This window comes from Rhinopithecus roxellana, chromosome 5 (assembly GCF_007565055.1).
Source record: "Rhinopithecus roxellana isolate Shanxi Qingling chromosome 5, ASM756505v1, whole genome shotgun sequence".
NCBI classification, from domain to species: Eukaryota; Metazoa; Chordata; class Mammalia; order Primates; family Cercopithecidae; genus Rhinopithecus; species Rhinopithecus roxellana.
Genome location: NC_044553.1, coordinates 162,217,084 through 162,285,344, shown reverse-complemented (window position 1 = coordinate 162,285,344; position 68,261 = coordinate 162,217,084). Strand labels below are relative to the sequence as shown.

At 50.7% G+C, this 68,261-nt stretch overlaps 2 protein-coding genes and 2 non-coding genes across 7 annotated transcripts; 1 reads left to right on the top strand and 3 right to left on the bottom strand.

The window, feature by feature from the left end:
- Positions 1-20,031: 20,031 nt before the first annotated feature.
- On the bottom strand, positions 20,032-50,519 carry LOC104654420 (apoptogenic protein 1, mitochondrial). Of its 2 annotated transcripts, XM_010353595.2 has the most exons (5): positions 50,324-50,500; positions 40,615-40,812; positions 38,269-38,332; positions 22,730-22,820; positions 20,032-20,385 (listed from the first exon to the last, which is right to left on the bottom strand). In XM_010353595.2, exons 1-5 carry the CDS (start codon positions 50,483-50,485, stop codon positions 20,280-20,282), a joined length of 621 nt encoding a protein of 206 aa, XP_010351897.1. In that variant the 5' UTR covers positions 50,486-50,500; the 3' UTR covers positions 20,032-20,279. The 2 variants fall into 2 exon arrangements, with proteins under 2 accessions (XP_010351897.1, XP_010351898.1); XM_010353596.2 differs by lacking the exon at positions 22,730-22,820 and having other exon boundaries at positions 50,324-50,519.
- On the bottom strand, positions 45,337-45,477 carry LOC115897751. Its single transcript, XR_004057548.1, has one exon. It is a non-coding gene; the product is annotated as a U4 spliceosomal RNA (small nuclear RNA).
- Positions 50,520-50,610: 91 nt separating the features above from the next.
- Positions 50,611-56,862, top strand: BAG5 (BCL2 associated athanogene 5). 3 transcript variants are annotated; one of them, XM_010353598.2, is made up of 2 exons: positions 50,611-50,832; positions 52,249-56,862. In XM_010353598.2, exon 2 carries the CDS (start codon positions 52,277-52,279, stop codon positions 53,618-53,620), a length of 1,344 nt encoding a protein of 447 aa, XP_010351900.1. In that variant the 5' UTR covers positions 50,611-50,832; positions 52,249-52,276; the 3' UTR covers positions 53,621-56,862. The 3 variants fall into 3 exon arrangements, with proteins under 3 accessions (XP_010351900.1, XP_010351901.1, XP_030785723.1); XM_010353599.2 differs by having other exon boundaries at positions 50,656-51,338; XM_030929863.1 differs by lacking the exon at positions 50,611-50,832 and adding an exon at positions 51,369-51,525.
- A 6,131-nt stretch (positions 56,863-62,993) lies between these two features.
- LOC115897843 lies at positions 62,994-63,055 on the bottom strand. Its single transcript, XR_004057623.1, has one exon. It is a non-coding gene; the product is annotated as a U7 small nuclear RNA (small nuclear RNA).
- Positions 63,056-68,261: the final 5,206 nt, after the last annotated feature.

The following is a 68,261-nucleotide window of genomic DNA, read 5'->3' as shown; positions in this document are numbered from 1 at the left end:
ACCTCCGCCTCCCGGGTTCAAGCAATTCTCCTGCCTCAGCCTCCCAAGTAGCTGCGATTAGAGGTACATGCCACCACGACTGGATTTTTTTTTTTTGAGGTGGAGTTTCTTTCTTGTCCCCCAGGCTGGAGTGCAATGGTACGATCTTGGCTCAGTGCAACCTCCGCCTCCCGGGTTCAAGCGATTCTCCTGCTTCAGTCTCCCGATCAGCTCTTTTGCTTTTATTTATTTTTTCTTTGAGATGGAATCTTGCTCTGTCACCCAGGCTGGAGTGCAGTGGCGAGATCTTGGCTCACTGTAACTTCCACCTCCCGGTTCAAGCGATTCTCCTGCCTCAGCCTCAGGGGCTGGAATTATAGACAACCGCCACCATGCCCGGCTAATTTTTTTTTTTTTTTTTGAGACGGAATCTCGCTCTGTCGCCCAGGCTGGAGTGCAGTGGCGCAATCTCAGCTCACTGCAAGTTCCGCCTCCCGGGTTCACGCCATTCTCCTGCCTCAGCCTCCTGAGTAGCTGGGACTACAGGCGCCCGCCACACCCAGCTAATTTTTTGTGTGTGTATTTTTAGTAGAGATGGGGTTTCGCCATGTTAGCCAGGATGGTCTCGATCTCCTGACCTCGTGATCCACCCGCCTTGGCCTCCCAAAGTGCTGAGATTACAGGTGTGAGCCACCACGCCCAGCCAATGTATTTTTTAAGTGGAGACGGGGCTTCGCCATGTTGGCCAGGCTAGTCTCGAACTCCTGACCTCAGGTGATCTCCCCGCCATGGCCTCCCAAAGTGCTGGGATTACAGGCTTGAGCCACTGAGCCCAGCCTGAAAGATCTGAGATTTAATCTTAGCTGCAAGCTAACAAGATGGCCTGCCACTGGTTCACGGATGCTGACAAAGGACACCAATGCCTGGATGTGAGACAAGACAGATTTTTATTCACAGGTCTACAGTAGCACTGTGGTGCTGGTCCCGGAGCTCAGTTCCCACAGTTCCCACAGGGCAATGTGAAGAGGGCTGGATGACACCTGCACACGCACTCGCTTGCATTCCAGGAGAGGATCCCTGTGCCCAGGAGCTGGCTGGAAACCCCGCCCATATTCTACTCAGGAGGGCTACACAATGTTTTGTTGAAGGTAATTTGCTACACGAACATGCTTGAGAGGATGGGCTGGAACAAAGGAGTCAGTGCCGCTGATCATACATGCACAGAAACGTAGGAGACTCCTGAAGAACAGCCCCAGGGTCCCTGCAGGGTGGGGGTCTAGCTTGGATTCAGTGGCTAGGGGTTTGGGTGATTAGAGAGGGCAGAGAGGCATCCAGGCTCCTGCAGGGAAGAAAGGCTGGCTGCTCAGCCACAGCCCCGCCCACAAGGTGCAGAGTCCCTTCAGAAGACACCCTGTAAACCAGTGATTCTGCCACCAAAAGAGAATATTGGAATATGTGCCCAAAATATGGGGGCACTGGAGATGGGGGTGGCAAGCAGGAAGGGTTCAGCAGGTGTCATGCAGCTGCCGTCTTGGGAGAAGATAATTAGCCCTCCTTCAGGCTGCCTCAACATCTCCCCTCACACAGTTCTTTTTTTTTTTTTTTTTTTTTGAGATGGAGTCTCACTCGTTGCCCAGGCTGGAGTGCAGTGGCAAGATCTTGGCTGACTGCAAGCTCCGCCTCCCGGGTTCACACCATTTTCCTGCCTCAGCCTCCTGAGTAGCTGGGATTACAGGCACCTGCCACCACGCCCGGCTAATTTTTTGTATCTTTATAAAGATAGGGTTTCATCGTGTTAGCCAGGATGGTCTCGATCTCCTGACCTTGTGATCCGCCCACCTTGGCCTCCCAAAGTGCTGGGATTACAGGCATGAGCCACTGCACCCGGCCACACAGTTCTTCTCACAGGGAGACTTTGACATTCTCCCATGTGAGGTGGAATCGATATGCCTTCCCCTGGAGTCTGGACAGGCCTGTGACTACAGTGGAACTGACACTCTAGGACTAAGCCAGGTTTATTTTATTTTATTTTATTTTATTTTATTTATTTATTTTATTTTATTTTATTTTTATTTTATTTTATTTTATTTTATTATTTTATTTTATTTTATTTTATTTTATTTTATTTTATTTTATTTTATTTTTGAGATGGAGTCTTGCACTGTTGTCTGGGCTGGAATGCAATGGTGCGATCTTGGCTCACTGCAACCTCTGCCTCCCAGGTTCAAGCCATTCTCCTGCCTCAGCCTCCCGAGTAGCTGGGATTACAGGCACCTGCCACCATGCCTGGCTAATTTTTTATATTCTTAGTAGAGACGGGGTTTCACCATGTTGACCAGGCTGGTCTCAAACTCCTGACCTTGTGATCTGCCCGCCTCAGCCTCCCAAAATGCTGGGATTACAGGCGTGAGCCACCGCACCAGGCCCAGATTTATTTGTTTGTTTGTTTGTTTATGATAGAGTCTAGCTCCGTCGCCCAGGCTGGAGTACAATGGCATGATCTCGGCTCATTGCAACCTCCACCTCCCGGGGTTCAAGCGATTCTCCTGTCTCAGTCTCCCAAGTAGCTGGGATTACAGGTGCCACCATGCTGGGCTAATTTTATTTATTTATTTATTTGTTTATTTATTTATTTATTTATTTATTTTAGACGGAACTCCTGACCTCAGGTGATCCACCCACCTTGGCCTCCCAAAGTGCTGGAATTACAGATGTGAGCCACCGCACCCGGCCCACATTTCCCCTTTTATAAGGACACCAGTCATGCTGGATTAGGGGCCTGCCCTCCTCTAGTATGACCCCGCTTTAATCACATCTGCAACGACCCTAGTTCCAAATAAGGTCCTAACTGGGGTTATTAGGACTTCAACATATGAATTTTGGGGGCACACAATTCAATCCCTAACAGGGAAGCCCAGGAGGAAGCCTGGGTGGGAGGAGAGAGCAGTCTGCGTATTCAGTCCCTTCCCGTCTCCTCATTTCCAGCCGAAGGGGCATCTGTCCTGACTGCTCTCCTGGCTGCTCCCACCAGGCAGCCCCTGCCAGGTGCCATCCCTGCCCCTTGTCCCTTTGGCTTCTCTGTTCCTAGTCTCTAGGTGCCCTAACATCCTTGGCTTGTTTCCAAATCCCTATTCACCCATCTTGCCCTTTCATTCAAGTCTCCTTCAGTCCCTCTGGGGGGTCCTATTTCTTTTTCTTTTCTTTTCTTTTCTTTCTTTTTTTTTTTGACACAAAGTTTCACTCTGTCACCCAGGCTGGAGTGTAGTGGTGGCGATCTCGGCTTACTGCAACCTCCGCTTCCCAGATTCAAGTGATTCTCCTGTTTCAGCCTCCTGAGTAGCTGGGATTACAGGCACCCATCATTACGCCTGGCTAATTTTTGTATTTTTAGTAGAGATGGGTTTCACCGTGTTGGCCAGGCTGGTCTCAAACTCCTGACCTCAGGTGATCCCACCTCCTCAGCCTCCCAAAGTGCTGGGATTATAGGTGTGAACCACCGCGCCCGGCCTGGGAAGCCTATTTCTTGCTGGAATCCTAGATGGTTCAACTGGTTAAACTACATAAGGGCTGTTGGCTCATGTAGGCACCCAGATGAGCAGGCTGTGGTTGCCCTTAAGCTTCCGGACCCTACACTGGGGTCTCCATGTCCCTGCAGGTTTCTTGGCTCTGCCTCCCAGTATCTGGATGGCTGTGTGGCTGGAGGTCAGTCTGGCTCCCTCTGTAGAAGCAGAAATGGCCAGAGCAGTTCCAGATGTTGTATCTGTGGTCCCCACTGTCTAGCAGGAGAAGCTTGTCCCCCCAGACATCAATAATGCCCCAGGCTTCACTTGGATTCCACCTCCCAAGGTTACCAGCCCACTTTGGACCCTTGTCTGTGGCCAGAAGAATGTCGGGCACCACTTGGCTTAGGCCCACAGCACCCCCCCAGGAACACGCTGCAGCAGGCTGGGGATGGGCATGCAGGCTGGGGCGCCCCAATCCTCTCTGGTGTTCTTTGAGTCCACAAGCCCTGCTCTTTGGGGTGGCACCTCTACCCCCAGAGGCAAGGGTGGTATATGGGAGATACCTCCATGCTCCCACCCTCCTCTCCTATTGTTGAACTTCTCCAGGATGAGTTCTCCTCCAAGGACCCCACTTTCCCCCACCCCCACCCCAGCCAGCTTCCTTTTTCCCTCCCCCAGCAGCCCTGCCACCTGTCTACTGAGGAAGCATAGCTGTGGGCACTGTTCCCACTGTTTTCTTTCTCTCTCAGCAGATTTCTCTGTCCCCCAGGATTTGCAATGATCTTTGGGAGGAGAGGGTCACTCGCATCCTCCCAACTCAGCTCCACGTTGGCCAACTGGGACCACACGCCTCGGGCAACGTCCAAGGGAAAGGTGATCTGGGGGCAAGAGGCATGGATTCGGGCACTTCCAGCAGAGGCTGACTCCCAGCCACGGCCCCGACCTGTGCAGAGGGAACGTTGAGACCCGTGGAAACAGGAGGAGGGCAGAGCTGGTGGTGGGAGGGTTGCATTCAATTGTCCCAACAGAAAGTCCTGATTGTGCTGTTCGCTCAGCTCTGCAGGGCAGACCCAGACCCTGAGTAAGGAAATGTGCAAATGGAGATATCACTGCAAAGGGCTTAGGTCATATTGAAAAGGAAAAGTGCAGCCTTCAGAGAGAAGATGGGGTGGGGAGGCGGGGGCGAGCTGAACCTGGTGGTCTGGGGGCGCCATCATTTTCAGCCCCTGTGGTTCCCAGCTTCACAGAACCTCAGCAGTCACGGCCATGCGGCACAGAGCACTGCTCACCATCTCTCGTGAGCAGCAGCCAGAGCAGGTGCAACCCATGTCACAGATGGGGAAACTGAGAGGGGACTTTCACGTGGGGCCTCGGCTCAGATCTCACACTGCCCCACCTCTGTTGCTGCTGCAGTACGTGAGGAGACTAAGGCTTCTATGGGGTTCCAGCTCTGGAGTCTGGCCTCAGGGAGAGGCTGTCAGAAACGTCTGCAGCAGCTTCCATCTATCGATTCCTTCCAGAAGCTGCTGAACACACAGGCTCCCGCCACCAGACATCAATCTCCGTCTCCTTTTCCGGGACTGCACATCAACCCTGTCTCACTTCCAAACGCTGATGAATCCCTGCTGTTCTTGCGGACACCAGCTGTCATTCTGGAAAGTACATGTTTCCTGTGGCTGCTGCACCACAGCACCACACATTGGGGGCTCAGGATGAAAGGGATTTATTCTCTCTCAGTTCTGCAATGAAGTCTGGAATCAAGGTGTTCGCAGGGCTGGCTCCCTCGCTCCGGTTTCTGTGGTTCCACGGGCCCTGGGTGCTCCTGGACTTGCAGCTACGTCCCTCCAGCCTCTGCCTCCACTTCGTCTGCTCTTCCCTGCTGTGCGTCTGTCTTTGAGGGCCCTACCCCAAATCCAGGAGGCTCTCATCCCGAGCCCAGCCTGGGCAATAGAGTGAGACTTTGACTCTAAAACAAAGGAAAATTTAAAAATTAGCAAGGTGTGGTGGTACACACCTGTAGTCCCAGCTACTTGGGGAACCTGAGGCTGTGGTGGTGAGCCAAGATAGTGCCTCTGCACTCCAGTTTGGGTGACGGAATGAGGCCCTATCTAAAAAAAAGAAAGAAAGAAAAAGAAAAGAAAGGAAAAGAAGGAAGGAAGGAAAGAAAGAGAAAGAGAAAGAAAGAGAAAGGAAGGACGGAAAGAAGGAAGGAAGGAAGGAAGAAAAGAAAAAAGAAGAAAGAGAAAGAAAGGGAGAGAGAGAGAGAAAGGAAGAAAGAAAGAAAGGTAAGTGAATAAGTGAATGGTGGGTGGGGGTGGGGAGAGCCTGCCTAATGAGTACAGGGCTTGTCTGGGGAGATGAGAAAGTTCTGGAGATGGACGGTGGTGAGGCTGCCATGAATGTAGTTGGTGCCACTGAACTGCACACTGTATTTATTTTTATTTATTTATTTTGAGACGGAGTTGCATTCTGTTGCCCAGGCTGGAGTGCAGTGGTGTGACTTTGGCTCACTGCAATCTCTGCCTCCTGTCACCCAGGTTGGAGCGCAGCGGTGCGATCAGGGTTCACTGCAGCCTCAACCCCTTAGGTTCAAGTGATCCTCCCACCTCAGCCTCCTGAGTAGCTGGGACCACAGGCACGAGCCACCCTGCCCAGCTAGTTTTTTTAATTTTTTGTAGAGATGGGGTCTCCCTGTGTTGCCCAGGCTGGTTTGTTTGTTGTTTTGAGACGGAGTCTTGCTCTGTTGCCCAGGCTGAAGTGCAGAGGCACGACCTCGGCTCACTGCAAGCTCCGCCTCCCAGGTTCATGCCATTCTCCTGCCTCAGCCTCCTGAGTAGCTGGGACTACAGGTGCCTGCCACCATGCCCAGCTAATTTTTTTGTATTTTTAGTAGAGATGGGGTTTCACTGTGTTATCCAGGATGGTCTCGATCTCCAGACCTTGTGATCCGCCCACCTCGGCCTCCCAAAGTGCTGGATTAGAGGCGTGAGCCACCGCACCCGGCCAATTTTCTAATTTTTTTTAGAGATGAGGTCTCCCTGTGTTGCACAGGCTGGGTTTTTGTTTTGTTTTTGCTTTTTTTTTTTTTTTTTGAGATGGAGTCTCGCTCTATCACCCAGGCGGGAGTGCAATGGCGCGATCTCGGCTCACTGCAACCTCTGCCTCCCGGGTTCAAGCGATGATCCTGTCTCAGCCTCCCAAGTAGCTAGGACTACAGGCATGTGCCACCCCGCCCTGATAGGCATCCTGCCGTGACCCTATCAGAGAGGTTGCCGGGCCAGACCAGGGCTGCACTGGATACCCAGACCGCCAGGGACAGGGGAGGAGGCAGTGAAGATACACTGAGACTCTTTGCAGCATCAGATCCTCTGCCCAGAACTGTGCTCCCAGCACACTGACCAGCCTGTCACATGCCAGTCCATGGCTGCTGGTGCTCCTCAACCCAGGTGTGGCTGGTGGGGAGGGGTCGGGGGAATAAAACAGACTGACAGACGGATCTTCTCTAGGCCTCTCTGCCTACCACTCCAGCTTCTTTCATGTTCATCTTTCCACTCCAAACCAAACCCTGGATTGGCTTTGCTGGCAAACTCAAGTCTTTGGGTCAAATGTGTGCTTGGCTGGAGGTGTGATGTTGTCAGCTGGGGTGGGCCCAGAGGAGCTCATAACTCCTAAATACCTGGACAGAAGGCCCCCTGGCCACCTCCTCCTACAGCCTTTCCTGCACTTCTCCACCAAAGGGCCGACTCAGGATAAAGTGAAGACAATTATTCTTCCCAATCAATAGCTGAGGAGCTCAAAATGCAACTTGAAGCACCCTGAACACCTCTGGGATATTGACCAACCCATTTTCAACAGCATAAAAGGAAAGAGATGACTTTCCTGGCAGACCAGTGAGGTGAGCAGAGTGTCTGAGCTGGGGAGCTGCTGGGTGGAAGGAAAGCAGGTGGAGAGGGAGGATGGCGGCCCTCCTCTTCGTGGCTCTATTCCCAGGGGTACAGCAGGGCCTGGCACACAGGAGGTACTTAGGACTAGCCACTGAATAAGTCACCAAGGACCCTGTTGTCCTCCCAGGAACCTAAGTGGACCCCTCTTGTATCTTTTGTGGTGAAGGGTCACTATTCCCAGTCTACAGCAGCGTCTGAGGCTCAGAGGGCTCAAGTGGCATAGCCAAGACTGGGACTTGGCTTACGTGCCTGCAACAGGTCTCCACCTGCTACACCACGGATGGACCTGGAGGACTTGTGCTGAAACCAGCCAGTCACAAAAAGACAAACACGAGGCTTGAGGTCCCCAGAGCCGGCAAATTCACAGACATAGGAAGTGGAATGGTGGCTGCCAGGGACTGGGAGTGGGAGATGGGGAGTTGTTTAATGGGGACAGAGTTTCGGTCTGGGAGGATGAAAAAGTTCTGGAGATGGACGGTGCTTGTACAACAGTGTGACTGTGCTCAATGACACTGGCCCGTGCACTTGAAAGTGGTTAGAATGGGCCGGGCACGGTGGCTCTTGCCTGTAATCCCAGCACTTTGGGAGGCCAAGGCGGGCAGATCATGAGGTCAGGAGATCAAGACCATCCTGGCTAGCACACTAAAACCCCGTCTTTACTAAGAATACAAAAAATTAGCCAGGCATGGTGGCGGGCGCCTGTAGTCCCAGCTACTCCAGAGGCTGAGGTAGGAGAATGGCGTGAACCCGGGAGGCGGAGCTTGCAGTGAGCTGAGATCGTGCCACTGCACTCCAGCCTGGGCGACAGAGCAAGGTTCTGCCTCAAAAAAAAAAGAAAAAATAAAGTGGGCCGGGTGCGGTGGCTCAAGCCTGTAATCCCAGCACTCTGGGAGGCCAAGACGGGCGGATCACGAGGTCAGGAGATCCAGACCATCCTGGCGAACACGGTGAAACCCCGTCTCTACTAAAAAATACAAAAAACTAGCCAGGCGAGGTGGCGGGCGTCTGTAGTCCCAGCCACTCGGGAGGCTGAGGCAGGAGAATGGCATGAACCCGGGAGGCGGAGCTTGCAGTGAGCTGAGATCCGGCCACTGCACTCCAGCCCGGGCGACGGAGCGAGACTCCCTCTCAAAAAAAAAAAAAAAAAAAAAAAAAAAAGAAAGAAAGAAAGTGGTTAGAATGGAAAACTATACACACGTACTGTCATCTTTATTTATTTATTTATTATTTTCTGAGACAAAGTCTCGCTCTGTCCCCCAGGCTGGATGCAGTGGCTTGATCTCGGCTCACTGCAACCTCCACCTCCTGGACCCAAGCAATTCTTCCACCTCAGCCTCCCAAGTAGCTGGGACGACAGGAGTGTGCCACCATGCCCGGCTAATTTTTCTATTTTTAGTAGAGATGGAGTTTTGTCATGCTGGTCAGGCTGGTCTCGAACTCCTGGCCTCAGGTGATCCACCCCCACAGCCTCCCAAAGTGCTGGGATTACAGGTGTGAGCCACCGAACCCAACCTATTTATTATTATATTAGTATTATTATTTTGAGGCGGAGTTTCACTCTTGTCACCCAGGCTGGAGTGCAGTGGGGTGATCTCGGCTCACTGCAACCTCCGCCTCCCGGGTTCAAGTGATTCTCTTACCTCAGCGTCCCAAGTAGCTGGCATTACAGGCATGTGCCACCACGCCCGGCTAATTCTGTATTTTTAGTAGAGACTCGGTTTCTCCATGTTGGTCAGGCTGTTGTTGAACACCCAACCTCAGGTGATCTGCCCGCCTCAGCCTCCCAAAGTGCTAGGATTACAGGCATAAGCCACTGTGCCCGGCCTTTTTTTTTTTTGAGAAGGAGTCTCACTCTGTCACCCAGGCTGGAGTGCAGTGGCCAGATCTCAGCTCACTGCAAACTCCGCCTCCCGGGTTTACGCCATTCTCCTGCCTCAGCCTCCCGAGTAGCTGGGACTACAGGCGCCCGCCACCTCGCCCGGCTAGTTTTTTGTATTTTTTTAGTAGAGACGGGGTTTCACCGTGTTAGCCAGGATGGTCTCGATCTCCTGACCTTGTGATCCGCCCGTCTCAGCCTCCCAAAGTGCTGGGATTACAGGCTTGAGCCACCGCGCCCGGCCAATATTTTTTGTTTTTTGTAACAGAGTTTCACTCTTGTCACCCAGGCTGGAGTGCAATGGTACGATCTCGGCTCACTGCAACCTCCACCTCCCAGGTTTAAGTGATTCTCCTGCCTTAGCCTCCCAAGTAACTGGGATTACAGGTGCCCGCCATCATGCCTGGCTAATTTTTTGTATTATTAGTAGAGACGGGGGTTTCACCATGTTGGCCAGGATGGTCTCGAACTCCTGACCTCAGGTGATTCATCTTCCTCGGCCTTCCAAAGTGCTGGGATTACAGGAGTGAGTCACCGCGCCCAGCCATTTTTGGGTCATTTTAGTAGAGATGGGGTTTCACCATGCTTGCCAGGATTGTCTGGAACTCCTGATCTCAAGTGATCCGCTTGCCTGGCCTCCCAAAATGCTGGGATTACAGGCATGAGCCACCGCCCCCCGCCTGAGTTCTTTACAATGGCACATTCATTGTCAAGTGACAAGGCTCATTCGCTAAGAATCCCGAGGGACAGGCCTCCTGCACAGTGCCCGCATCCCAAGCCCCCAGGCGCTTACCTGGGATGACCTTTCTTTCTCACTGTGTGATGATTATCTCATTACAGACTCCTGGCGCCCACACTCCCCTCCCAGAGGGTGTCTCAGGCTGTTTGAAATCAACTGGAGATGCCTCTGACGGTCAAGCCCAGAAATGGGCTCATGGCCTCTGCCAGCCTGGTTTGGTTTCAGGTGGACCCTGGGACTCAGAGCCTACTGGATGTTGATTGAAATGTACCCAGATCACACCACTCCCTTTACTACCCCTACCCCAAGAACTGAAGCCTCAGAGGCCGCTCTAGGCATGTGCTGTTTGAGGTAATATGGGTCAGTCAGGCTTCTGGGGTGCAGGTAAAGAAATGTGAATCATTTCAAGCAAATACCTCAAAGTTGGAGGGTGATCCGAGGCCCCAGGCATGGCTGGATCCAGGCACTCCAACCTTCCTATCTGGAATCTTCCTCTTTCCATGCCAGCTCTGCTTTGCAGAGTTGACTTCATCTTTGGGCAGGCTCACTACCAGACTTACACCCTTGACTTCAAAACCCCCTGAGAAGAAAGTGCTGGGTCTTTTTTCCTCATTGCTCTGGGAAAGCCGGGGCTAGCTTTGGCCAGCTATGCTGCTGGTGTGCCCAACTCTGTAGAGGAGGTGACTTCGGCCTTTCTGGAGCCATGTGGGCACAGAATGGGGAGGCCTGAGCCCCAGAAATGCCAGGCAGACAAAAGCCTATCCTCACTACACTTCTCTTCTCGTGAGCCTCTGCATTCATTCATTGAGCAATCTGGGTAAGAGATGAGTATGAGGCCGGGCGCGGTGGCTCAAGCCTGTAATCCCAGCACTTTGGGAGGCCGAGACGGGCGGATCACGAGGTCAGGAGATCAAGACCATCTTGGCTAACATGGTGAAACCCCGTCTCTACTAAAAATACAAAAAACTAGCCGGGCGACCTGGCGGGCGCCTGTAGTCCCAGCTACTCGGGAGGCTGAGGCAGGAGAATGGCGTGAACCCGGGAGGCGGAGCTTGCAGTGAGCTGAGATCCGGCCACTGCACTCCAGCCTGGGCGACAGAGCAAGACTCCGTCTCAAAACAGCCTGGGCGCCAGAGCAGACTCCGTCTCAAAAAAAAAAAAAAAAAAAAAAAAAAAAAAAAAAAAAAAAAAAAAAGAGATGAGTATGACTCACCCCCCACTAGGGAGATGCTGGTGTGTGTGGAGAGGCTGACACATCACCAATGACACGACGGCCCAGTGGGTTCTGTAAATCTAGAATTTTTCTTTTTTTTTTTTCTCTTGAGATGGAGTTTTGCTCTTGTTGCCCAGGCTAGAGTGCAGTGGCGCGATCTTGGCTCACTGCAACCTCTGCCTCCTAGGTTCAAACAATTCTCCTACCCCAGCCTCTCAGTAGCTGGGATTACAAGCATGCACCACCACGCCCGGCTAATTTTTTGTATTTTTAGTAGAGATGGGGTTTCTCTATGTTGGTCAGGCTAGTCTCGAACTCCTGACCTTAGGTGATCTGACCACCTTGGCCTCCCAAAGTGCTGGGATAACAGGCATCCGTGCCCAAAGTCCTTTTTTTTTTTTTTTGAGATGGAGTCTCACTCTGTTGCCAGGCTGAAGTGCAGTGGCTCAATCAATCAAGGCTCACTGCAACCTCCATCTCCTGGAGTCAAGCGATTCTTCTGCCTCAGCCTCCTGAGTAGCTGTAACTACAGGTGAGCGCCACCACACCCAGCTAATTTTTCTATTTTTAGTAGAGACAGGGTTTCACCATGTTGGCCAGGATGGTCTCAATCTCTTGACCTTGTGATCTGCCCACCTCGGCCTCCCAAAGTATTGGGATTACATGCATGAGCCACTACTCCAGGCTTTTTTTTTTTTTTTTTCTTTTTTGAGACAGTCTCTCTCTGTTGCTCAGGCTGGAGTGCAATGGCACAATCTTGGCTCACTACGACCTCCAGCTCCCAGGTTCAAGCGATTCTCCTGCCTCAGCCTCCCAAGTAGCTGGGATTACAGGTGCTCACCACCACACCTAGCTAATTTTTGTATTTTTAGTAGAGATGGGGTTTCTCTATGTTGGTCAGGCTTGTCTCGAACTCCCAACCTTAGGTGATCCGATCACCTCGGCCTCCCAAAGTGCTGGGATAACAGGCATGAGACACCGTGCCCAAACTCCTTTTCTTTTTTTTTTTTTTTTTTTGAGATGGAGTCTCACTCTGTTGCCAGGCTGGAGTGCAGTGGCTCAATCAAGGCTCACTGCAACCTCCGTCTCCTGGATTCAAGCGATTCTTCTGCCTCAGCTTCTTGAGTAGCTGTGACTACAGATGCGCGCCACCATACCCAGTTAATTTTTGTATTTTTAGTAGAGACAGGGGTTCACCATCTTGGCCAGGATGGTCTTGATCTCTTGACCTCATGATCTGCCCACCTCAGCCTCCCAAAGCATTGGGATTACATGCATGAGCCATTACGCCAGGCTTTTTTTTTTTTTTCTTTTTTGAAACAGAGTCTCTCTCTGTTGCCTAGGATGGAGTGCAGTGGCGCAATCTCAGCTCACTACCACCTTCAGTTCCCATGTTCAAGTGATTCTCCTGCCTCAGCCTCCCAAGTAGCTGGGATTACAGGTGCCCACCACCGCGCCTGGCTAATTTTTGTATTTTTAGTAGAGATGGGGTTTTGCCATGTTGGCCAGGCTGGTCTCGAACTCCTGACCTCAGGTGATCCACCCGCCTTGGTCTCCCAAAGTGCTGGGATGACAGGCATGAGCCACCTCGCCCGGCCAGAGTTCTATAGATCACTGAGGCTTGTCCAGAGCACTGAGGGGCACAGAGCAGGGGCACCTCTCCAGCCAGGGGAGACTCTGGTTTCACAGGGAAGCCATGTCTTTGTGGAGTGGGGAGTGGTTATGAGGGCATTCTGAGGGCTATACCTGAGGCTCCAGATAGATGAGGCCAGGTAGGGAGTATGACAGGTGCCTTGAAGGGCTCATTGAATTGTATGTACATCCCTACTTGAAATTTCATGTCTTGGCTGGGAGCGGTGGCTCATGCCTGCAATCCCAGCATTTTGAGAGGATGAGGCAGGAAGGTCGCTTAAGCCCAGGAATTCGAGACCAGCCTGGGCAACATAGTGAAACCCTGTCTCTACAAAAAGGATAAAAATCAGCTTGGTGTGGTAGCCAGTGCCTGTAGTCCCAGTTACTCAGGAGGCTGAGGCAGGAGTATTGAGACTGGGAGGCAGAGGTTGCAGTGAGCGGAGAGTGCTCCACTGTACTCCAGCTTGGGGGACAGAGTGAGACCTTGTCTCAAAAAAAAAGGAAATTTCATGTCTTAAAACTTGGTCATTAATTTCACAGTGCTTTCATTGTGACAAAGCAAGAAATCCTTTTATTAATGAGCACTCAGATATAATTGCTGTACATTGTGAGGAGAAAGACTTCTGCAATTGAAAGTTAAGAAAAGACCGGGCGCGGCGGCTCACACCTGTAATCCTAGCACTTTGGGAGGCCGAGGCAGGCGGGTCATGAGGTCAGGAGTTTGAGACCAGCCTGGCTCATATAGTGAAACAGTGTCTCTACAAAAAATACAAAAATTAGCTGGTGGTAGCTACACAGGAGGCTGAGGCAGAAGGATCACTTGAACCCGGTGGGTGGAGGTTGCAGTGAGCCAAGATTACATCACTGCACTCCAGCCTGGGCGACAGAGCGAGACTCCATCTCAAAAAAAAAAAAGAAAGAAAGAAAAAGAAAATTAAGAATATAATTAAAATCTGCTGGGTGTGGGCATGGTGGCTCACGCCTGTAATCTCGGCACTTTGGGAGGCCAAGGTGGGTGGATCACAAGGTCAAGAGATTGAGACCATCCTGGCCAACATGGTGAAACCCTGTTTCTACTAAAAAACACAAAAATCATCTGGGTGTGGTGGCAGGCGCCTGTACTCCCAGCTACTGGGGAGGCTGAGGCAGGAGAATCTCTTGAACCCCGGAGGCAGAGATCACGCCAATGCACTCCAGCCTGGTGACAGAGCAAGACTCCATCTCAAAAAAAAAATAATAATAATTAAAATCTATGATTAACAGGGAATGTAAACATGAGTCAGATCAGCTGATTCTGTAAAACATTCTGGTGGGGTCTACATTATGTGACTGGCTTTTTTCTCTTACTTTAAATCCTGCTGGTCTGCGCAGGGGGAGCAACAATGAACTGCCAACATCGGGGCCCTTGCCCCCAGCAGAGCAGGTGTTCAGTATTTCTTGGCTGAATAAACGTTGGCAGATTTTAACCATTCCCCACATCTCCTCCCTTCAAATGCTTGCAGCCTATCGAGGGAGCAGCCAGAACAGCTGGTCAGCAGGTGGGACCGGGTGGAAGGGCGCAGCCCACATCCACCAGGAGGCAGGGGTGGCTCAGCCTCGCCCTCAGCCATCCACAACAAAGGCTGAGCCACTGCAGAGCACGCACCGCAAGAGGAAAACACTCGAAAGGAATGAAGGCGCTGAAGCACACAGTTCAGAAGGGATCTATGTTAAAAGACAAAAAAATAATGCAAGCATGGGGGAGTCTGAGAGGGAATCTAGTAAGACTCTGGGAAGGCGAACCCAGTGGGCCACGAGGAGGACAATGCCAGCAGCACCCAGACCCCAAACTCTACCAGCCGCCTCCCAGTTAGGGGGCTTTTGGAGCAGGAACCTCCAGCCTCACCTTCAGGACAATTAATTATGGATTTAGAAAGGAAGCCTATTCCTTTGTCATTTACTCCTTCCTATGCTGCTCCGATTTCCTAACCAGACACACTGTTACAATTTTAACTGTAAAAATGTCAGCAGAATAGAGCTATTTTTGTTTCTGTTTTTGTTTGTTTGTGTTTTCAGATGGAGTCTTGCTCTGTTGCCCAGACTGGAGTGCAGTGGTGCGATCTCGGCTCACTGTAACCTCTGCCTCCTGGGGTCAAGCCGTTCTCCTACCTCAGTCTCCTTAGTAGATGGGGTTACAGGCACGCGCCACCATGGCCCAGCTAATTTTTGTATTTTTAGTAGAGACAGGGTTTCACCATGCTGGCCAGGCTGTTCTTGAACTCCTGACCTTGTGATCCACCCGCCTCAACCTCCCAAATTGCTGGGATTACAGGGGTGAGCCACTGCACCCAGCCTTGTTTCTGTTTTTTTTTTTTTAAAGAAAAAACAATGCCGGTAGCAAAAATACGAATAAAAATAAATCAGCAAACAGAAAACTGTCATACAATCTGCCAGGAGCTGCTTGGTTTCCCTGTTAATCAGAAGTGTAAAATACTCCTTGCAGATGTACAGAACAAAGGGCCTTCTGTGGCTCACTCCTCCGCTGGGGGTGGAAGCCTCAGTGTGCGCCTGAGGCACAAAGGCTTGGAAGCAGCCACTTCCTCCCGCTGGAAGCGGACTAAAGGGTTTGTCAGAAAACAGCTCTCAAGCTTTGTCCTCTTAGCAGCAAAAGATCGAAGCAGGGTAGCACTGCTGCCCCGAGGCAAGGCTTCTCTGCAGCCCTGATGTAATTCTGCCTCCTTTAAAGAGCAGCATGAGTGTGGGCAGGCCTGGGTCCTCCACCTGCAGTTCCCAAAGATGCTCCCCACATGGCGGCCTTCCCCTGGGGAGGTTTTTTCTGAAGATGTTCCTATTAATCATTATAAATCCAGCATTTGTGCAGAGCAAATGCTGTACCTGATGCCAATTGGAGCCCTGCTGGGGGCTCTGCCAGAGCTACAGGATGGCATCAAGGGAGCTGAAGCTTGCAGGCAGGTGCAGCTTCCTGTACATTATTAGGATTAAATAAAAACAAGGAAGGCCAGGAGCGGTGGCTCACGCCTGTAATCCCAGCACTTTGGGAGGCCGAGGTGAGCAGATCACCTGAGGTCAGGAGTTTGAGACCAGCCTGGCCAACATGGTGAAACCCCGTCTCTACTAAAAATACAAAAATTAGCCGAGCGTGGTGGTGCATGCCTGTAATCCCACTATTCTGGAGGTTGAGGCAGAAGAATCGCTTGAACCCAGGACGTGAAGGCTGCAGTGAGCAGAGATCATGCCACTGCACTCCAGCTTGGGCGACAGAGCTAGAGTCTGTGTCAAAACAAAACAAAAAGAAAAGGCATCAGATGTCCTGTTTTCACTGACCTGAGATGGCCCTTGTGAGTCCTGCTGAACTTCTGATAGCCACATCCGGTTCCTTTTTTTGGGTGAATATGAGCAGGTAAAAAATCAGTGCCTACTAAACACCATCCAACACACAAAGTGGGGGAAAGAGACTCAATTTTATTTTGCTTTTAAACTCCAAATTAACATATTTAAAATATTTGGATTTTTTTTTTTTTTTTTTGAGACGGAGTCTTGCTCTGCCGCCCAGGCTGGAGTGCAGTGGCCGGATCTCAGCTCACTGCAAGCTCCGCCTCCCGGGTTCACGCCATTCTCCTGCCTCAGCCTCCGAGTAGCTGGGACTACAGGCGCCCGCCACCTTGCCCGGCTAGTTTTTTGTATTTTTTAGTAGAGACGGGGTTTCACCGTTAGCCAGGATGGTCTCGATCTCCTGACCTCGTGATCCGCCCGCCTCGGCCTCCCAAAGTGCTGGGATTACAGGCTTGAGCCACCGCGCCCGGCCAAATATTTGGAATTTTAACAAACATGCATTTTGTGGGAAAAGTGGTATAAAACACATCACTGGGCCGGTCGCGCCTGTAATCACAACACTTTGGGAGGCCGAGGCAGGCAGATTGTGAGGTCAAGAGATCAAGACCATCCTGGTCAACATGGTGAAACTCTGTCACTACTAAAAATACAAAAATTAGCTGGGTGTGTTGGTGCGTGCCTGTAATCCCAGCCACTTGGGAGGCTGACACAGGAGAATCGCTTGCACCTGGGAGGCAGAAGTTGCAGTGAGCGGAGATAGTGCCACTGCACTCCAGCCTGGGCGAACGAGGAAGACACCGTCTTAAAAAACACAAACAAACAACCCACATCACTGAGATAAGCTTTATTTTGTAAATATTTAAAAGCCCACAGAAATACTATATTTGAATATGGCTGTTACAATTATATTAACCTAATTAAAAAAAAACTTGAACATACAAATTTTGGGGTTAATCTTTTTTTTTTTTTTTTGGAGAGTTTCGCTTGTCACCCAGGCTGGAGTGCAGTGGCACAATCTCAGCTCACTGCAAGCTCCGCCTCCCGGGTTCATGCCATTCTCCTGCCTCAGCCTCCTGAGTAGCAGGGATTACAGGCGCCCGCCACAACACCTGGCTAATTTTTGTATTTTTAGTAGAGATGGGGTTTCACCATGTTGGCCAGGCTGGTCTCGAACTCCTGACCTCAGGTGATCTGCCTGCCTTGGCCTCCCAAAGTGCTGTGATTACAGGCGTGAGCCACCACGCCTGGCTGGATAATCTTTTCATTTATTTATTTAGACGGAGTCTCGCTCTGTCACCCCGGATGGAGTGCAGTCGTGTGATCTCGGCTCACTGCAAGCTCTGCCTCCCAGGTTCACGCCATTCTCCTGCCTCAGCCTCCCAAGTAGCTGGGACTACAGGCACCCACCACCACGCCTCGCTAATTTTTTTGCATTTTTAGTAGAGATGGGGTTTCACCATGTTAGCCAGGATGGTCTTGATCTCCTGACCTCATGATCTGCCTTGGCCTCCCAAAGTGCTGGGATTGCAGGCGTGAGCCACTGCGCCCGGCCGGCTTTTTTTTTTTTTTTTTTTTTTTTTTTTTAAGATGGAGTCTTGCTGTGTCGCCAAGACTGGAGTGCAGTGGTGTGATCTCAGCTCACTGCAACCTCTGCCTTCCAGGTTCAAGCGATTCTCCTGGCTCAGCCTCCCGAGTAGCTGAGACTACAGGCGTACGCCAACATGCCCAGATAATTTTTGTATTTTTAGTAGAGATGGGGTTTCACTGTGTTGGCCAGGATGGTCTTAATCTCTCGACCTCGTGATCCACCAGCCAGTGCTGAGATTACAGGCACGAGCCACTGCGCCAGGCCAGTCTTTTTTTTTTTTGGGGGGGATGGAGACTTGCTCTGTCACTCAGGCTGGAGTATAATGGTGCTATCTCAGCTCACTGCAACCTCCACCTCCCAGGTTCAAGCAATTCTCCTGCCTCAGCCTCCCAAGTAGCTGGGACCTACACGCATGTGCCACGCCTGGCTAATTTTTACATTTTTAGTAGAGACGAAGTTTCACCATGTTGACCAGGCTGGTCTCGAACTCCTGACCTCAAGTGATCCACCCACTCGGCCTCCCAAAGTGCTAGGATTACAGGTGTGAGCCACCGTGCCAGGCCTAGAATAATCTTTTTCTTTTTCTTTTTCTTTTTTTTTTTGAGACGGAGTCTCGCTGTGTCGCCCAGGCTGGAGTGCAGTGGCACGATCTTGGCTCACTGCAAGCTCTGCCTCCCAGGTTCCCGCCATTCTCCCGCCTCAGCCTCCGAGTAGCTGGGACTACAGGCGCCCTGCACCGCGCCCGGCTAGTTTTTTTTTGTATTTTTAGTAGAGACGGGGTTTCACCGTGTTAGCCAGGAGGGTCTCGATCTCCTGACCTCGTGATCCGCCCGCCTCGGCCTCCCAAAGTGCTGGGATTACAGGCTTGAGCCACCGCGCCCGGCCAATCTTTTTCTTTTTTGAGACAGAGTCTCAAAAAAAAAAAAAAAAAAAAAAGACAGTGGCGCTATCTCGGCTCACTGCAACCTCTGCCTGCTGGGTTCAAGTGATTCTCATGCTTCAGCCTCCCGAGTAGCTGGGATCACAGGCATGTGCCACCACACCCAGCTAATTTTTGCATTTTTAGTAGAGGCGGGGTTTCACCATGTTGGGCAGGATGGTCTCATTCTCCCGACCTCGTGATCCACCCACCTCGGCCTCCCAAAGTGCTGAGATTACAGGTGTGAGCCAGCACACCCGGCCTTTTTTATTTTTTTTTAATTTTTATTTGCGATATGGTCTGGCTCTGTTGCCTAGTGGTGGGATTTTGGCTCACTGCAGCCTGGACCTCACTGGCTCAATCAGTCCTCGAAGCTCAGCCTCTAAAGTAGCTGGGACTACAGGCACGTGCTACCACACCCAGCTAATTTTTGCATTTTTTGTAGAGGCAGGGTTTCCCCATGTTGCCCAAACTGGTTTGAACTCCTGAGCTCAAGTGATTTGCTTGCTTTGGCCTCCCAAATTGTTGGGATTCTGGGTATGAGCCACCACGCTTGGCCATTTAACCTTCGTGTTTAAGAAAAGAGGAAAACAGTGCTGCTGTTTCTTGTTAGTTTGCTTACAGTATTGAAGAATCTACTAACATAGTTAACACCAACAATCAAGTTAAACGTTTAGGCGTACAATAAAATTGCATTTGCTTTCATGTCCTCACACCGCACCGCATCCAGGATGAGCCTGTGAGGACCCACCAGCTGCTGAATTTGCTTTCACGTCCTCACACCGCACGGCATCCAGGATGAGCCCGTGAGGACCCACCAGCCGATGACTCACAGCGAGGGTGGTGCCGACCCCACGGCTAGCACACCGACGGCTTGGCAGTCAGCTTCCACATCATTCCTGTCAGCAGACTTTTTTTTTCCAGTGAAACTTTATTAGTATTTTTATTTATTTATTTATTTATTTATTATTATTTTTGGATACAGTCTCCCTCGGTCTTCTAGGCTGGAGTGCAGTGGTGCGATCTTGGATCACTGCAACCTCCGCCTCCTGGGTTCAAGGCTCCCGTGCCTCAGCTTCCAGAGCAGCTGGGATTACAGGTGCGTGCCAGCATGCCCAGCTAATTTTTTGTATTTTTTGTATTTGCCATGTTGTCCAGGCTGATCTCCAACTCCTGACCTCAAGTGATCCGCCCGCCTTCGCCTCCCAAAGTGCTGGTATTACAGGTGTGAGCCACTGTGCCTGGCCAATATTTTTAAATAGTTCTGTTTTGAATTGGTATAATTTGAAACACAGAAAACGGGCACCCAGTGCTTGGGCTTTATTTGACACCATGTCCGTGACAACAAGCTGGCCTAGAGCCCACATCAGCAGGCAGGCAGCCCACAGTGCCCCAGGACCCACCCTGCCCCCAAACAGGCCATGGGGCCCCTTAGGGAGATGTGGGGCTTCCTGAGATCAGTTCCAGTTTTTCTCAGAGCTCCTGTAAAAGGAGCTCCTCTACCCATCTCCTTCCTGTGGAAACCTGGACTCTGGCTGGGTCAGAGTGGACTCCTAGCTGTTGCTCTTCTTTTGTTTCTGTTTAAGCTTGTTCCAAAGCCTTTCCAGGGCCACTTTTCCCATGAAGAAGGTGATGGCAAAATTGCGCTTGTACCAGTCTCTGCAGAGAAACAGAGGATGCACAGGTGACACGGTGGCAGGGACTGAGGCTTGGTGCCCTGGCCCAGAAGTGGCTCTTGGCTGAGGGTGAGTTCAACTGACCAGGCCTCAACTGCTTTGCCCTTTCCCCGCCCTTGTTAAAGCTAAACTAGCCACAAAGGCCTGCCTCTCCTCAGGCTGAGAGTGAGGCCCACTGGCAACCCCTGGAGCCCTCCCCAACCTTGTTTCTGGAGGCCGCCACCATCCTCCTTTGGTGTTTTTTTTTTTTTTTTTTTTTTGTTCTGTTTTTTTGTCTTGCTTAGTTGTCCACGCTGGGGTACAGTGGCACAATCTTGGCTCATTGCAAACTCTGCCTCCCAGGTTCAAGTAATTCTCCTGCCTCAGCCTCTTAAGTACTCCTTCGATTTTTGCTAAAAGATCCAAGAGAGCCCTTGGAAACCCCAGGCCTAGCGAGCTGGCAGCATTCTAGGGGCGTGATGGGCCACGACCACTCTGGAGGCTTTGCATGGCAGGACAGAAAGTTCCTCTCCCCCTGCAAACCACCTTTACATCTCTACCTACTTAAGCGATGCTGTCATGAGGAGCAGTGCCCAAAGTAAATAAGCACTTCCAGGAGAGGAAAACCGGTAGCCCATGGGGATTACAGTTCTTCAAGGAAAAGCCGTATTCCATTTCACTAATACAGACAACCTGATTCTATGACATGTAAAAGCAAGCTACGCTTCTGCTGTTGCCACAGGGAAGGCAGGGGCCGGAGGTGGTGGGGGGGGCCAGGCGCCTCTAAGGCCTCATCTTGGATAAGGCTGGTCCTCTTCACCCAAGTGCCACAGAGAAAACATGAAGCCTGTCAGAGATTGTGCCCAGTGCAAACAAGCTACAAGTCCAAAGACCAGGACAAGATTATACTTGCTTGTTTGAATGACTTAACTAATTCAGAGTAATGCATGGCAACCTTAGAAACGGAATCCAGGTATTTCAGGACTCATCTTTAGGTCAGTCTGTCCCGCACTGAGTCCATCCGGCCTTTGACTGTATCTACATTCTCTTTTATTTATTAGACAGGGTCTCACTCTGTAGCCCAGGCTGGAGTGCAGTAGCGGGATCTCAGCTCATTGCAACCTTCACCTCCTGGGCTCAAGGGATCCTCCTGCCTCAGCCTCCTGCAACTGGGATTACAGGCGCATACTACCATACCCAGCTAATTTTTTTTTGTAGAGACAGGGCTTTGTCATGTTGTCCAGGCTGGTCTCAAACTCCTCGGCTCAAGCAATCCTTGGCCTCCCAAAGTGCTGGGATTACAGGTGTGAGCTACTGTGCCTGGCCCATGTTGACATTCTTGAGGTCTGGCTTCACCTGCCCATCAGGCTTTGTAACTCTGAAACTGTTTATATATATATATATATATATATATATTATTTTTTATTTTTATTACTTATTTATTTATTGAGACAGGGTCTTACTCTGTCTGTCATCCAGGCTGGGATGCAGTGGCTGGATCTCGGCTCACTGTAGCCTTAACCTACTGGGTTCAAGTGGTCCTCCTAGTTCAGCCTTACAAGTAGCTCGGACTACAGGCACACGCTGCCATGCCTGGCTAATTTTGTAGAGATGGGGTTTCACTAAGTAGCCCAGGCTGGTCTTGAACTCCTGGACTCAAGTGATCTACCCACCTTGGCCTCCCAAAGTCATAGGATTATAGGTGTGAGGCACTGGATCCAACCTACAAATATTTTAAAGCAAATCTCAGATATCATGTCCTATTAATTTCACCTGCAAATACAGGTCATTATCTGTAACCAGCTAAAAAAACCCTTTTTTTTTTTTTGTGAGACGGAGTTTTGTTCTCATTGCCCAGGCTGGAGTGCAATGGCACGATCTCAGCTCACTGCAGCCTCCACTTTCCAGGTTCAAGCGATTCTCCTGCCTCAGCCTCCCGAGCAGCTGGGATTACAGGCATGTGCCACCACACCTGAGTAATTTTGTATTTTTAGTAGAGACGGGGTTTCACCCTGTTAGCCAGGATGGTCTCGATCTCCTGACCTCGTGATCCGCCCGTCTCGGCCTCCCAAAGTGCTGGGATTACAGGCTTGAGCCACCGCACCCGGCCCGTATTTTTTTTTTTTTAGTAGGGACGGGGTTTCACCGTGTTAGCCAGGGTGGTCTCGATCTCCTGACCTCGTGATCCGCCCGTCTCGTCCTCCCAAAGTGCTGGGATTACAGGCTTGAGCCACCGCACCCGGCCTACCTCTGATATTAACATGAATGTTGTTAAATTCAGGTAAGAAAACACTCCTACCTAATCTGGATGTGCTATTCAAATTTTCAGGAAAAGGGTAAACACCTACCTGTTATAATACATGTGCTTCTGAAAATTTTTGCTTAAAAATTCCTTGTAAAAGTCTGCCATTTCTTCTGCATTCAATGTTGCCTTCTGACCTGGAAGTTAATTTCAGCTTAAACATTAAGACTTAAGGAGAAAGGATAAACAAAAAAACCTATTAGAGCTAATAAGTGAGTTCAGCAAGCTTGCAGGATATATACAAGACCAATATACAAACATCAATTGTATTTCTATACACTAGCAATGAACAGTATGAAAATGAAATTAAGAAAACAATTTTACTTATGATAGCATCGAAAATAATAAAAGATTTAGGAGTAAATTTGAGAGGAGACATGTAAGATGTGTATAATGAAAAATACAAAATAGGCTAGGTGCAGTGGCTCATGCCTACAATCCTAGCACTTTGGGAGGCTGAGGTGGGTGGATCACCTGAGGTCAGGAGTTTGAGACCAGCCGGGGCAACATGGTGAAACCCTGTCTCTACTAAAAATATGGGGGTAGAGGGGGTTGGTGGCAGAGGTTGCAATGAGCCGAGATCATGCCACTTCACTCCAACCTGGGCAAAAGAGTAAAACTCCAGCTCAAAAAAAAAAAAAAAAAAAGAAAAGAAGAAAAAAAAAAAGTCCAGGTGCGGTAGTTCACGCCTGTAATCCCAGCACTTTAGGAGGCTGAGGCGGGCAGATCACGAGGTCAAGAGATGGAGACCATCCTGGCCAACATGGTAAAACCTCGTCTCTACTACAAATACAAAAATTAGCTGGGCGTGGGGGTGTAGACCTGTGGTCCCAGCTACTCAAGAGGCTGAGCTGGGATGACTGCTTGAGCCTGGGGCGGGGGGTTGAAGGTTGCAGTGGGCCAAAATCCCGCCACTGCACTCCAGCCTGGGCGACAGAGCAAGACCCTGACTCAAAAACGAAACAAAAGAGCAAACAAAATATAGTAGAAATAAATGAAAGAAGATCTAAATAAATGGAAAGGTACACCACGTTCATGAGCTGGAAGACTTAACACTGTTAAGACGGCAATACTCCCCAAATTGACCTGCAGATGCAGAACAATCTGTATCAAAATCCCAGCTGGATTTTTTTTTTTTTTTTTTTTTTGCAGAAACTCACAAACTTAATCTCAAATTCATATGGAAATGTAAAGAACCCCAACAGCTAGAACGATCTTGACCAAAGATGAACAAAGTTGGAAGACTCACAGTTCTCAATTTCAAAACTTACTACAAAACAACAGTCATCAAGGCAGTATGGTACTGGCCTAAGGACAGGCATACAGATCAATGCAACAGAACTCTGAATCTAGAAATAAACCCAAACATTTATGGGCAAGTGATTTTCACTGAGGGTGCCAGGACAATTCAACGAGGGAAGGAACAGTGTTTTTAATAAATAGTGCTGGGACAACTGGATGACCACACGGAAAAGAATAAGTTGAACCTCTACTGCACACGATCAACAAAAATTAACTCAAGGTAGATTAAAAAAATCTAAACATAGGAGCTAAAACTATAGAAGAAAAACTCTTAAAACAAATGCAACTCTTCAACACCTCAAATTAAGTAATATTTGTTAGACATGACACCTAAAACACATGCGAAGATAGATAAACTGGATTTCATCAAAATTAAAAACTTTAGTCTTCAAAGGACACTATCAAGAAAATGAAAAGGATTAGCCAGGCGTGGTGGTGCATGCCTATAATCTCAGCTACTTGGGAGGCTGAGGCAGGAGGATCACTTGGGACCAGGAGTTCGGGACCAGGATTTCAAGACCAGCCTGGGCAACAAAATAAGACCTCATCTCTCCAAAAAATAAAAAAATTAGCCAGGTATGGTGGCACATGCCTGTAGTCCTAGCTACTCAGGAGGCCGAGGAAGGAGGCTCACCTGAGCCCAGGAGTTCAAGGTTGCAGTGAGGCATGATCATACCACGGCCCCTCCAGCCTGGGCAAGAGCCAGACCCTGTCTCGTAAAAAAAAAAAAAAAAAAAAAATGCCAGGCACGGTGGCTCATGCCTATAATTCCAGCACTTTGGGAGGCTGAGGTGGGCAGATCACCTGAGGTCGGCAGTTCGAGACCAGCCTGACCAACATGGAGAAACCCCATGTCTACTAAAAATACAAAATTAGCCAAGTGTGGTGGCACATGCCTGTAATCCCAGCTACTAGGGAGGTTGAGGCAGGAGAATCGCTTGAACCTGGGAGGCAGAGGTTGCGGTGAGCCGAGATCGCGCCATTGCACTCCGGCCTGGGCAACAATGAAACTCCATCTCAAAAAAAAAAAAAAAAAAAAGGCTGGGCACAGTGCCTCACGCCTATAATCCCAGCACTTTGGGAGGATGAGGTGGGCGGATCACCTGAGGTCAGGAGTTCGAGACCAGCCTGGCCAACATGCTGAAACCCCATCTCTACTAAAAATACAAAAATTAGCTGGGCATGGTAGCAGGCACCTGTAATCCCAGCTACTCAGGAGGCTGAGGTAGGAGAATTGCTTGAATTCAGGACGTGGAGGTTGCAGTGAGCTGAGATCGTGCCATTGCACTCCAGCCTGGGCAACAAGAGCAAAAATTCCATCTCCAAAAAAAAAAAAAACAAAAAAAAAAAAACAAAGAACCAGGCTGGCATGGTGGCTCACGCCTGTAATCCCAGCACTTTGGGAGGCCGAGGAAGGTGGATCACAAGGTCAAGAGATCAAGACCATCCTGGCCAACATGGTGAAACCCTGTCTCTACTAAAAGTACAAAAATTAGCTGGGTGTAGTGGCACGTGTCTGTAGTCCCAGCTACTTGGGAGGCTGAGGCAGGAGAACTGCTTGAACCCGGGAGGCAGAGGTTGCAGTGAGCTGAGATCACGCCACTGCACTCCAGCCTGGCAACAGAGCAAGACTCTGTTTCAAAAAAAAAAAAAAAAAAAAAAGAGAGAGAGAGAAGAAACCTACAGAATGGGAGAAAAACATTCGCTAATCATCCATCTAATAAGGGTCTAGTATTGAGAATACGTAAATAACTCTTTTTTTTTTTTGAGACGGAGTTTCGCTTTGTTGCCCAGGCTGGAGTGCAATGGCACGATCTTGGCCCTCCACAACCACCACCTCCTGGGTTCAAGCAATTCTCCTGCCTCAGCCTCCCAAGCAGCTGGGATTGCAGGCATGCGCCACCATGCCCAGTTAATTTTTTGTATTTTTAGTAGAGACGGGTTTCTCCATGTTGGTCAGGCTGGTCTCGAACTCCCAACCTCAGGTGACCCACCCGCACTGGCCTCCCAAAGTGCTGGGATCAGAGGCGTGAGCCACCTCGCCCGGCCAAGAGCTCTTTTATCTCAAAAACAAAAAGACAAATCATCCTATTTTATTTCTTTTTTTTTTTTTTTGAGACGGAGTCTCGCTGTGTCAGGATGGAGTGCAGTGGCCAGATCTCAGCTCACTGCAAGCTCCGCCTCCCGGGTTCATGCCATTCTCCTGTCTCAGCCTCCCGAGTAGCTGGGACTACAGGCGCCGCCACCTCGCCCAGCTAGTTTTTTTTCATATTTTTAGTAGAGACGGGGTTTCACCGTGTTAGCCAGGAGGATGGTCTCGATCTCCTGACCTCGTGATCCGCCCGTCTCGGCCTCCCAAAGTGCTGGGGATTACAGGCTTGAGCCACCGCGCCCGGCCTATTTTATTTCATATTTATTTATTATTTATTTGAAGACAGAGTCTTGCTCTGTCGCCCAGGCTGGAGTGCAGTGGTGCGACCTCAGCTCACTGCGACCTCTGCCTCCTGGGTTCAAGCGATTCTCCTGCCTCAGCCTCCGAGTAGCTGGGATTGCAGGTACGCACCACCACAATTGGCTAATTTTTGTATTTCTAGTAGAGACGGGGTTTCACCACATTGGTCAGACTGGTCTTGAACTCCTGACTTTGTGATCTGCCCATCTCAGCCTCCCAAAGTGCTGGGATTACAGGTGTGAGCCACCGCACCTGGCCAAATCATCCACTTTTAAAATGGGCAAAGGATTTGAACAGGAATTTCTCCAAAGATGATACATGAATAACCAATAAGCACATGACAAGATGCTCAACACCATCGGAAAATCAGAAAGACAATGGCATGCCACGCCCCGCCCACTGGGATAGCTGTTATTAAACACACAGACAATAACAAGTGTTGACAAGGATGTAGAGAAATTAGAAGCCTCATACATTGCTGGTGGAAATGAAAACATAGGTCAGGCCACTCTGAAAAACAGCTTGGTAATTCCTGAGAAAGTTAAACATAGAGTTCATTATCATAAGACCCATGTGGCATTATAGAGAGATATTTGGTCTTTGTCCTCTGTTCCTGACACAGAGCTCCTGAAACCTCAGAATCTCCTGAGTGATTAAGGGTGACAGGAGCCGCTCCTGTTCCAATGGGGCAGCTCTGGTGAGCTCCTGTACAGCTTCGGGATGGGGGCCGGAAAGACCAAGCCTTGATTGGAAGCTCAAAACTTTCAGTTTTGGGGAAAGGAGAGTGGATGGAGATTGAGCAAATTACCAATGGACAATGATTTGATCAATCATGCCTACCCAATGAGACCTCCATAAAAATCCCTAAACCATGGGGTTCAGATAGCTTCCAGGCTACTGAACATATTGAGGTGCTGGGAAGAGGCCAGGCACGGTGGCTCATGACTGTTATCCCAGTGCTTTGTGGGGCCGAGGGACGGTTGCTTGAGCCCAGGAGGCTGACCCTGCAGTGAGCCATGATCATGCCACTGCACTCAGCCTTGGCAAGAGAGTGAGACCCTGCTCAAACAAAAGGTGCTAGGAGGATGGCATGCCCAAAGAGGGCACAGGGGCTCTGCATGCCCCCCATACCTTGCCCTGTGCATCTCTGCTATCTGGCTGTCCCTGAGTTGTAAACTGCTAAAAATAAAGCACCTTTCTGAATGTTGTGATCCATTCTAGCAAATTATCAATCCTGTGGAGGGGGTCATAGTCTGATTTATAGCCTGTCAGTCAGAGGGACAAGTGGCCCAGGACTGGCAACTGGCAAAGGATTTAAACAGGAATTTCTCCAAAGAGAAAGACTGCCTCAGTGGAGGCAATCTTGTGGGACGGAATCTTTAACCTGTGGCATCAGACATGAACTCCAAGTAGACAATGTCAGAATGGAACTGAATTGCTGGACACCTATAGCTGGTGTTGAAGAGTTGGAGAAGTGGAATTAGAGGAGCCACCAGGTATTTGGTCTCAGGAGGAAAAAAGACTTTTTCTTTTTTTTGAGATGGAGTCTTGCTCTGTCGTCCAGGCTAGAGTGCAGTGGCACAAACTCGGCTCACTGCAACCTCTGCTTCCCAGGTTCAGGCAATTCTGCCTCAGCCACCTGTGTAGCTGGGATTACAGGCGCCTGCCACCATGCCTGGCTAATTTTTGTATTTTTAGTAGAGATGGGGTTTTACCATGCTGATCAGGCTGGTCTTGAACTCCTGACCTCAGGTGATCCGCCTGCCTCAGCCTCCCAAAGTGTTGGGATTACAGGCATGAGCCACTGTGCCTGGCGACCTTTTTTTTGAGACAGAGTCTCGCTCTGTCTTCCAGGCTGGAGTGCACTGGCTCAATTTCAGCTCACTGCAACCTCCACCTCCCGGATTCCAGCGATTCTCCTGCTTCAGCCTCCTGAGTAGCTGGGATTGTAGGTGCCCACCATCACACCCAACTACTTTTTTGTATTTTTAGTAGAGATGGGGTTTCACCCTGTTGGCCAGGCTGGTCTTGAACTCCTGACCTCAAGTGATCTGCCCACCTTGGCCTCCCAAAGAGCTAGGATTACAGGCATGAGCCACTGCGCCAGGCCAAAAAGACTTAACTCAGCAATTCACCTGTAGCTATATACACGATTATTCACAGTAGCATAATTCCTAATAGCCAAAGGGGAGAAATAATCCAAATGTTCATCAACTAATAAGTGGATAAACAAAACATGGTATATCCGTACAGAATATTATACAGTCATAAAAAAATCTCCAAAGTACTAATACATGATACAACATATATAAATCTTGAAAACATCATGAACTTAAGTGAAAAAAGGCAGACACAAAAGACCACATATTGTATGTTTCCATTTATCTAGAAATGTTCAGAATAGGCAAATCCAGAGATAGAAAGCGGGCTGCCGGGGTTAGGTGAGGCAGGAACTGAGACTGGCTGCTAATGGGTATGGGGTTTCTTTTTGAGGCGATGAAAATGTTTAGAATTGGCTGGGCGTGGTGGCTCAAGCCTGTAATCCCAGCACTTTGGGAGGCCGAGACGGGCGGATCACAAGGTCAGGAGATCGAGACCATCCTGTCTAACACAGTGAAACCCCGTCTCTACTAAAAATACAAAAAACTAGCCGGGCGAGGTGGCGGCACCTGCAGTCCCAGCTACTCAGGGGGCTGAGGCAGGAGAATGGCGTGAACCCGGGAGGCGGAGCTTGCAGTGAGCTGAGATCTGGCCACTGCACTCCAGCCTGGGTGACAGAGCGAGACTCCGTCTCAAAAAAAAAAAAAAAAAAAAAAAAGAATTAGTGATGTAGTTGTACAATCTTGTAACTACTAAAAGCCACGGAATTACAGTTCAAAAGGGTGAATTTAGGCAAGGAGACTCCATCTCAAAAAAAAAAAAAAAAAAAGGCAGGGTGAATTTTATGGTATGTGAATTGTATATAAAGGTCACAGTCATAACTCGTTTCTTCACAAGTGATTAAGATCCAGGCAGGTATCTATACCATGCACAATGAGTGACGTGTTTCGTCACGGACACTCCAGTACTTCCTGCAGATTCTACGGAGGAACTGTGAGCCACCGCTGCACAGGAATGAAACGTTCCCTACTGTGAGCCACCGCTGCACGGGAATGAAATGTATCCTACTGTGAGTCACTGCAACTGGAATGAAATGTATCCTATTGTGAGCCACCATTACATGGGAATGAAATGTATCCTAACTTGAATGCATTCTAGGTTAACAGCCTGCCCATTCCTGGGACAGGTCCTGGCCTGACTACTCCATTCCCGCGTGCTGGTGGGGCTGTTAACACATGAGGACCAGTGCGGCTTGCCTCTGTGGCACTCCCAGGGCGGTGGCCACACTCAGGCTCACCCACACGCAAGAGAGGTAGAAAGGTCACAGGGCAGGACCCACAGCCCTATGAGTGGGCGGGGAGTGGCAGGGCTGACCTGAAGTAGGGTCCCCAGAGCAGCCCAGGGGCCAGTCTCATTCCCCCCAGCTATGGCTCAGGGACCAGGGAATGAAACCACATCCAGGGTGGCAGGTGCAGGAGGAGCACTCTGGCTTAGAAGCCCCAGTCCCCGAACAGGAAATGAGATCTCTTATAAGAGCGCTGGGCTCCGGCTCAGGGGCTCCTGCATCTCCAGCACTTCCCGTGCAGAGGCGCAGGGACCATGCTCGGCTTCCATCCGGGGTGCTCTCTGGCCTCCCTGGCAGACTGCTTCCCCTGAAGGTGCCACCTCCAGCAGAGTGCACACCATCCTGTGGCACAGCTGATGCTGATGCTCCGGCCCATGGGGGAGCGGGCAAGGGGGCCAAGGGTATGATTCCACCCTCCCTCCTATGGAGCGGGGAAGGTGTCTGGCAACCCCTTTATTCACACAAAAACACTCAGACGGCACAAGCATGGCTTGCCCCTAGCCACACAGCAGACGGAGGACAAGAGCCACGTCTCCTCTGGCCACTCGGACAGGTCTAGTGCCACCGGAATGAAGAGCAGTTGAACTCAACGGCCCTCTGCTCTGCTTTTCACCTCAGTGCTGCCATTTCCTATGTAATCTGGGGCTACTTCATTTTCTTCTGTGCCTCGGTTTACTCAACTGTGTAAGGGAGATGGCAGGAGCACAGCAGTCCCCTCCATCCATGGTTTTGCCTTCCATGGTTTCAGTTACCATGAGGTCAAGTGGGGTCTGAAAATATTAAATGGAAAATTCCAGAAATGAACAATTCGTAAGTTTTGAACTGCATGCTGTTCTGAGTAGCGTGATGAAACCTCCCAATGTCCTGCTCCGACCCGCCCAGGAGGTGACTCCTCCCTCTGTCCAGCACACTCATGGTGTAGACGCTCCCCACTCTAAGTGAGTCACTCAGCAGCCGTCTTGGTGATCAGATCCACTGTCACCATACAGCAGTGCTTGTGTCTGAATAACCCTTATTTACTTGGTAATTGTCGCAGAGCACAAGATTTGAGATGCCGGCATATTGTTATACTTGTTTTATTAGTTATCATTCCTAGTCTCTCGTTGTGCCTAATTTATAAATTAAACTTTATCATAGCTATAAATGAAAACGTGTCCCTTGGTATCGATAGGAGATTGGTTCCAGAACTACTACAGATACCAACATTTCAGGATGCTCAAATCTTTTATATAAAATGGTATAATAGGTTGGGTGCAGTGGCTCACGCCTGTAATCCCAGCACTTTGGGAGGCTGGGATGGGCGGATCACCTGAGTTCAGGAGTTTGAGAACAGCCTGACCAAAATGAAGAAACTCCATCCCTACTAAAAATACAAAAAAAAAAAAAAATAGCTGGGCGCGGTGGCTCACGCCTGTAATCCCAGCACTTTGGGAGGCCAAGGCGGGAGGATCACAAGGTCAAGAGATCAAGACCATCCTGGTTAACACGGTGAAACCCCGTCTCTACTAAAAATACAAAAAATTATCCAGGCTTGATGGCGGGCACCTGTAGTCCCAGCTACTTGGGAGGCTGAGGCAGGAGAATGGTGTTAACCCAGGAGGTGGAGCTTGCAGTGAGCCGAGATCGAGCCACTGCGCTCCAGCCTGGGTGACAGAGCAAGATTCTGTCTCAGGAAAAAAAAAAAAAAAAATAGCTGGGCAAGGTGGCACTTGCCTGTAATGCCAGCTACTCAGGAGGATGAGGCAGGAGAATCCCTTGAACCCAGGCGGCGGAGGTTGCGGTGAGCCGAGATTGCGTGACTGTACTCCAGCCTGGGCAACAAGAATGTAACTCCATTTCAAAAAAACAAAAAACAAAATGGGCTGGGTGTAGTGTCTCACATCTGTAATCCCAGTACTCTGGGAGGCTGAGGTGGGTGGATCCAAGGTCAAGAGATTGAGACCATCCTGGCCAACATGAGAAACCTCATCTCTACTAAAAATACAAAAAAAATTAGCTTGATGTGGTAGCACACACCTGTACTCCCAGCTACTCGGGAGGCTGAAGCAGGAGAATTGCTTGAACCCAGAGGTGGAGCTTATAGTGAGCCGAGATTGCGCCACTGCACCCCAGTCTGGGTGACAGATGGATACTCCGTTTTGAATAAAATAAAATAAAATAAATAAAATAAAATAAAATAAAACAAAATAAAATATTATAATGGTGTGATAGACCTGGGCAACACAGTGAGAAAAAAATTCTACCAAAAAAATTTTTTTTAATTAGCAAGGCATGGTGGCGTGTGTCTGCAGTCCCAGCTACTTGGGAGGCTGAGGTAGGAGGATGGCTTGAACCTGGGAGGCTGAAGCTCCAGCAAGCCATGATTACGCCACTGCACTCCAGCCTGAGTGGCAGAGCAAGGCCTTGTCTCCAAATATTTGCAAAAAGCCTACTTGCATTATCCTATATGCTTTAAGTCATCTCTAGATTACTTATGATACCTAATACAACGTAAATGCTGTATGAACAGCTGTCATACTGTACTTTTCTTTTTTTTTTTGAGACATAATCTTGCTCAACAGTTGCCCAGGCTACAGTGCAGTGGCACGATCTCGGCTCACTGCAGCCTCCGCCTCCCAGGTTCAAATGATTCTCCTGCCTCAACCTCCCAAGTAGCTGGGATTACAGGCATGCACCACAATGCCCAGCTAATTTTTGTATCTTTAGTATAGACAGGGTTTTACCATGTTGGCCAGGCTGGTCTCAAACTCCTGACCTCACGTGATCCACATGCCTCAGCCTCCCAAAGTGCTAGGATTACAGGCATGAGCCACCGCGCCTAGCCATTATGCTGTACTTCTAAATTTTTCTATTTTTGGCGGTGCACAGTGGCTCACGCCTGTAATCCCAGAACTGGGAGGCTGAGGCGGGCGGATCATCTGAGGTCAGGGGTTTGAGACCAGCCTGGCCAACATGGTGAAACCCCATCTCTACTAAAAATACAAAAATTAGGCATGGTGGTGTGTGCCTGTAGTCCCAGCTACTCAGAAGGCTGAGGCAAGAGAATCGCTTGAACCGGGAGGCAGAGTTTATAGGGAGCCGAGATCTTGCCACTGCACTCCAGCCTGGGCGACAGAGTGAGACTCCGTCTAAAAAAAAAAAAATGGTATTTTTTATTTTCAATATTTTATTATGTTTATTGTTTTCAATATTTTCAATCCATGGTTGGTTGAACCGAGGATGTAGGGGAGGGACAACTGTGTAGGGAAAAACATAGTGTACACACAGGGTTTGGTACTAGCCTCAGTCTCAGGCCTTCACTGGGGGTCTTGGAATGTATCCCTCGGATAAAGAGGGCCTACTCTGTCTCATATGTTACTGTTAATACACATATAGGGCACTCAAAACTGTGTCCGTACTCAGGTTGAGGCAGGAAGACTGCTTGAGGCCAGCCTGGGCAACACAGCGAGACCTCATCTGGGATAGACAAAGGCCAAGACCATCCCCACCTGGCTGTGTGGCCCCAGAGCTGTGACTTACCTGCATCTCAGTATCTTCCTCTCTAGTGTGTGACGGCAACCGCACACCTCATGAGGCTGCACTCCGTCAGTGTGGCAGGAGGGGCGGGGCTGGCACAGAAGTGCTTGCTTGTGGTCGCTGCTGTTAGGGTGACCACGGGACTACCCCGCAGGCAGGGGTACCAGTTGCTGCCACCTGACTCCATTGACACAGGTTCCTTGCACTTGGCTCAAACACCCCCAGGCCAAGGCTCAGCAGGCAGCAGAAGCGCTATAATGTCTGCTAAGCAGGGCATAGTCCACATTGCAGCACGGCAGCTTGTTACCGAACATACCACTAAGTCCAGGTAAAGAGGCAGAATACCGAATTCACCACACTTACCGAAAACCAAGTGGGTGTTTCATAAATACTCAGGAGACTGACTTAAACTGAACCCATTTTGATGGTACACTTCCTGCCATTGCATAAACACTCTGAGAATTAAATACATTAGAGAAATTCTCCCACAATACTGCCTGCCTTACAGATGAGATTTAAGTTTGAGACTGGCAGAACTGAAATCACAGTATTCTGCTGCTTGCACTTTAAATTCCAATCACTCGTTTTTCTGCACTGCTGCAGAATATTCCAGTGAAGGCCAGTGAGTGGGTAGGCCACCACAGCCTTATCCGTTCTGCTAGTACTGGACATTTCCATTCTTCCCATTCTTCTGCAATGAAAGATCCTGCTGCAAAGAACACAGAGCTGAACTCTTCCCATGTTTCCCACATGAATTTTTGTTGTTGCTGTTGGAGATGGTCTGGCTCTGCCACTTAGGCTGGAGTGCAGTGACACAATCTCGGCTCACTGCAGCCTCCACCTCCTGGGCTCAAGCAATCCTCCCACCTCAGCTTTCCGAGTAGCTGGGACTATAGACACATACTGCCAAACTTGCAAACTTGGCTGTTTATTTTTATTTTTATTTTTTTTCGAGATGGAGTTTCACTCTTGTTGCCCAGGCTGGCATGCAATGGTGCGATCTTGGCTCACCACAACCTCCACCTCCAGGGTTCAAGTGATTCTTCTGCCTCAGCCTCCTGAGTAGCTGGGATTACAGGCATGCACCACCACGCCTGGCTAATTTTGTTTTTTTTTTTTTTTTGAGACGGAGTCTCACTCTGTAGCCCAGGCTAGAGTGCAGTGGCATGACCTCAGCTCACTGCAAGCTCCTCCTCCCGGGTTCACGCCATTCTCCTGCCTCAGCCTCCAGAGTAGCTGGGACTACAGGCGCCCGCCACCATGCCTGGCTAATTTTTTGTATTTTTAGTAGAGATGGGGTTTCACCATGCTGATCAGGCTGGTCTCGAACTCCTGACCTCATGATCCACCCACCTTGGCCTCCCAAGCGCTGGGATTACAGACATGAGCCACCGCGCCCAGCCTAATTTTATATTTTCAGTAGAGACGGGGTTTCTTCATGTTAGTCAGGCTGTTCTTGAACTCCCGACCTCCTGGCGATCCACCCGCCTCGGCCTCCCAAAGTGCTGGGATTACAGGCATGAGCGACTGCGCCTGGCCTTAATTATTTTTATTTTTAAATTTTTTGTAGACACAGGGTTTCACCATGTTGCCCAGGCTGGTCTCAAACTCCTGGGCTCAAGTGATCCACCCACCTCAGCCTCCCAAAGTGGTGAGATTACAGGTGTGAGTCACGAAGCCTGGCTCTCCACATGAATTCTTACACATGATTCATGAGCATCACTTTCCTGCTTCCTGGGATATGTGTAGTATGTTTTGCTAAATTCTTCTGGAAAAGGGACTGAGGATTTTCTACTGCCATCCACCTTTGATGTAACTCTACCAGCACTGAGTCTCAAGACTGAAAACATTCCCCCATGAATTGAGCTAAGCATGAAATGATGACTTCTTGTTGAATCAGTGGCTGAGATCATGCCACTGCACTCCAGGATGGTGACAGAGTGAGACTCCATCTCAAAAAAATCAACAAATATGCCTTGTAAAATTTAGAGTTTGAGCAATTTTTTCTTCTTGTAGTCACGTTACTTGTCTATACATGTGTGTTATTTCTGCAAATTTGTGGCAGGTTTTCCTGAAGTCCAAATTGCCCATGTCACCTTTGCTGCCAGCACTTGCCCTTCCTCGCATTTCCGGAACACTGATCCCTGTGTCTGCCCAGCCCTCTGATCCTTTGCCAGCAGGCCTGCTCTTTTGCCTGCTTCCTCCCGTCTCCATGGCAGCAGCCAGGCTCTCTGCACAAGCCCCACCTCCGCCTCAGCTAATCCGGCACCTCCCAACTGGGCTGGTGCCAGCCTGGGGAAAGTCAGCCTCCTCAGCTGACTGCTTCCTTGAACTTAGGAGGGATAAACAAGGAGGCAGAGAAAGCCAGTTTATAGCATGAGAAAGGTAAAGCAGTGGCCTAGGAGAAAAGTTTAAACACAAGGAAGAAATTGCTCTGGTCTTAGCGTCTGAGCACAGGCCATGACTGGGGCCAGCTCCACCCTCCCCTGGGTACTGAGCCACCCCCACATCTGCTCAGCAAACTCTCCTGTCCAGAAAGGTGGATCAAAAGGAGTCTGAACATAGATGTTTTCAGCTTTTATGTTCTTGAATATCTCTATCTTGACCCTCAAGCTCAGGAGGGTATCATTCCTCCAGATAATAGAGAGTCTGTTATATCCTATTAGATGCTCTACAGCTAGGAACTATGTATCTAACTCTTTAATCCATAAATAATCGACTTACTTTTTTTTATTTTTTTGAGATAGAGACTCGCTCTGTCACCCAGGCTGGAGTACAGCGGCGCGATCTCAGCTCACCACAACCTCTGCCTCCTGGGTTCAAGTGATTCTCCTGCCTCAGTCTCTTGAGTAGCTGGGATTACAGGCGCCTGCCACCACAACCGGCTAATTTTTGTACTTTTAGTAGAGACGGGGTTTCACCATGTTGATCAGGCTGGTCTCAAACTCCTGACCTTGTGATCCGCCCGCCTCGGCCTCCCCAAGTGCTGGGATTACAGGCGTGAACCACCACGCCTGGCCTGCCTTTTAATAATTAACTTTTTTGGCCAGGCGTGGTGGCTCACGCTTGTAATCCCAGCACTTTGGGAGGCCAAGGTGGGTGGACTACTTGAGCTCAGGAATTTGAGACCAGCCTGGGCAAAATGGCAAAACTCCGTCCCTACAAAAAACACAAAAATTAGCCAGGTGTGGTGCTGGCGTGCACCTGTAGTCCTAGGTACTTGGGAGGCTGAAGTGGGAGGATCACTTGAGTCTATGAGGTCAAGGCTGTAGTGAGCCCAGATGGTGCCACTGCATTCCAGCCTGGGAGACAGGGTGAGACCCTATCTCAAAAAAAAGAAAAAAAAATTAATAATAATTAACATTTTGACCCACTGGAACATATTTGTATTGCAGGGAGAACGAATCTAAATTTGTTCTTTTGGGCCAAAGGTTTCTCCAACATCACGTATTCAACAAAGCTCCCCCTCTCTTGGCTCTTGGGGACCTATATCCTCACGCATTGGTGCAACCGTGTACAAGACGTGCTCTGGCCCAAGGTGACACACCTGCTGCCCCACTCCCACTGCAGGCACTGTGGCCTGCTAACTTTCAACAGCTGCCAGAGCAGGCAGCTCCCTTCATGCTTCCCTTCCTTAACACATCCTGTCCTATTACCAAATTCATTTTCAAACCTAATTTAAGGCCAGCCGTTCAATACTCAGCAAAGCCATCAACAGGATTCTGGGACCTTAGTAAGAATCAAAACAACAACTCTCATTTGTCAGGAGAGTGGTAGTCTCCAAAGCACTTCCAAGGCATGAGCCGACCTAGTCCTACCTGATATGACAGACCTACCGACATGGCATGGCACATGTGGTGCGCACATGCACACACGCACACACACGCGTGCATGCACACGCACACACATGCACACACACGCGCGCACACACACGCACACCAGGTCAGCATGGAATTCGTTGACACCCATGGAGCGTGGTGAGGCCCAGGGAGGCTTTGCAATCTGACTCCCGAGGTGAGAATCCAGGCCACACCACATTCTCACTGTGTAATTTTGGGGAAGCCTCAGGTTGCTCTTCTATAAAACGGTAAAGATAACAGTATCTACTTCACTGGGTCACTGGGAAATGCAACAGGTGATATATGCACAGGACTTGCACAGTGTCCAGCACAGGACCCGAAACTGGGAGTGCTCATTCTCATGCTTACTGTTGGATGCAGCATCTGCTCCAGCTCTGCCCTGCAAGTCCCCACCTCTCCAGCGGCCAGCAAACAGCAACAGAGGTCCTGGCATGGGGGTAACTCAAGCTCCCAGCCCTTTACTTTAAATGAATCAGGTGAGGTAAAGGATTAGTAGGAATGGCACTTTAGCCCAATGACAGACTTGGCTTTTGGGGTCGTTGATTTTGGATTTTCTATCAGAACATCATTTTGGCAGCAGACATCTGTTTAATGAACAGCATGAGATGTCACTCAGGCCTAACAACAACACCAAGAGAAAATAAGGAAAGGCTATTTTGAGCAGTGAACTGAGATCAGGGATCAGAAGAGAAGCTGCTTTGGAGAGGGAGAAGCTGCAAAGGCTGAGACCTCAGGATGGAAGTCAAAGGTCAGAAGGTGGTCATCCATCATAACCACCTAAACTCCTGAGAGAGAAGAGGGAGCTAGAGATTGGAGAGCCATGCTTGGGAACTGGGTGTGCAAAAGAACCTGGACAGGGGTGTGCCGAGCACTGCCCCAAAGCAGGCCAAGAACTGCTCTGAACTTCCCCACTTCTCTCACCGCCCTTGCTTTACCTTCTCATGGACTTGCTCAAACCCAAACAAAGAAAGCAAAAAAAGACCCCAAAAAACCCAAACAAATGCACTAACCTGATTCAGTTCTCAGGCCCAGGCCTTTAGTTTTTAGTCTTGAGTGAATAAATTCTTCTTTTTCCTAAAAAAAAAAAAAAAAAAAAAAAAAGGCTCTCAGAACTTCTTTCTCTGTCTTTCCATTTTTCTTTGGCTAGAGCACAGCTCACAGTGTCCTGGAGAAGTGCAGATGTGGATTTTCTGAGAAGCAGGTGACCCATCTCAAAGCTCATTTAAAACCCTCTGAATGTGGTTACAAGTTCTGTTTATAACAGGATTTGAAAAGATGTTCAATAAACTTGGGAGACACTGTTTATAAATCCACAGAATAGGTCAGGTGCAGTGGCTCACACCTGTAATGCTAGCACTTTATCACCTGAGATCAGCAGTTCCAGACCAGTCTGGCCAATATGGAGAAATCCCATCTCTACTAAAAGTACAAAAATTAGCCAGGTATGATGGTGGGCACCTGTAATCCCACCTACTCAGGAGGCTGAGGCAGGAGAACTGCTTGAACCCGGGAGGGAGAGGTTGCAGTGAGCCAATATCATGCCACTGCACTTCAGCCTGGACAACAGAGTGAGACTCTGTCTCAAAAAAAAAAAAAAAAAAAAAAGGCCGGGCACGGTGGCTCAAGCCTGTAATCCCAGCACTTTGGGAGGCCGAGACGGGCGGATCACGAGGTCAGGAGATCGAGTCCATCCTGGCTAACACGGTGAAACCCCGTCTCTACTAAAAAATACAAAAAACTAGCCGGGCGATGTGGCGGGCGCCTGTAGTCCCAGCTACGTGGGAGGCTGAGGCAGGAGAATGGCGTGAACCCAGGAGGCGGAGCTTGCAGTAAGCTGAGATCCGGCCACTGCACTCCAGCCTGGGCGGCAGAGCAAGACTCCGTCTCAAAAAAAAAAAAAAAAAAAAAAAAAAAAAAAAAAAAAAAAAAAAAAATCCACAGAATATGGTAAATATACCCCACCTGACACAGCCCACTCAAATGGCAAATCAAAGTTTAAATGTTGCCGGGCACAGTGGCTCACGCCTGTAATCCCAGCACTTTGAGAGGCCAAGTCAGGCAGATCACCTGAAAGTCAGGAGTTCAAGACCAGCCTGGCCAACGTGGTGAATCCCCATCTCTACTAAAAATACAAAAATTAGCCGGGTGTGGTGGCGAGCACCTGTAATCCCAGCTATTTGGAAAGCTGAGGCAGGAGAATCATTTGAACCAGGGAGGTGGAGGTTGTGGTGAGCTGAGATCACACCATTGCACGCCAGCCTGGGCAACAGGAGTGAAACTCCATCTCAGAAAAAAAAAAAAAGTTTAAATGTTTTTCTTCTGGTTTAGACTATTTATGCTTTTTTCTTACACAGTTTATTTATAAGTATCTTGTTAAGAATTTTGAATTCTCGGCTGGGCACGGTGGCTCATGCCTGTAATCCCAACACTTTTGGAGGCTGAGGTGGGTGGATCACAAGGTCAGGAGATCAAGACTATCCTGCCAACATAGTGAAACCCGGTCTCCACTAAAAATACAAAAATTAGTTGTGCATGGTGGCGTGTGCCTGTAATCCCAGCTCTTTGGGAGGCTGAGGCAGAAGAATCGCCTGAATCTGGGAGGTAGAGAGTGCAGTAAGCTGAGATCATATCACTGCACTTCAGCCTGGTGACAGAGTGAAACTTCATCTCAAAAAAAAAAAAAACAAAAAACCCAACAACAACAAAAAAATGTTTTTGAATTCTCAGGAAGAATTCAACACGTCACAAAAACTGGGTTTTTTTTTGAGTCAGGGTCTCACTCCTGTCACCCAGACTGGAGTGCAATGGTGCGATCTCGGCTCATTGCAACCTCCGCCTCCCAGGTTCAAGCAATTCTTGTGCCTCAGCCTCCCAAGTCACGGGGATCACAGACATATGCCACCACACCTGGCTCATTTTTATATTTTTAGTAGAGATTAGGTTTCGCTACGTTGGCCAGGCTGCTCTCAAACTCCTGGCTTCAAGTGATCTGCCCATCTCAGCCTCCCAAAGTGCTGGGACTGCAGAGCTACCATGCCCCACCTAAAAAAAACCGGTATTCTCATAAAGACAAACACACACATATGTGTGTGTAAAACACGTACTTCCAGTTCTGGCTCTGCTGCTCACACATTGCTTCCTTCAAAGTCTCAAGATCTGTGGTTCTACGAATGCCCATCTCTTATATATAGTTACATACTAGTTTTTAAAATTACATGCGTATATATACACACATCCACACATACATACACTGTGGGGGAGGGACTGAGACAAATCGCAAAGCAAATACTAAATATCTAGCACCCTCAAGTGGCCAACTGTGTTGTTTCTCATTCTGATCTAAAACTGAAACTCACCTTACTAAAAGTCAAATTCTGGTTTGCCCAGAACTGTTGATTCCATTCTTGTGTTTCTTGTCTTAATTTTCTAAGCTTTTGTTCCGATGGTGATTCATTTTCAGGTATGTAAAAGTGAACAGGTCGAAGGTTTGAATATTTGTCTGGGGGTCCTATCCAATCATGGCAAGACTTTCTTGGAGGGCAGAATCTTGACACCTTTAACAAAGTAAATTGGATTAACATATGACAAAACGAGCATCTAATATTATAAAATGCACAATCTGGATTTATTTATTTATTTATTTATTTATTTATTTTTGAGGCAGAGTCTCGCTCTGTCGCCCGGGCTGGAGTGCAGTGGCCAGATCTCAGCTCACTGCAAGCTCTGCCTCCTGGATTTACGCCATTCTCCTGCCTCAGCCTCCCGAGTAGCTGGGACTACAGGCACCTGTCACCTCGCCCGGCTAGTTTTTGTATTTTTAGTAGAGACGAGGTTTCACCGTGTTAGCCAGGATGGTCTCGATCTCCTGACCTCGTGATCCGCCCGTCTCGGCCTCCCAAAGTGCTGGGATTACAGGCTTGAGCCACCGCGCCCGGCCCTTATTTATTTATTTAGAGACGAGTCTTGCTCTGTCGCCAGGCTGGAGTGCAGTGGCGTGATCTCGGCCACTCCCAATCCTCCCAAAGTGGTGGGATTACAAGTGGGAGCCACCAAACGGGGCCTAGTTTCTGTTTTAAATAGTAACAGCCCTTTCCCGAAACTCAACCACCTTTGCTAAGCTTTCTGAAGCTAATGAGAGACCCCACCAGGCTAGGAAGAGGTGAGGAGTCTGAATTCGGGTAAGGTGCCAGCCGTCATTCCAGAGGTCACAAGACCTGCAACTTCTCCAATTACTCCTGCATCTCTATTGCAGGACCTAAGATTGGTCTTTTGAGGTATCTTTTCAGGTGTTTTGCAAGTCCAACGTGATGGCTCCTCCTGGACCCGCCCAGAAGCCACTCTGGCAGGAGGATGATTCCCACACCCCTGTGATTGCGCCCTGACCAATCAGCAGCAAGCACCCACTGCCCAGCCACCGCCACCCCTTACTCCAAACTATTTCAGAAAAACTCTAGCCCCCAAATGCATGGAGAGACTGACTGGAGTAATAACTCTTCTATGTAGCATGGCCGGCCTCACATCAATTAAACTCTTTTTTTTTTTTGAGACGGAGTCTTGCTCTGTTGCCCAGGCTGGAGTGCAGTGGTGTGATCTTGGCTCACTGCAACCTCCACCTCCCAGGTTCAAGCGATTCTCTTGCCTCAGCCTCCTGAGTAGCTGGGATTCCAGGCACGTGCCACCAGGCCCAGCTAATTTTTGTATTTTTAGTAGAGATGGGGTTTCATCATGTTGACCAGGCTGGTCTTGAACTCCTGACCTCAGGTGATCTACCCGCCTTGGCCTCCTGAAGTGCTGGGATTACAGGCATGAGCCACCGCGCCCAGTCCTAAACTCTTTCTTTACTGCAATGCCATGGTCTCCGTGAACTGATTTTGTTTGTGCAATGGGCAGGAAGAACTGTCAGGGAGTTACAGTGGGAGAACCCGCTATTCAAGACCTGAAACTATACTGCTCATCGTCAGGGTTAAAATATACTGATTTGGAGAGGCGGGAGGGATTGCATTGGGAGTTATACCTGATGTAAATGACGAGTTGATGGGTGCTGACGAGTTGATGGGTGCAGCACACCAACATGGCACAAGTATACATATGTAACAAACCTGCACGTTACGCACATGTACCCTAGAACTTAAAGTATAATAATAATAAAATAAAAATTTTTAAAAAATACTGATTTGATGCTGGATCAATTTAGGAATCCTTTTTAGAAAGTAAAGGCAAGACTGCAATACAGACCTTCAATATTTTACCCATCAGTCTAAAAACTATATACAGGCTGGGCACAGTGGCTCACGCCTGTAATCCCAGCAGTTTGGGAGGCCAAGGCAGGCGGATCAAGAGGTCAGGAGATCAAGACCATCCTGGCTAACACAGCGAAACCCCAAACCCTGTCTCCACCAAAAAAATCAGCCGGGCATGGTGGCAGGTGACTGTACTCCCAGCTACTTGGGAGGCTGAGGCAGGAGAATCGCTTGAACCTGGGAAGCGGAGGTTGCAGTGAGCCAAGATCGCGCCACCGTACTCCAGCCTGGGTGACAGAGACTTTGTCTCAACAAAACAAAACCAAACAAAACAAAACAAAACAAAACTGTATACAATCACCAAATTTCCCATGAAAACAATAAAGCCTAAATTTCCACAAACGATTATTTTTTCTTTTTTTTCTTTACCATACATTCAGACAATGTTCATGGGCTTCTCCCCCAAGTCTTTGCATCTGTGGTATTTGGCTGTTGGTAGAAACTAACGTGAGTCTCACAAAAGGCATGGCACCAGGGTCCACCCCCTAGACTGTGGCCCAGGACAGCGACTCCTTCCCTCCTCCAAGCTGACCCGGGTGTCTGCTGCTCAGCGGGTTTCATGCTAACAGTGCATGACCACTGTCCAGGCCTGTGCCTGCTCTTTTCTGCTCACAGGCTCCCCATCAGGAAGTGTTTACAGGAGCCACCTAACAATTAGCTGCTTTTTCTAGCTGCCCACATATCACAAAGCAAGCTCAGAGAGGCGTCAGCAGTGTTCAGTTACTTTTCCACATTTATCTTCTAGTTATCACTCACATAAACTGCTTTACGATAACCAGTATTTTCAAATCATTGTTTGCCATTATGTGAGAGATGTTATCTTCCTTTGTACTTCCCTATAACCACATGTTTCTGCCTTTATTCACTGAGGAGCTGCTATTTAAAAGGGAGGAGAAGCAGCTTGGGGGAGGAAAATGTCCTTTGGTAAGAGGAAGAGCCCTTTGTAGTGTGAGGAATTACCATAATTGCTGGTTTCCACAGTACAAGCTTATGATTCATGGTGTCCCATTGGCTATGCTGGGAGGCTCTTCTATCCGGCCCTCGTGTCTGCGGGTGGGGGTGGGGGGGCAGCTAGACCCTCACAGTTTCCTGAGAAGCAGCCTCAGTTCTGCCCTCATCACAGTGAGGCACATGTGCATTCCTGCTGGTCAGGCCGAATCTGCATCTCTGGGTCTGGGAGGGGAGTTAACTTTCCAGTTCTTGTGAAAATCTTTTTTCCGCCAGGTGCAGTGGCTCAGGCCTGTAATCCCAGCACTTTGGGAAGCAGAGGCAGGTGGCTCATTTGAGGTCAGGAGTTCGAGACCAGCCTGGCCAACATGGTGAAACCCCATCTCTACTAAAAACACCAAAAAATAAGCAGGGCATGGTGGTGTGCACCTGTAATCCCAGCTACTTGGGAGGATGAGGCACAAGAATTGCTTGAACCCGGGAAGCAGAGGTTGCAGTGAACCAAGATCGTGTCACTGCACTTCAGCCTGGGTGACAGAGTGAGACCCTGTCTCTCTCTCTCTCACACACACACACACACACTATACATATATATATACACACACACACATATATCCTTTCTTCTTTTTTTTTTTTTTGAGACGGAGTCTCGCTCTGTCGCCCAGGCTGGAGTGCAGTGGCCGGATCTCAGCTCACTGCAAGCTCCGCCTCCCGGGTTCACGGCATTCTCCTGCCTCAGCCTCCCGAGTAACTGGGACTACCGGCGCTCGCCACCTCGCCCAGCTAGTTTTTTGTATTTTTTAGTAGAGACGGGGTTTCACCATGTTAGCCAGGATGGTCTTGTTCTCCTGACCTCGTGATCCGCTCGCCTTGGCCTCCCAAAGTGCTGGGATTACAGGCGTGAGCCACCACACCCGGCCCTCCTTTCTTCTTAACTATATATTGGTAGGCTGGACAGCCCCACACCAGGGTTCTCTGTGCCAGCTCTGCAGGCCAGACCTTGCTCTCCAGCTCCCTCTGCTTTTATTAAGCTCCTGAGTACTCCACCAAGGAGCACTCCCACCCCAGCATCTCTCCCTCCAGAAGCCAAGATTTGGAAGGGGAGACACTGAGATGGTTCCCCTGCACCCTGTTCCTGGAAGTGCACGTACATGACACAAAGCTACCATGGGGAAACGGCCAGGGAATAATGAAGAGAAAATGTTAGCAAGTTCCTAGCATTCTTGCTTCCTGTTCTAATTCTCAGTTCTATAAAGGCTTTGAGTTCCCATCTGAGAAGCAGTCAGGAACTTCCATATTTGCTGAGGGTTAGGGTCCCCACTCCCCTATTCTACACAGATGCTAGACAAATCCACAAACCCGATCCAGCAGTATAGAAGAAGGATAATCCACCAGAATGGCAAACACTAGAAAGTCAATGAAAACAGTCTCCTAATTTCAGGAATGCCAAAGACATGGGAGAGCTATCCAGGCTGGAACACTTTCACCCTACACTGGAGTGACCACAGCAGGAAGCCACCCCTGCTGCAAACACATGTTAATTATTTTTATTATCTTTAAGGCCCTAGTCAACCATCTCTTTCCCACCACCACCAGACACAAGGCCTGCACCTCAGTATTGTCGAAAAATGATGAGACAATTTGTCTAAAGATTGTCTTTAGACATTGTCTAAGGATGATTATTTGTGGGCTGGGCTTGGTGGTTTACACTTGTAATCTCAGCACCTTGGGAAGCCGAGGCAGGTGGATTGTTTGAGCTCAGGAGTTCGAGGCCAGCCTGGGCAACAAAGTGAGACCCCATCTCTACAAAAAAAAATGTTTTTTTCGGTCTCTGTACAGAGACTGTAAAACATTGCCAATGCCGACTATATTGCAAGTCATCACGGCAGGGTATTGGGAAAAGTTTTCAATTAGCAATAATCACACCTTGGATAAATCTCATTGGCTACAACACTGCTGCTGTGCAAAGCAACAAAAATTTTTTTTTTTTTTGAGACAGAGTCTCGTTCTGTTGGCCAGGCTGGAGTGCAGTGGCGCAATCTCGGCTCACTGCAAGCTCCGCCTCCCGGGTTCACGCCATTCTCCTGCCTCAGCCTCCCGAGTAGCTGGGACTACAGGCGCCCGCCACCTCGCCCGGCTAGTTTTTTGTAGTTTTTAATAGAGACGGGGTTTCACCGTGTTCGCCAGGATGCTCTCGATCTCCTGACCTCGTGATCCACCCGTCTCAGCCTCCCAAAGTGCTGGGATTACAGGCTTGAGCCACCGCACCCGGCCACAAAAAATTTTTTTTAAAAATCAGCCAGGCGTGGTGGCACGTGCCTGTAGCCCCAGCTACTAAAGAGGCTGAGGCAGGAAGATTACTTGAGCCAGGGAGGTTGAGGCTGTGGTAAGCTGTTTGTGCCACTGCCCACTTCAGCCTGGGCAACAGAGCAAGACCCTATCTCCAAAAAAGGGAAAAAGATCGTTATTTGTGGGCTTGTTCCAACCCTCCTCCTCTCAGAAGTTCTGTGCCCGGCAGGCAGGCCCAGGGTGGTGCTCCCCTTGTATCATCAGGAGACCCTGCCTGGAGCTGCAAACAATTAACTTCCGATAGATTCCCAAAATGGGCATAGCGGATTCACCCTTTCTCCATAAGCATCAACCTGTCTGTACCTGCGCCACCATGCAAAGGCCAAGCACTGCTCTAGGCACTAGGGAGGCATGTGTTAGCATGCAGAGCTCCTGCCTGGAGAGCCATCTGTGCATGTGTGAAAAGAGGCACACACATTTATTTCTGTATCACTGGCACCTCATGAAGAACCTGTGCAGGAAATACAAACCACCCTGAGACAAATGTTTCCATTGGTGTTTCAAGCACCATAACACAGGACACAGTTTTCAAAAATACATAAGAGACTTTATCAGATGTCTTGCTTAAATCAATATGCAATAGATCACACTTTTTTTTTTTCTTTTTGAGAAGGAGTCTTGGTCCATCGCCCAGGCTAGAGCGCAATGGCGCGATCTCAGTTCACTGCAACTTCTGCCTCCTGTGTTCAAGTGATTCTCCTGCCTCAGCCTCCCAAGTAGCTGGGATTACAGGTACCGCCATCAGGCCTGGCTAATTTTTGTATTTTTGTAGAGACAGGATTTCACCATGTTGGCCAGGCTGGTCTTGAACTCCTGACCTCAGGTGATCTGCCGGCCTCAGCCTCCCAAAGTGCTGGCAAGGTGTGAGCCACGATCCTGGCCGGATCACTTTTATTTACCAGTTTAGTAACTCTAACCAAAAAGAAGATGGGGTTAAAATGACCTGTTCTTATGAAAACTCTGGTTCAAATGACTTGCAGGTTCTACCAGTTACAGAAAAATTCAAACCTTAGTAAACAATCCATAGAAACAGAAAAAGAAGGTATACCCTACAGCTCATTTTTGAAGCTAAAAGTGACTTTGGGCCAGGCACAGTGGCTCACACCTGTAATCCCAGCACTTTGGGAGGCTGAGATGAGCAGATTACCTGAGGTCAGGAGTTCAAGACCAGCCTGGCCAACATGGTGAAACTCTGTCTCTACAACAAATACAAAAATTAGCCAGGCGTGGTGGTAGGCACGTGTAATCTCAGCTACTCAGGAGGCTGAGGCAGAACTGCTTGGACCTGGGAGGTGGAGGTTGCAGTGAGCTGAGATCACGCCACTGCACTCCAGCCTGGGTGACAAGAGTGAGACTTTGTCTCAAAAAACAAACAAAAAATCTGGATGTGGTCAAAGGTCTAGAATATAGCTGTCAATTTACAAGAAAGAGGTCAGAGGAACATGCTAAATTACACCATGGAGACACAATCAGCAAAATCCAGACTGTAGGAAGTTTTAAAGGACATGTGATCCCCTCTCCAAATAAATTGCTTAAAAAAAAAAAAAAGGTGAGGAGGTGCTACTCAGGAGGCTGAGGCAGGAGAATAGCTTGAACCCAGGAGGTGGAGGTTGCAGTGAGCTGAGATCATGCCACTGCATTCCAGCCTGGGTGACAGAGTGAGACTCCATCTCGAAAAAAAAAAAAGGTGGGGAGGTGATGGAAGCAGAACCTATGGATTAAAAAAGAGCTAAAAGGGAGTATGTCTGAACCAATTCTGGTTTGGGAACTTCCAGATTAAAGAAAAAAAAGAACTAAAAGAGCCACACTAATTCTTACGTGCAAACAAGTTTAGGAACCAGCGATGCAAACTACATAGGTAAGACATAAGCAGGCATGAAGTGGCTAGGGAACAGAATTTAAAAGTCTAATTTGGCCTGTAATCCCAGCACTTTGGGAGGCCGAGACGGGCGGATCACAAGGTCAGGAGATCGAGACCATCCTGGCTAACCCGGTGAAACCCCGTCTCTACTAAAAAATATAAAAAGCTAGCCGGGCGAGGTGGCGGGCGCTTGTAGTCCCAGCTACTGGGGAGGCTGAGGCAGGAGAATGGCGTAAACCCGGGAGGCGGAGCTTGCAGTGAGCTGAGATCCGGCCACTGCACTCCAGCCCGGGCGACAGAGCGAGACTCCGTCTCAAAGAAAAAAAAAAAGTCTAATTTTTTTTCTTTACCAAAAGCAGTTATATTTCTGAAAAGCTGAGTTTTAAAGATGGATTTGGAAGGAAGAATGGTGCCTAACTCTTAAGTTCTATAATGTTTTTCAATTAAAAGCTGGTGCTGGCTGGGCACGGTGGCTCACACTTGTAATCTCAGCACTTTGGGAGGCCGCGGCGGGTGGATCACCTGAAGTCAGGAGTTCGAGACCAGCCTGGCCAACATAGTGAAACCCCATCTCTACTAAAAAAAGAAAAAAAAAATTAACCAGGCGTGGCGGCATGCGCCCGTGATCCCAGCTACTCGGGAGGCTGCGGCAGGAGAACTGCTTGAACCCAGTAGGTGAAGGCTGCAGTGAGCTGAGACTGCGCCATTGCACTCCTGTCTGGGCAACAGAGCAAAAACTCCATCTCGAAGAAAGAAAAAACAAAGAAGGCAGAGAGGTCTCTCATCTTGAGAACAGACCCATGGTAAGACTTATTTTACTTTAACAAGAAGTCTAAAGCTGAGAATGGTGGCTCACACTTGTAATCCTAGCACTTTGGGAGGCCCAGGCAGGCGGATCACTTGAGGTCAGGAGTTCGAAACCAGCCTGGCCAACAGGTGAAACCCTGTCTCTACTAAAAATACAAAAAAAAAAAAAAATTAGCCGGGCATGGCGGTGGGCGCCTGTAATCTCAGCTACTGGGAAGGTTGAGGCACGAGAATCCTTTGAGCCCAGGAAGCAGAGGTTGCAGTGAGCTGAGATCACGCCACTGTACTCCCGCCTGGGCGACAGGGGGAGACTCTGCCTCAAAAAAAAAAAAAAAAAGAAGTCTATATGACAATGGAGAAATCCTTATTTGGGTGCTGTTGTTTCTTTCCAGCACAAATTCACAAAATAAGCTAGGGAAAATCCTCCCCCTGGGAAATGTCTGGGTTGATTTCCAGTTTGCTCTCTTAGAGCATTTTCAGACACCTGCTGTATCTCTCTGCCCAAAGACGGAGATGCTGGGTGGGTTTCTATGTTCTAGGAATAGAAGGCAAGGGCTTGGCCACTGTAACACAGAACTGAGTCAGCCACTTGGGCGTCTAAGTTGACAAGTTGCCCTGGTAACTTCTTGTTTAAATTGTAAACTAGACAGACCTTCAAAGCTACAATTATAAAAGTGTGCTAACAGCCACAGCCCAACAGAAATGAAAATGTACAAGCAAGTACATTTGCAATTTTTAATTAGCTTTTTTTTTTTTTTTTTTTTGAGATGAAGTCTCCCTCTGTCGCCAGGCTGGAGTGCAGTGGTGCGATCTCCACTCACTGTAACCTCCCCCTCCCGGGTTCAAGCGATTTTCCTGCCTCATCCTCCCGAATAGCTGGGTCTATAGGCGTGCGCCACTACGCCCAGCTAATTTCTGTATTTTTAGCAGAGACGGGGTTTCACCATGTTGGACAGGATGGTCTCACTCTTGATTTCGTGATCTGCTCATCTCGGCCTTCCAAAGCGCTAGGATTACAGGTGTGAGCCAGGGAGCCCGAACAATTTTTAATTAGCTCTTTTTTACACTTCTTTAATTATTGTTTAAACCAAGTTTTCCAGCCTCCTTCATTAGCCTGTTTGGTATTTGCATGCTTTGCTTCAATATTTTATCTCCAGCCCATTCCACACCGTTAGTCAACATTTTCATCTGACAGATGGAATCAAGGCCTAGGCCTCCCTTAAACAAAACATCCCTCCCAAAAGTATGACTTATAAAAATTGCTTGCCACTCTTTCTTGCTACAGACATTCTTTGCGCATCTTTGGCCACTAACATGCACATACCCACACATAGTTTGCAAATAAGAACAACTATTGAACGTGAAGTGCTACAAAAGTACGATGATAAAGTATAAAGTGTTCACCGCTTGAAGAAAAGCTCTAATAATTTTAACAAAGCCAAAACACACACACACACACAAAAGAAAAAAAATGCACGCTAAGCCAAGAGCTCTTTAAATATAAAAAATAATCATTCTCGGGAACAAATCAAGTAGGTACAAACTTGCCAGGTGACTCTGTTATGCTTAAAGGTTCTGGCTATCAACAGTCTCCGGCGTGGCGGCGGCACCCTCAGTCCCATCCGACCGAGAGCGCGGACGCGGAAGCCTTGGGGCTGCGAGACTGTTCGGGATAGGACGCGAGCGCACCTGCAGAAAGGCCTGAGGCGGCTGTGCATGGCAGGCAGCGGCCCCGAGGCCCGGGTTTGTCTTTCCTTCCGGTCACCCCTCCCGGTCCAATATCCCCAGGCGCTTGCTTACGCCGCTGGGCGCCGTATCCCTGCGCTCGGCGCCGCGCTCCGGAGCGAGTTGACAGCCGCGGCAGGCGAAGGAGCGGCTGAGAGCGCGGAGAAGACTCTTCTTCCCCGCCCGCAAGGCCACCATGGCCCCACGCCCCCTGGCTCCCGCGGCGCACGGCAGCATTGCGACGACGCGAGAGGCCGCTTTACGGCAGGGTCGCGAAGCCCGAGGGAGGGCGGCGGCGCGGTCGACAGTGCGCTTTCCCCGCGGTACGACGGGCTACGGGAGCGGCGGGCGGAGCGGGCTGACCCGGGCGGCCACTCCTTGGTCGTTGGCACTCCAGGTTGCCTTGCCGCGTCGCTGGCGGTGGGCGTGGCGCTGTCGGCGGCTAGGCGCGGACGCCGGAGGAGGCGTCCCCGGGTTTAGGGGTGTTCGGCCAGGGGCGGGGCTGACTGGCCCGGGCGACTGCCGGAGCTGCGGAAGTCGTGGAAGCGTCGGCGACGCATCGCGCGATGGCGCGGGCGGGACAGGTGAGCGAAGCGCGGCGTGCGGCCTTTTCCCTCCGTCGGGGGGGACGAGTGGGGTCCCACCTCCGCGCGGGGCTCCCCGCTGGGCCACCCCTCCGCCAGCTCCCACCCCAGCGCAGCCTGTCGGCACAGGCCGAGCAGAGTTGGTCTCGGCGCCGTCCCCGTCCCTGGCTCGGACGCTGTCCAGGGGTGGTCGGGCCTTGGCTCCCCTCCTTCCCCGGCTTCCCCCGGCCGGGCCGAGGGCCCCTCGCGCGCCCATTGTGAGGTCAGGGCCTGCGGGCGCGCCCTGGCACCCAGGCCGAGACGCCCGGAGCGGCTGCTGCAGCCAGTAGCGGCCCCTTCACCGCCGGCCCCTTCACCGGCTGCCCCGCTCAGACCTAGTCTGGAGGGGCGCGAGGGATGCAGCTGGGGGCCCAGCTCCAGTGCCGCACCCCGTAAAGGGCTGATCTTCCACCTCGCCACCTCAGCCACGGGACGCCAAGATCGCAGCCAGCTCAGACCTCCTCTGGGTAAAGAGCCAAGAGGGAAGGGCGAGGCGGGGAGGAAGGAACTCGGGCCGCCTGCCCTCCGTGGCCTCCAGAACATCCACAGGGGATGGATGATGCGTTTCCATTGGTTACCTACCTTGAGCGAGCCGTTTGATAGAAGCCAAGAGCTTGAAACGTGCATTAGGAGATTGTGGACTCTCAGTGGGAGGCGAGTGAATGAATTATTCATAGTTACCACGTTTTCACAGGTTGTATTTTTTTGAGAGAGTGGAGCATGTTGGGGGCTGAGGAGGTGCTGGGCCTCGAAAGCCCAATGTGGCGCCCTTCAGCGCAATCCCCGTCGCTCTTCGTTACCTGTGGGGTTTTTTATCTCTTCAGGGAGACATCTGGGAGGGAAGATGTGTGAGGAGCTAAAAGGGTGGGGAGGGGAAGTGCACAAAGGGATGGAGAGAAACGAAGAAGTGGGGACCTTGGGGATATCTGAGAGCCACTGGTTTTTGTTCTACTGGTTCAGTTTATTTTGCTTAGAGTTTCTGGAAACTAGGCATAGCTGTGTGGCGGGGCGGGGTACTGTTAGTGTTCGGAAGGTTACAAGAGCTATTGTTTCACCTTGCATAAAGGTGCCCTGCTGGTTCCAAATAGTTTGTGCCGCGTACGGTGACTCACACCTTAATCCCAGCACTTTGAGAGGCGGGGGCAGGCGGATCGTCTGAGACTAGCCTGGGCAATATAGTGAGACCTGTCTCTACTAAAAATAACATTAGCTGGGCGTGGTGGTGTACGCCTGTAGTCCCAGCTACTGGGGAGGCTGAGGTGGGATGACTGCTCGAAAGTATACCTTTTTAAAATGAGAATTTTAGAATGACTTAGTATACCATTAGTGTTCTGCAGAAGCCTTGTGCTGTAATAAGTTATTCTTGTCATCTTTTAGTGCTTGTGAAACTGAACACAACAAAAGTATGGATATGGGAAACCAACATCCTTCTATTAGTAGGCTTCAGGAAATCCAAAAGGAAGTAAAAAGTGTAGAACAGCAAGTTGTCGGCTTCAGTGGTCTGTCAGATGACAAGAATTACAAGAAACTGGAGAGGTTTCTAACAAAACAGCTTTTTGAAATAGACTCTGTAGATACTGAAGGAAAAGGAGATATTCAGCAAGCTAGGAAGAGGGCAGCACAGGAGACAGAACGTCTTCTCAAAGAGTTGGAGCAGAATGCAAACCACCCACACCGGATTGAAATACAGAACATTTTTGAGGAAGCCCAGTCCCTCGTTAGAGAGAAAATTGTGCCATTTTATAATGGAGGCAACTGTGTAACTGATGAGTTTGAAGAAGGCATCCAGGATATCATTCTGAGGCTGACACATGTTAAAACTGGAGGAAAAATCTCCTTGCGGAAAGCAAGGTATCACACTTTAACCAAAATCTGTGCGGTGCAAGAGATTATCGAAGACTGCATGAAAAAGCAGCCTTCCCTGCCGCTTTCCGAGGATGCACATCCTTCCGTTGCCAAAATCAACTTTGTGATGTGTGAGGTGAACAAGGCCCGAGGGGTCCTGATTGCACTTCTAATGGGCGTGAACAACAGTGAGACCTGCAGGCACTTATCCTGTGTGCTCTCAGGGCTGATCGCTGACCTAGATGCTCTAGATGTGTGCGGCCGGACAGAAATCAGAAATTATCGGAGGGAGGTAGTAGAAGATATCAACAAATTATTGAAGTATCTGGATTTGGAAGAGGAAGCAGACACGACTAAAGCATTTGACCTGAGACAGAATCATTCCATTTTAAAAATAGAAAAGGTCCTCACGAGAATGAGAGAAATAAAAAATGAACTTCTCCAAGCACAAAACCCTCCTGAATTGTACCTGAGCTCCAAAACAGAATTGCAGGGTTTAATTGGACAGTTGGATGAGGTAAGTCTCGAAAAAAACCCTTGCATCCGGGAAGCCAGGAGAAGAGCAGTGATCGAGGTGCAAACTCTGATCACGTATATTGACTTGAAGGAGGCCCTTGAGAAAAGAAAGCTGTTTGCTTGTGAGGAGCACCCATCCCATAAAGCCGTCTGGAACGTCCTTGGAAACTTGTCTGAGATCCAGGGAGAAGTTCTTTCATTTGATGGAAATCGAACCGATAAGAACTACATCCGGCTGGAAGAGCTGCTCACCAAGCAGCTGCTAGCCCTGGATGCTGTTGATCCGCAGGGAGAAGAGAAGTGTAAGGCTGCCAGGAAACAGGCTGTGAAGCTTGCCCAGAATATTCTCAGCTATCTCGACCTGAAATCCGATGAATGGGAGTACTAAAATACCAGAGATCTCACTTTTGATATTGTTTTGCACTTCATATGTGCTTCTATGTATAGAGAGCTTTCAGTTCATTGATTTATACGTGCATATTTCAGTCTCAGTATTTATGATTGAAGCAAATTCTATTCAGTATCTGCTGCTTGTGATGTTGCAAGACAAATATCATTACAGCACATTAACTTTTCCATTCGGATCATTATCTATGATGTGGTGTGGTTTGTTTGGTTTGTCCTTTTTTTGTGTGTTTTCAATCAGAAAATGAAATAGAGGCAGCTTTTGTAAATTTAAAATGGGTTGTGCAAGCATTAAAATGCAGGTATTTCAGAATCTAGAACTAGGCATAACCTTACATAATACTAGGAAAATTATGAGAAAGGGGAAATTTTTGGTTAAATAGGAGTAAGGTTCAAACACAAGAAGTACATGTTCTGTTTTACTATGCTCGATGGAAGACATTTTTTTCACTTATTGGTCCTACCCAGCTTAATGGGGTGGGGTTTTTTTGTTTGTTGAGACAATCTGTTCTTTGTAAACATTTTTAGTTGGAAAAACAGCATCTGTGTTTTCCCCATGCTCTACATTTTAGAGAGAGGAATCCTGTTTTTGTGTGCAGCATAAGAAAATTGTGAAAACTAATAGCCAAAAAACCTTTGAGATTGCATTAAAGAGAAGGGATAAAGGACCAGCAATAATATCTTATAAATTGCTTTTTCTAAAATCTGAGCTTATAGTTTTCCTTAGTGAGTAATTCATAAGGACGGGAACCTTTAAATGAAGTTAATGGGCTTTAAAAAAAAAGAAAAGGAAGCACCCATACCTGTAGTTGGAGGATGAAGACCGGAGATGGGTTTCCAGTGTCAGGTTATACTAAAACTAAGCCAAAAAGTCTGAATGTAGCATGTAATGGTTCTCTTCTGTGGTCCAAGGCTGTAAAATGCTCAACCTTGTCACACCTCCCCGGTGCTGTGTTACAACGTGAGGGTGGATGCTGTCAGTAACCCAGAGGGACCAGGCCTTCCTAGGTTTTCCTAGGCAGTCAGCTGTTAACCACTCACATGGTAAATATCAAAACCACACCTGCTCCAGGACTAATTAGTGAAACTTGCTCGGAATTAAAGGCTTCCTCTGGGTGCCTGCTGAACACCTGAGCTCATGTTACGGGCATGTGGTTTCTCTGTTGCCTGAAAGAGCCATTAAAGTCAATCCTGCATGAAGCGTCTTTCTTCTGCTAAAGGATGTGTATTTCCGTCAGTACTTTCTGAGGATTCAGTATGAAGTAATTCCCCGAAGTTCTGAAGTGCCTTGAGAACACGTTGGTCCGGGTGTTATAACAGACTCCTCCTCCGGGTCACTTTTTGCCTGGTCATCCTATTAGAGTGCATCTTTGGAAATCCAGGGTAATATTATTCTCTTTCAGAGATGCTAATTTGGTAACTTTGTGTAGGGAAATTGTCACTCTACACAGCTGAAAGTATGCTGGCTAAAGGAGTAGCCTTAAATACCTAAACGATGACAAAAGCATAGCCCTTAACAGATCTTCAGTTTGTCTCTCAGTATTTCCCGATCATGAAAATCCCTTGGTCTTTCCTACTAGAAATGTTTAGAATCACTGGATGGTGGGGTCAGAGGGCAGTCGGTGTTGAGGCTGTGAGCTCCCACACTACTGCAGGTCCAGCTCCTGGGAACTGCGGGCTCAAGGCAGGTCATTCGAATCCACGTTTTGGCCAGAGTAGTTTTAGGATTGCTTTTCTGTATCCTAATTTTAGAATGCTCTTAAAATCTTGCGGAAGAGTTTTTATTTTTTATTTATTTATTTTTGAGATGTTGCCCAGGCTGAAGTGCAGTGCTGCCATCTCAGCTCACTACACTACAAGCTCCACCTCCCAGGTTCAGGTGATTCTCCTGCCTCAACCTCCTGAGCAGCTGGGATTACAGGCGTGAGCCACCACACCTGGCTAATTTTTGTATTTTTAGTAGAGACGGGGTTTCACCATGTTGGTCAGGCTGGTCTCGAACTCCTAACCTCGTGATCCGCCTGCCTCGGCCTCCCAAAGTGCTGGGATTATAGGTCTGAGCCACGGCGCCCAGCCCAGGAAGAATTTTAAATTAGAGATCTTTAATTATACCGCCAGGAAATCCTGATTACACTTCAGGCACATTCTTCACCACAGTAGTACTTACATTTTTAATTTCATTATGTAAAGTTAAACATCAGCATTCCCTTTAAAAGTATCCATTGTTCTTTGAAAGTAGATGTCTCTGTGATGCTTTTGAAACAAAAGTGTTTGTATACCTTTTGCCAAGCTCTGGGCATCCTGTGTGAGTACAGGGTGCTCAGCTCTTCCACGGTCATTTTGAATTGTTCACATGGGTTATTTTGGTCATGAAAATGATCAGATTGACCTTGAATGACTGTCAGGCATGGCTTTGCTTCTGGTTTCAATCTGTTCTAGATCCTTGTACCGGATTATTCTACTCCTGCAGTGAACCCTAGTGACACCGGATTTAGCTCTTCTCGGCCCTCATGGGGAGCTGTTTGTGTTAATATGAGCTACTGCATGTAATTCTTCAACGGGGCTTGTCACATTGTGTTGTATTTTTGTGATCTTACATGAAAGGAATCTGTACTGCAAGTAAAACCTACTCCCCAAAAATGTGTGGCCTTGGGTCTGCATTAAACACTAATCCATGTTCATGCCAAAAATGACTGGGAACGTTCGCTTGATTTACATTCAGTCAGTGCTGCTTTCAGATCACACTTTATCCAAACAGGAAAGCCAGTCAGCCTATAATGAAGTAGTTATTAAAATAAATGTTATGAATATGTCTACAAAGTGTACTGGTTTATTTTGCTAAAATGTACATATATTTGATATGATTTAGTTTGAGAAGCTCAGCCAGTTTTTCTCATTTGTTTGACTTTGACCATTTCTATCTGGTTTCTAAGGGTCTGAGCTTAGCTTGTATATGCAAGGTTTTTTTTTTTTTTTAGCACAGCTTTTCAGCTTTTAATTTGTTGGGTATTTTTCTTTTAATACCTAGGGAAATATTGGCCATCAATTTTGACGTATAATGCAAGTGTGTTTTTCTAGTACATGGGTTCCTGTCCCCTCTCTGTCAACTCTGACTCCTGGAACAGTGTGTCTTCAATAATTCAATGTTATTTTGAGATGCATGTATTAGTATACCCTTAGTTATTCTTGAAATAAAACCAGTTTCTTAGCTTATGCTTGCAGTGGTGAAAGGCTGTGAGTCTGAGGTGTGTGTTCTTTATATATTTATATATTATCACCTTCATGGACTGTCTGACTTGAATGAGGAGTCCTTATTTTTTTTGAAACGGAGTCTCGCTCTGTCGCCCGGGCTGGTGTGCAGTGGCGCGATCTTGGCTCCCTGCTAGCTCCGCCTCCCAGGTTCATGCCATTCTCCTGCCTCAGCCTCCCGAGTGGCTGGGACTACAGGCGCCGCCACCACGCCCGGCTAATTTTTTGTATTTTTAGTAGAGACGAGGTTTCAATGTGGCCTCGATCTCCTGACCTCGTGATCCACCCGCCTCGGCCTCCCAAAGTGCCGGGATGACAGGCGTGAGCCGCCGCGCCCGGCCTCCCAAAGTGCCGGGATTACAGGCGTGAGCCACCCGCCTCGGCCTCCCAAAGTGCTGGGATGACAGGCGTGAGCCGCCCGCCTCGGCCTCCCAAAGTGCTGGGATGACAGGCGTGAGCCGCCCGCCTCGGCCTCCCAAAGTGCTGGGATGACAGGCGTGAGCCGCCGCGCCCGGCCGTCTATTGTATTTTTGTTGTCTTCTCTGCCTGCTTTTATCTTTCAGGTGATCCAAACAGAGGCAGACTTTGCAAGCCTCGCAAACACATGATAGGCCCAGAGCCAAGAGGAATGATGTGTACAGTTAAAGAGAAACACTCTGGGGGAAATAAGAGCTTTTGAATAAATCCTCTACCACACGTGAGGATTTTTACCTGTTACACTGGAAGCAGCATTAACCAGGCTCCTAGCGTATCCTCGTGTTGCGCTGAGGATTGAAGGGTCCATTGTGCCACCAGTGGCCATGGAGAAATTCCAGTCTAGTCAGAGAAGGGATGAGGGGAGTCAGCCACTCCTGGTCTGTCTCAGGTGTGAATGTCTGGTGTCAGGGCAGGTGTCAAGCGCAAGCCGGAGAAAGACCAGTGGCTTAGGGAGGGGTCTCACCGCGCTCTTCAAGGCTGGTTAGAAATAGGACAGGAGTTGGCCGGGCGCAGTGGCTCAAGCCTGTAATCCCAGCACTTTGGGAGGCCGAGACGGGCAGATCACGAGGTCAGGAGATCGAGACCATCCTGGCTAACATGGTGAAACCCCGTCTCTACTAAAAATACAAAAAACTAGCCGGGCGACCTGGCGGGCGCCTGTAGTCCCAGCTACTCGGGAGGCTGAGGCAGGAGAATGGCGTGAACCCGGGAGGCGGAGCTTGCAGTGAGCTGAGATCCGGCCACTGCACTCCAGCCTGGGCAACAGAGCGAGACTCCGTCTCAAAAAAAAAAAAAAAGAAAGAAAGAAATAGGACAGGAGGCTGGGCGCGGTGGCTCAAGCCTGTAATCCCAGCACTTTGGGAGGCCGAGACGGGCGGATCACGAGGTCAGGAGATCGAGACCATCCTGGCTAACATGGTGAAACCCCGTCTCTACTAAAAAATACAAAAAACTAGCCGGGTGAGGTGGCAGGCACCTGTAGTCCCAGCTACTCGGGAGGCTGAGGCAGGAGAATGGCGTAAACCTGGGAGGCAGAGCTTGCAGTGAGCTGAGATCCAGCCACTGCACTCCAGCCTGGGCGACAGAGCGAGACTCCATCTCAAAAAATAAATAAATAAATAAGTAAATAAATAAAAAAGAAATAGGACAGGAGAGGGTGGGTGTGGTGGCTCATACCAGTAATCTTGGCACTTTGGGAAGCTAAGGTGGGAAGACTGCTTGAGCCCAGGGGTTCAAGACCAGCCTGGGCAACACAGACCCCATCTCTACAAAAAAATTAATATAATTTTTTTTTAAAAAAAACCCTGGAGTGGGCTGTGGGCTGAGCTGGAACGAGGTGGCAGGGGCTGAGGGGCAGTGCCCTGGCAAGCTTGGCTCTTGATTCTGGGTATAAGCTGGACCCTAATTGAGGGCCTCTTATATGCAGGTCTGGGGTCGCCCCTGCTGGTCAGGACATGTCTGAGGGCATCTTACAAAATGTTTTGGGTTCTTTTGTTTTTTACTGAAACAGGGTCTTAATATGTTGCCCAGGCTGGTCTCGAACTCCTGGGCTCAAGTGATCCTCCTACCTCAACCTCCCAAAGTGCCGGGATGACAGACATGAGCTACCGTGCTTCGCCTTGCTTTTCCATTTTGTGTAGTTATCATTGCACAGATTTTGGGGTCGGGGGGTTCACCAGGCAGCCTTAGGACTCTGTGTCCCTAGTTCTAGGTCTCCAGTTTGTGCCCTTTTTTATGCCAGTCACCAGCAGGCTGTTTCAGGCCCTCGCCCACGTGTTTGCCCTCTTGGTCTTTCTAAAGCACGGCTCTGATCGTATGGCTTTTCTGAATGAAAACCTTCCGTGACCTCCACGATTTCACCTGGCCACATCCCTGAGCAGTGTGGTCCAGAATGCCCCAGCAGCCCCAGCTCCACTGCCCGGCCATCTGTGCAGAATGTTCTATGTACGTTTTAAGCTCTCAGCACCCCTTGAGGCAGGTTTTTTATACTATCTGTTTCATAGATGATTCTGAGATTCAGGTGGTCCCTTGCCCAGGGAACTGCCCAGAGTCACTTGGCAAAGGAGGGAAGGACAATTTGGTTGCAGTTCAAGACTCAGCTGCCTGTTGGACTTAACCTGGAGAGTTGAAGAAATGGCTGGTGCTTGGGGCCCACCCCAGGGATTCTAGCTTCATCAGGATGGCATACAGTCTGGACATCAGGATTTCTAAAAGCTCCCACTTCAGGGAATGCTGGCCAAGTAGCTAAAGCAGGCTGGGGCCCAGACTGCTAGGTTCACATCTCAGCTGTCCCATTTTCCTCTTTTTTTTTTTTCGTGTCGCCCAGGCTGGAGTGCAATGGCACAATCTCGGCTCACTGCAACCTCTGCCTCCTGGGTTCAAGTGATTCTCCTGCCTCAGCCTCCCAAGTAGCTGGGATTACAGCCGTGCGCCACCACGCCCAGCTGATTTTTGTATTTTTAGTAGACACAAGGTTTCACCATGTTGGCCAGGATGGTCTCCATCTCTTGACCTCGTGATCTGCCCGCCTCAGCCTCCTAAAGTGCCGGCATGACAGGCGTGAGCCACCGTGCGTGGCGAGCTGTGCCACTTTCAAAGCTGAGCCCCTGAGCTTCCGTTGCTTCTGAAAGGTGGGCAGTACTCAGCGCTTAGGCTTGAAGGATTCAGCTGGTTAATGTGAAGCATTCAGCTCCAGTATTGCGTCTGGAAGCCACTGTATCAGTGAACCGGCATCCCTCATCGTGGAAAGACTGTCTCAAACCAGTGCTTCATTCTGTCCACACGCCTTCCACTGGTGAATTACAACTGCAAAAATGTATCTTTCTGCAGTAAGGTTGAAGTGAGGTAAAGCTGTTTCCCTCTTTAGGGTTCTCTGGTCTTTCCAGAGCTGCCAGGGGTCCGTGACCCCATTTGGTAAGGACTCGGTGCCGCACGCTGCCTCTCCATCTCTGGTCCCCGCTGCAGTCGTAGCGACTGGCAGGTTTTCAGTGTGTGTTAGACATTCCTTCCAGTTCTCGAACTGTTTCCCTGTGGCCGCGTTTTCATATGAATGTTGCCAGTTCCCCACCTTCTGTCTCCGTCTCACACTGGTGTCTGCCCCACCGCAGTCCTCTGTGGGTGTTGGGACATGGAGCTGGGTGGTTCTGAGTGCCAAGCGGAGCAAGGTCATCAGATGACTTTGCTGTTCATGGCCCCGGGTTCTGGTGCTCTCATCCGAAGCCCTCCCTGCCCATCCCTTGGGCCGTGGAGCGTATCTTCTGTTCCTGTACCCTATGAATAGCTCTTGAACACATTGGCTCACCTGTGTCTCCCACGCCAGGCCACAGTGCCTTTCAAGGCAAGATCTGTCTCTTCATCCATGCAGCCTCAGGTCCTGGCAGTAATGGGTACTCACATGCCTTTTGGATGAGCTGTTCTTTGGAAATAGTGTCCTTAGCTCCTGGCATGTAATAGGCATTCAGTGAATACTTGCTGAATAAATGAGTGGAAAAATCTCAGATCTTCAGATAGCTTCAGAGAGTTTAAAATCCTTCTGCTTATCGGCTCCAAAGGACCTTCCCTCTGCTGCACCTTCCACCAGGGCTCTGGGGTGGCCAGTCAGGATCTCTCACCTGAAGCCACCTCAACCCCGAGAGCCTGGGTGGAATCAGAAGTGCCTCCCACTCTGTCCCCAGGGCAGGAGGGCCAGCAGGGCAGACTGGATCACACCCTGCCTTGGAGCAGCAAGGCCTCTCCAATTCCAGAGCCCTTGGCTGACCACCGAGCCACAGAGGCCAGGCTGGCTGGAGCCTCTAAAGATGAGGGGTGGCGATGTTGGCTTCTGTCTCTGAAATTCATCTGCTCATGCTTGTGACACTGAAATGAGCAGTTAGCTCTGTGATTCCTGAGCCTGGGCCGACCTCCATGTCTTCGGTGCTGTTGGAAAGGACCAGGGAGGGGCAGTGTCAGGGCCAGCACGTGCCTAGTGTGCCTTTTAGACCGATTTGAGATGACGAGGAATCTTCTGGTTGCTGGGTGAAGTCCTTGAAGGAAACCTAACCTGTGGGGGTGAGGAGGACTGAGGGAGCCTAGCTGAGCCTTGGGGTGGACTCTCCATTTAACCAGCATCTGCCGAGTGCCTGTGAGGTGCTGGGGGCAAAGGCATGGAACTGGGGCAAGGGCCCCTGTAGAGACCACGTGGCCTTCTGAGGGATCCATCGCAAGGAGCTTTGGCCGGATGTGATGGGGTGGTTGAGAAGCCCAGGGAGGGTTCCTGGCAGAGGTGGGGAGGTTAGCTGGTCACAGACAAGCAGCAGAATGTGATGGAAAGTGCAGGAGCTCGTCTTCTTCCCAGGCACAACCGTAGTCGTGAACACTGTTCCAGTGGGTAAGCGGATAGCTTCCTTAGTGAGAGTGCCACCTGCCTGGGAGGCGGTAGTGCTGGCGGCTTGGCTGTGCTGACAGCTGCCACTGCTGCTGGAGCCTGGAGAGCTTGGCAGGGCCAGCCAAGCTGGACCACAAGCTGCTGGGACAGGGCTGGGGCCTGAGAGTCCTCCGAGGGACAGCAGGCAGCTCTGCTCTCCATAGGGTGAGGGAGAGAAGGGGACCTGAGAGCGCAGGGGTGGGGCCTAGGAGCTGCACGTCAGCCATGAGGAGGGGCAGCTGTGGATGGTTTTAGCCTGGGGAGTGACGGGCCATGCTTCTCTTTGGGATGGCCCCAGCAGGACAGCGCTCCGCCAGTCCCCGTGAGCCAGCGGCCGCTCTGCCACGCCTGCTCTTCCAGGCCGCCTCCACCCACACAGCCACGCCCCTGACTGTCGTTCCGAGTGGACATCGGCCCTTTTGGTGGCTTGTGTGTGCCCCGTGGTGACCCCATCCCCACCTAGCACTGTTCCAGGTGGGCAGGCATCCACTCAGCCTCTCCCCGCTGCTCGCCCAACTCCCTCCCAGACAGAAATGAGACCAGCAGAGACGCTCCCTTGGAGGCTGTCCATGAGCCTCAGAGCCCCAGGAGGGCCCTCCAGGCTGGTCCCGCCAGCCCAGGGTGCAGTACTGCCTGGGGTGAGGTGGGGGCTGCAGGTGGCTGGCAGTTCAGATACTGGAGCTCCCAGTGGGAGGGACGGCTAGCCACTCACCCAGAACCTTCCCGGAATGGGGGAGGAGAGAGCCCACTTGTGGCAGCATCAACAGGATTTTGAGGACACAGTTCTGGAACTGAAGGCCTGCAGAGAGCCTGGTGCAGGATGAGGTGTCAGACCTGGGCCCCTCCCAGGCCCCTGGGCTCCAGTGCTCCCGCCAAGTCCCCTGTGCCCACCAAGCCTCACCTGGTCATAAGGGGCCCAGGGCAGGTTTTCTTTTCAGACTGAGAACTGGGCCTCTGGGCCTGGTGAGGGGCAGTGGCCCAGCGGTGGCCACCTCCCAAGGCTTCTCTGTGGGGTAGGACACCCCTGCCAGGAAGGGCCGGTGTCCCAGCCCAGCCCTGAGGTGGGGAGCAGAGCTGCTGTGGCCCTGAAGCTGGATCAGAGCCTTTCCCTAGGAGCCTGGGCTTCGGGCCCTCCCTCCCCACCCAGCCAGGCTGGTTGGGGAAGGAACCACCTCGGAGTTGATTGAGGAAGACTTTTTTTTGCTTTTTCTTTTCTTGTATTTATTTAAAGGGCTTTCCAGTAAAGACCGGAAAACCTGCTAGTCAAATTCTAGAAGAGCTGCAACACTGGAAAAGACATTTTTGTAGCTAGTTCATAAACAAATTCACACACGCCACACTGCCGCCTTCTCAGCTCCCTTTCCCCAGCCCACCTCCATCACCTGCCCCTGCCCTCAGAGCACCGAGTCCCCCAGGGCCTGTGCCTCAGGGCAGCTGCCAGGACTGCCAGACCCCACCGGGGACTGTCTCCCTCCCCTGGGGACAAGCTCAGAGCTGCACTGGCTGGGGAGGCTCTGGGCGGAAGGGTGGAGAGACAAAGAGGTCTTTGTCTCCCTGTGGCTGGACGAGAGGACAGACAGGTCAGCCAAGGCTGTGTGACTGGGGAGGCCCACCTGAGGTCCCAGCCTCCTGCAGCCACCTACCTGGGGCCCTGACATGTGCAAGACATCTCTGTGTGCCTGTTTCCTGGCTGCAAGGTGGGGTCAGGCCACACACCATCCTGCCTCCCCACCTGGCTTCCCGCCCGGCATCACCAGCCCTCACAGCTTCATGTTCCTGCTGTTTGCCACTTTGGTGTGTTTGCTGGCCCCTTCCCCACGGGCACATGAACTCACCGCATCCCCAGTGCTTTCACAGGCTGGCGAGGGCTGGGAAGGGCAGACCGATAGAGGGCCATAACCGTGCAGGGCGGGGGCACCCAGGACTGCTGCGTGGACCAGGAGGGAGGAAGGAGGCAAGAAGCCATGTCCTGGCAGCTCGGAGGTCCTGCGCCTGCAGAGGCTGCGGCGGGGCAAGGTCGGGCAGGGCCAGGATCTGGCTCTGGCCTAGGTGAGGGGCGGCCAGGTAAGAAGCAGAAGGAGCTCCCCAGGGCCGCCTCTGTCACCTCATCTTCCTGCCAGGCCTGGGGCAGGGAGGGTACCCAGCAAGCGTCTGCAGGCTGACAGAAGGGCATGGTGCCCTAGGCTCAGTGTGGCTGGGAGCCAGGATGGAGCCATCTGCCCACCCCTGGGTCCCACGCCAGCCCTTCCTAGGTTGGGCAGGCTGGGCCTAGAGGGGCACCGGGGCCCTGCTCACACGGACAGAAACGGATGTGGAGGGCTGGCTGGGTTCCTCGCGGTCCCTCTCCCCTCTGCTGTCTCTGCGTGTACCAGTCACCCAGAGAGGGTGAGAGTGGAACGGCTGCTGTCTGGTGCTGGGTCATGGGCAGAAGCAGCCTCATGACCAGGCCACCTGATGGCCGTTCCCACAGAAAGAACCGGCTTGTGCTGTGTCCCAGCTCTGGCACGACCAAGCCATCCTCTGACCACCAGCAGCCAAAGTGCCCAGCGGGCAGCACGTGCCAGATGTCAGCTGCAGTCAGTCTCCAACCACAATGCCTGTGCTCTGCCCCTCCCTGCCCCATCGCCTTCAGAGGACCTAGCCCGATGCCAGGGGCCCCGCCACCTGAGACCCTGAGGACATGAAACTTGTTCCGTTCCTGCTTGTACTCCCGTACCTAGAGCAGCACCTGACTCAACACGCTGACACCTGCAGGTGCACCCTGCAGGTGGCATGGGCCCCAGGGGCGGCAGGAGCGGAGCTGAGGGGGCGGTTTTGCCTCCTGAGTTGGGGAACATGCTGCAAAGCTCCGTGGGCACCCGTCTCGTGGGGTACAGGGGGTCAGCAGGAACCGGTGCCCTCAGGTGTGGCTGGGTGTGCATGAGCCCTGTGCGTGTGCCACCAGGATCACCCGTGATGGAGTAGTCTGGGCCCCGCTGGGTGCACCTTTTACACAGAGCCTGGCACAGAGGCAGGGCCTTGCTGATGGCCAGAGATGAAAGATCCAGAAAGAGATCAGGAAATTGGGATGCTCAGATCCTCCCGGGGCTCCCCCAACTCTACTCCTCCAGCGCAGCTGGCATTTCTCTGCACATGGGAATGGAAAAAAAAATGAAGACTTTTCAAAAGCAGAGCCCAGAGCCAGGGCTGGGCATACTGGAGGCCCTGGAAGAACTTCAGGCAGCGGGTAGGGGACAGTGCCAGGACTGCCAGGGCTTTCTGGGCCCCACGAGCCAAGGCAGATTTGGAGGCTTTGCTGAGTGCCCCTGGGGGCAGCAGTGGGGTCGGGGGAGGGAGTCAGGGAAAGGATTTGGGGGCAGTGAGGACAGCACCAGGGGATGGGGGCGCCCAGGGTTCCGGCCTGGCTGGCAGGAGGAGGGGTCAGCCATGGGGCGGAGTTGTAGAGGCTGGGCAGCAGAACCCACTAGGCCTCACCGAGAGCAGAGGGCGCTGCTTCTTAAAGGTTCCGGGGGTGGTGGCGGGCGCCTGTGGCCCCAGCTACTCGGGAGGCTGAAGCATGAGAATTGCTTGAACTCAGAAGGCAGAGGTTGCATTGAGCCGAGATCATGCCACCGTACTCCAGCCTGGGCAACAGAGCGAGACCATCACACACACACAAAAATTTAAAAACTTACTGGGGATGTCAGGGTGCAGGTGTGGGGCAGCGAGGCGCCCAGCTGCCTTCTTGGGCTGCGGTCTGGTCTGGGCACTGCCTGTAGATGGCCACAGCAAGCCCAGGGTGCTCTTGGCAGCCCGGGACTCCTGGGTGTGTGTGCTCCTTCCTCTGTGCATCCGTTTCATCTCCCAGGAAAGGGCATCTTCTAGCCCTTAATCCTGACCCAGCCCCTCAAAGGAAAAGCAGGCATCCCAGCACCAGCGTGGCTATGCAGGCGGTCCTGTGGAGCAGGCCATGTGGGCCTGGGGAAGAGTGTGCAGGCTGGACTGCTGGAGCAAGGACCCCCAGGCTGGAGCCAGGCAGGCAGGTGAGAGTCTGGAGGGCCAGATCCCACAGGCCTTGGGGCAGCAGGCCCCGACAAGGGCAGGATTGCATCCCGGGTCAGCGGCTCCCACAGCACAGCACCAGTCCCAGGCTGCCCCTGGGCTGGGTTCTCTTCGGGGACCCCCCAAGCCTGGCCCACAGCAGCCCACCAAGCCTGGCCCAGTGACTGCCATGGACGCCCACACCGGCAGTAGGTCTGTGCCAGGGCAGACCCGAGAGCACGCCCCAGGGGGTACCTCTAGCTGAATGTGCAAGGCCTGTCCCTGCCGGGGTGGGGACCATGGCCTGGGCTGTTCTGGCCCGTTCCCTCACCCAGTCCCAGTGCACATGGGCCCTGCACAGCTCAGCATCGGCGCTGGCCAGGCTGGGTGGAGGGAGGACCCCAGACAGACCCTTGCTATCCACCGCCTTCCCTACAGCCCCTGGCTTGCAGGGTGGCTCACCTGCACAGCATGCGGCTCCCTGACCTTGGAGGCCCCCCAAACGCCAAGCGGCTGCCCCTCCAGGCCCCCACCTGCCTGCTTGGTTCTCCCATGTCTGGTCACCAGGCGGCGCCCAAGGTCAGGTTTTGCAGAGCCCAGAACACCGGAAGTGGTTTGGGGCCAGCCGGCTGGCGCAGCTATCCTGCCTGGGCCACACAGGGTGCACCTGCCCTGGCCAATGGTGGACAGGTGGCCATGGCCTCGCCTGAACTGCGCGTCTGTTCTGGGGGTGGATTGTGCTTGCGCGGGGGATCCAGTGACCGCCTGCCACCATCGTGGGTTGGTACGGAGTCCCCGCAGATCTGCCGGTCTCTAACCTACCCCCCAACCCCCTAGTTCTGCCACAGGCAGCCTGCCCTGCCTGCCAGCGTGGTTCTGTCATCAGGATGGTGGTGGCTCCCAGCCAGCTGGCAGGGGCTTGTCTTTCCCCATGGCAGGGCCTATGGGCAAGGCCTGTGCCATCAGCCCTGCGTCTCTGCACAGGTGGCCCCTTCCTTGGACCCTGGCCTGGCCCTCCTGGGTAATCTGTGCTCCTCTTCCACACCCCAAGCCAAATGCCACTTCTGGCCAGAAGCCTTTGGTGACTCCCCCGACACGTTCCTGTGTGCGGGCCCCGTCCCTGGCTAATGGGGTCACCATACTGCACAGTGGTGCTGGCAGCAACCAGGACAGCTCAGGCGGCCGTGCAGCAGACAGGGGTCACTGCTGTGCACAGCTGCCCCCGGAGCTGCCTCCATGCTGCACAGCTCAGCCAGTGGGCAGGGTGTGGGGCCACGGCACTGGCTGCCTTGTGCCTCGCTGGGCCCAGCGGGGGCTCTGGGTGTGGTGATGGAGAATCAGCGCCTGCCCTCCAGCCTGGCTTCTTGGTGGCAGAGGCCTCTGCCTAAAGTGAGCCTCGGCGCCTGTCGCTGAAGCTGCAGGAACAAGCCAGGTCCCCGCACCCTGGCCTCTACGTCCCCGAGGTCTCCCTGCTTTGCCCTTTCTCCCTCATTGCCCTAAAAGACCTCAGTGCCAGCAGACACACCTGCCACAGGGTCACCGAGGCAGCTGCCTCTGTGAAGTCCCCTCTCCCTCAGGAAGCTGTTTAGGGCCTCTCGGTACCCATTCCTGCTCTGCCCCAAGCCCAGCCCTGCCTTCTGAGAGCACCTCTGGGCACATCTTGCACAGCGTCACGCTCGGGAGGGCTGCAGGGGGACTGCTGGGTGACGAGGGCCCCACCCGTCAGCCTCAGCTCCAGCCTATCCCAGGGGCCTCAGATTCTAACAGGCAGCAGCGTTTATCCCAAAGGACTGACGCGCTCCTGGGGAAGCCACAGTCTCTGCAGCAGTGCCAAGAGCTGTGGGCCTCCTGTTGGGAAGGGACCGCCGGGTCCCCGTCCACTGGCCCCTCAGGAGCCAGCAGCGGCATGCGTGGGGTAAAGATCTCGGCCAGCTGTGTGTTGTTGGGCTGAAGACTGAGGCAGGGGTCAGAGGGCCCAGCTGTGGTCTTCAGAGAGGGCCTGGGTGTTCCCAGCGTTCCCACCCCCCAGCCTACAGCCTGTCCCCTCTCCAGGATGTCAACTGCAAGGAAGCCGTCCCACCCCTTGGTGGGGTCCTCGTCAGCAGGTTTCAGGGCAGCCAGGGACCCCAGGGCCATCTGTCTCCCCAGATACCCAGGTTCTCCGCCCTGTGACATCAGCTGACAACGGGAGTCAGGATGGGCCGCCCAGGGCCTCTCATGCATCAAGGGACCACCACCCTCCTGCTACACCCCGGCAACGCATTGCCACCCGGCCCCCTCCATGCCATCTCCAGGCCACTTTGTCCTGCCTGTAGGGCTGGTGGTGCCCACCCTACTTGGGGCTGTGAGCATCTAATGGGGCGCTTGGTGTCCAGTGGCCGGTGAGGCCCAGCCTCAGCTCGCCAGCATCAGAAATCCCAGCCCTCCCAGCACAGGGCCTCGAGGCTGTCCCACAGGCCCAGTGGTGGGGAGTGGG

What these genes read in the sequence shown, in the direction of transcription:
- BAG5 (XM_030929863.1), top strand. Translation starts at nt 51,428, where the DNA reads ATGATGCGTTTCCATTGGTTACCTACCTTGAGCGAGCCGTTTGATAGA. An exon ending in TTGTGGACTCTCAGTGGGAG is followed by an intron (nt 51,526 to 52,248) that starts GCGAGTGAATGA and finishes GTCATCTTTTAG; the next exon opens with TGCTTGTGAAACTGAACACA.
- LOC104654420 (XM_010353595.2), bottom strand. Translation starts at nt 50,485, where the DNA reads ATGCTGCCGTGCGCCGCGGGAGCCAGGGGGCGTGGGGCCATGGTGGCC. An exon ending in GGGATACGGCGCCCAGCGGC is followed by an intron (nt 40,813 to 50,323) that starts GTAAGCAAGCGC and finishes ACTTTGTTAAAG; the next exon opens with GTGTCAAGATTCTGCCCTCC. An exon ending in AAGCACATGTATTATAACAG is followed by an intron (nt 20,386 to 22,729) that starts GTAGGTGTTTAC and finishes GTTTCTCTGCAG; the next exon opens with AGACTGGTACAAGCGCAATT.